Source organism: Poecilia mexicana, unplaced genomic scaffold (assembly GCF_051168715.1).
Source record: "Poecilia mexicana isolate PSO_F unplaced genomic scaffold, ASM5116871v1 scaffold_20, whole genome shotgun sequence".
NCBI lineage: Eukaryota > Metazoa > Chordata > Actinopteri > Cyprinodontiformes > Poeciliidae > Poecilia > Poecilia mexicana.
The window spans coordinates 2,166,611-2,238,699 of record NW_028263389.1 but is presented as its reverse complement, the minus strand read 5'-3'; the positions used below and the strand labels follow the sequence as shown (position 1 = coordinate 2,238,699).

Here is a 72,089-nt window from a genome sequence, read left to right as displayed (position 1 = left end):
GGATAAAGGCTCTTCTAAATTTGAAGCCATGGTTCTGAACCAGAAAAAGGTGGAGCTGTCTCTTCCAGTCAGGCAGTAGCCTCGAGCAAATGCGGATGGGTAAATAATGATATTTGTGAGCATAAATTTTCTCAGTGCTCTGTAATCCTTCACAAAAACTGAATAAAACAGGAGGAGCTAATAGGTTTATAACAACATCACTGAGACTCGGTTCCCAAGGAGAACAGAGCAAAGCGGTTCTTTTACAGAACTATGTAATAACTGGCTGTAGCACCAGCTCAGATTAAGAACTGGAACCTCTTTAGTGGAAAAGCCTTATAAGAGCACTAATGCCACAAAGGTTAACACCCAATCTCACAATTCTCCTTTCTTCACATTCTGGGCTGCAGTAAAGTACCCTGAGGCCTGAGGCAACAATTTCTCTAGGAGCTCTGTAAAATATTAGGCCTTCAGTCTGCAGGAACATTAGCTGCACTTCATTTGCATACCACAACGCAGTAACAAATACAAGACGACAACGCCGCATCAACAAATGCATCTTAGAACTGTAAAAGCATAATGAAAAGATAAATCAAACCAAAACTGCTTGTGTTTATTTCTACGGCTAATAGTGCTTCAGGTTAATGCTTGAACACACACACAGACACGCACACACAGCTTGACGACTTTGTATTGCATTTGTAACTGCATTTCTGCCGAACCCAGACATTTTCCCTAACCATGTTGTAGCTAGGAACGTAAAACAAGGACTGCTCTTTATTTTTTGAGTTTCTTCAGGAGATTCATTCTGTGTCGTTTAAGCAGCTGAAGCTTAACGAACAATTACAAAGCAAACCTGAAACTTGAAATTTGGCCTGCATACCTCAGTCTAAAACCCTCTGAAACAATCGCAGCACTATCCCGAACCAGGGAACGCTGGCAACAGGATTAAACACTCTTAAGAAAACACCTGCGCTGGAAACAGAGCTGAGTAAAATGGTCAAATGTAAGAGTTGTTAGTCACGTAACAACCTGTGCATATCAAATACAGAACATAGCCTCGTCCACAGCGGTCAAATGAAACTAAACGATGCTTTTGTGCAAACAGCGTGAGGCATTCAAGGGTCATGTGTCGCTTTGTTTCCCTCCAGACTCAGGCTGCCCTTGGTGCACCACCTCTCCCTGCGAGGTTGCCCATCTCTCCCATATCACGTGTCGCTTTAAATACACCTCTGTGGACGGTTCATTTCATGGTCACTTGAACATACAAGGTATGCAGGATTTAGCGCCTTATTGTGTCACTTCCCGTGTTGCTCAGCTGTGGCTGGCCAAGCTCAGACTGGCTTAGCGTGGAGGAGAATTTCTGCCCTCCGTGTTTCTGGGCTTCACGGAGGGCAGGTGTGCGGGTCCCACCGCCTTCGACCCCCCGCCCCCCTCCTCCCAACCCCAGTCCCAGCTCCCTCCCCACTCCAGAGCCCGTTGGAACACCTAGTGCACACTTGATCCGCACTAACTCCTGGAGGTGCTCGAGTTGCTGGAAATGAGAGACCAGTAAAAGATCTATCAGCAGGAAAATCACGAGGTAATGACATGCTTAACTCCCCCGGTGTGTGTGTGTGTGTGTGTGTGTGTGTGTGTGTGTGTGTTGCGTTCATGTGAGTTCTCGTTCGTTTTCACATGTGCACAAAATACTGCCGAGGTAAGCCCCCTCAAACCCCCAGCCCCCTTCTTTCCTCTTCCTTCCCTATGCACTCGCCAACTTTTTCCTTGCCTCATTTGCTTCATGGTGAAGGGGCTGATTAAATATTTAAAGTATGGAGTGCTTTCCCTTGGCATCAGGTGTAATTCACCCCTGTAATCTCAGATAGCCTGGTGCACAGCGCAGTAATTATAGCAGAGTTAACAGTGTGAGGTGGAGAGGGGCAGGGGGGTACGACAGGCAAGGCTTTGTTGTAAATGTGTGCTTACGGTTTTATAGGCCGTTCCTGACTTCATTTTGTGCTGCGAGCAGACACGAGGCCTTTCTTGAATCTGCTCTTGTAGGAATGATGTTGTGTTTGGAGGGGGCGGGTGATGCTGAACATTGGGGATAGAGAATAGATTTAGCTCATTTCTAATTGATGGATGTGCCGCAAAGCAGAGATGTTTGATCTTCCTTTGGTTGAAACTCACAATGCTAAATTAGAATAAGCATATATCTATCTATCTATCTATCTATATATATATATATATATATATATATATATATATATATATATATATATATATATATATATATATATATATATGTGTGTGTGTGTGTGTGTGTGTGTGTGTGTGTGTGCGTGTGCGTGGGGGTGTGTGTGTGTGTGTGCGTGTGTGCGTGTGTGTGTGTGTGTGTGTGTGTATATACACAGGGAAAGAGAAAAAAATAATCATCCAATAAGTCTTCATTGTGAAAATTTGCTTCCTGGTGTTAGGGATCACCTATTGTAGAGCTGCTGAGATGGTTCATTGTGGCTTGTTGTTAATCAGGCAACGTTGTAAAATGGACATTAACATTGTTAATGGGTTAATAGAGGAGCCATGTTGTGATGACTTCCTGAAGGCGGAGTTTCAGAAAGAGCAGGAGCTTCTTAAAGAGACAGGGTCCCAATTTCAAGGCATTAAATTACAAAATATTTTTTTTAAGCCATATTTTATATATAAAGCATTTTTAAGACTGAAGTTACTTGATTGTGTTATAAAATGGCATTATGTGCCTGGAAAACACATAATACTTCCTTTAAGTGAAAATAGATTTTTTTTGAAGGGCCTTCTCAAGGCCATGTTGCCACAGATAAGGTTGTAATTCAGAAGGTAGAAGTAGAGCTGGGTGGTATGACTATAATTTTACACTACAATATTTTCTGTCTGGATGGATGGACAGATAAATGGATGGATAGATTACTTTATTGATCCCCACAGGGGGGAAATGTGTTTGTCCCAGCATAGCACACAACAATAATAAGAATAAAAACATAAAACAAAAAAATAATGAGTCGTAGTCATAAAGACACACATCACTCAAAGCGAGAAAATGATAATGACCATTTAAAACAAATGACTCTAAAGACTACTTGTGCTAATGAATTACATGCCATGACTGTGGTAGTATCAATTGAACTTTTACTTGCAAACTTGTTCAACATGACGTCCATCTAGCGTTTTAAACCATAAAATGCTAGATGGACCTTCTCTTTCCAAAGGGCTTAACTTTTGTGAAAAGTGCTGCCATTTATTATTTCAGCCCATAAGTCCTGCTGGTCTTGCAGCAGGGAGTATCTCTGCTCTGCCTGCAAGGGATGTTTGGCTTGAACTCGTGTCCTGCTGAAGCTTTTCCAAGTTTAGATGTGGAGGGTGCCAGTTTTCATTTTAAAACATCTTATATCTACCTGACATAGTGCAGCATCAAGCTTTGGAAATGAAGGAGATTCTTTTTCAACATTCTGCTGCACTAACAATAACTCCAGATTTTAAATGCATGTCTTTTTTATCTCTGGAATCTGGATTCAGATTTATCCTCTTTCTTTTTATGTTGAACTGGTTCATGCCGAAATGCTACTTATTCACGGATGTAGAAAACATGACTAAAAGACGGTGTTGACAATTCTTCAATGGTGCAAAGTAAGAAAATAGTTTATGAATCTCTTTGTATATACAAAAACAACACTGCGACCGAGTTTCTTGTAACGTATGCTTCGGATGTGATCCAACATTTCCATGATGGTTTGTTGGGAGAGATCCAATTGTTGAAAATTGAACAGGAAAACACTAAAAACAAGAACAAGTAGTTTGAACAAAGCAAACCTTCTAATTTCAGAGAAAATATGAAAAAGTACTAAACCCAGGTAAGGTGAAGCGTAGCCAAAAGCACTTTTGACAAAACTTCCACCATGTGCTGAGAATCTCCACAGGCAGGCTCCTTTTTAATCTGTGAAAACAATACACTTCCAACCATGCAGCGCAGCCCAGGAGCTTTAAAGAGAAGAACAATAGATGGCAGTGTTAGGCACCTCCAAATGTTTGGAGCTAAGCTGCACTGAACAGACAATTCAGCAGCTGGAAGAAAGTCACAGTGGGCGGCTGGTTCGACATCAAAGCGCACACTCACAAAGATACAGAGGAGAGGATATATGCCTAAATGTCTGTTTTGTGCAAAGAGCGAATTGTGACTTTAATCCATTTAGGTGCGTACCTCCTCCAAAAAGGATCCTCTGAATGTAAGATGAGTAATAAAGCAAAAGGAACCACATCCATGCTTTACCTTAATCCCACACACTCGTTTTTTGTCACTAATCTGACAGATTTACACCCTTTTATTACCTGAATACACCGCCCTCCACATAATTCACCTCACCCAGGATCCTTTTGGAGCATGTTTAAGTTGTGGGAGCTATTCTTTGTGCTTTCCGAGAGCCCGTTATCTGAGACAACAGCTGAATAGACTTGGAGGGGTTAAAAAAAAGAAGAAAAAAAAAAAGAAAAGGTGTAGCGCAAGCTTCCAGTGAAGCTGAAGCAGTTTAGCGTTCAGGCCGAGACAGCTGTGAAAGTTTGGTCCTAAATAAACTTTATGGAATTGTTATTCCATCCGGATTTTAAAATACAAGCACCATAATTAGAGCATCCTTTAGAGGACATGCTGTTAAAAGTTTAGGGGGACGGGGGGAGGGGGAAGAGAGATAAAAAATAACTTCCATTTTCACACTTTATCCTCAAGAGGAGCAGAATGAGTTAGCGGTACTTGTGGTGCTGGTGGAAACCTTCCCACCGTTTCCATTACGCCGCCTGGGTCGTCCCGCTCTTTCGCTGTTCTTCTCTCGCAAAAACTGATTTGCTCATTTGCTCCGTTGCCAAGGATATTTATGAGTTTTTGGCTGCCGACGCACTCAAATAAACACACTCTCGCTGTTTCCACGGCGAACCGCAGCGATCAATGAGGGCTTCCAGCCTCTGACTAAATGGAGGTCCTCGTCACGTCGAGCCGCGCTGCCAGGCCGCTCATTAACGCCGCTCGCGTGGAAATGGTTACAGATCAGGATTCTGCTTGTCTTGCTTGTCGTAGTTTTACTTTTCTTGATTGACGAACTGATTTTAGGAGACTGAATGCGCCGGGCGGAGAGGTAGGTGTTTTGGCCGTGGCTCCTTCCAGCGGGAACGACGAAGAAGGTTTTCTTTTATTGTTTCACGTTCACCTCTCTAACTTCGCGGCCTCGGATGCACTCGGAGGTGCCTTTTCCGCATGTGCTTTCGAAGAGAACATCTCCCCGGTTGTGTTGAGTGGGCGGAGGTGAGTTTTCGTGAAACGGCTGAGTGAGAGGTTGCTTGTTTTCCCTCAAGTCTCCGGGGGATTTCCCCTCTCATCTCGGCACTGTAAACCAGCCGCTGATGGACGTCTCTGTTTGGCAGGTGCTCGTATATTTGGCGCCTACCGTTGCCCACAGCGATGAGGCTGCCAGGGCAGGATGCCTTCTCCAAGAGTGCAGGGGAACATTATATTTCACATTATCTCAGAACAATAGGTCATTTCCTGCTCGCTGCGGGCCAGAGAGGCTGATCAAGAGCTGCCAAGCTCCAGGAAGGGAGCAGAGAGTGCAGGAGCAGGTTGGCGTCTATAGACGGAGAACTGATGGTGCTGATGAAATGTTCTTGAGGTGCCTCCAGAGTAAAGTGTAGTCCTGGAGTGTAAATGAAGAATAAATTTGAATAAAATGTGTGTGGAATTTTCAGAAACGACCCACACATTCCAGAGGATGAGCCCTGTTGAGCGCATTGATAATATCAACGGGACAAGGATCATGGTCCCGTTTCCTAAAACAATTCAAACCAGGTCTCAGCCACCTAAAGTTAACCATCCAGTGTTACACCATGTGAGGTAGTGACAGTCCCAGAACGGTCAATTTATGAAAGGTTAAGCCAGCTGAGTGGCGTGATTGTGTGAGCAGTCAGCTGAAACCCGACTGGGACGACGGGTACAACGTGATTTTTCTTGCCTTTAACACTCTACACGAATCAAGCTGGAAGAGATTGCTCGACTTTCACTAGTTGCAAAGTGGTTGTGAAGGGTCGCGCACTTTTCGTGTGGGTCTATATTAAAATACAAAAGAGGCACATTTTTTAAAAACACACATCACTGGCCGCTGATGGACTTCTGATGGGCAATCCGGTAGATGTCCATCACAGATTTTATTGGAAGGATTCATGGAGTTGGTTCTCAGTGAAGCTGTACATGTCACCATTGATCGGAGTCTCTGACACCGGTACCATTTGAAACCAGGTCTGTCTCAGAGTGGAACTTTTTGCTCTGAAGTACTACATAGGTGGGAAGGCGAACACATGCAGATAACAGTAAAAAAAAAATAAAAAAATCAGGCACAAATCAGGTGCATTCATTGTATTGAACACATCCTCTGGAATATAAACATGTTACATGAGCACTTGGGTTATCATAGAAATTAGATGGAGGTTAAGGCTAAAAACCCATGTGTGTTTCGATGCGAACAACACAGTGCCATCTAGTGCTCTGGCATGACAACTGCAGCAGATCCAAGGTATCTTGGCAGTCTCTTATAGGTGTGGAACTTTTCTCCAATCGATATCTAAAAATAGCAGCAGTTTCCAGACAGCGGTCTTGTGGAAACATAGACTTTTTCCCTGTTAGGTAAAAATTATACCTGTATTAGTATCTGCTGTATGTGTTGTATGTCAAAATCAACAGCATAACAACAAATTCATGTTTTTACATATTTAATTGAGGCAGTAGGAACTTTATTACATCATTATACATAATAAAAGTTAATATTTGTTGATTCACTGAGAAAGTCCACATCATTTGTCTATGGAGACAAATGCAATTTTATATTCCTAATGATGTAAATATGCTCCTTATATGTTTTCAATGCTCCTAGTTTTAACTGAGTTATGTGATTCCAAACATACAGCAGTTATTACATTCATATTTCAGTCAATAGACACAGACTTGCCTCTCAAAGACTTTTCTTGGACTTATGAAGAATATCTTTGAAGGAAAAGTGGGCTTTGTGCGAACAGATATTTCACCTGGAAGTTATTGTGCTTGCATAAAAACTGCGACCAACAACTTAGTGGGTATAATTAAGAGTTGGAGGCAGTTAACCTCCTTTGTGTTGTCCTGATCTGTGAGGTCACGGTGTTAACACTGAGCCCTAAACCTCGACTGCACCGCCTCGCTGACTCACCTCCGCCTCTGTTTATCCCAGATTGTTTAGAAGCTGCTAACTCTCTGCAGCCACTCTTGGAAAGGCACAAGTGTGTTGGTAAATCAGAAAGATTTCAACATGCTGTTATTGCATGTAAAACAAGCCGGAGTCCGGCTAAGGTCACTGGCTCACCCTCAACCCCACCCAGATCCATCTGAGCATTAAGCCCGGGCGCCAAAACGCTGCGCAACCCCCTGGAAACACCTCCGTACCGACTGTTCCTTCTCCCCCCTTCTCAGGCCCTTTTCTTCGGGTTGCGTAACCGCTCCTGTGTTGTATTATTGAAACGTTTGGCTCTGATTAGTGCAGCAGATGAAAAAGCTAAATGCTAATGTGTGATTTCCCAGGGGGTCGTGGGGGCTTCATGGGTTGCAGGTGTTTGCGGAGGAGGAGGGCTTTTAAAGCACATCAGTGCCAATTACACCGAGCATTGTTTGTGTTTTATGTTACTCATCGGGGCAGGTAAACACTCCGGGTCTGTCTCAGAAAGGGTTTCTTAAGGTGACTGTGGATGCCAGTTGGTGCTGAAGCTCTCTTCCTCCGCCCTGCACATGGAGTGTGTGAGCTATTAAAGTCAGTCAGCCATTAAATATGAAGAAATACAGCACGTCTCTTTCACTCTGCTCTCGCGGCAGAGCATGGTATTGATTATCCTCATGGACACATATCCGCCCCCTGGTCACAGATCTGTTGTTTTCATCTGAGGATGATACCTGGGCTTTTACTTTAACAACTGAACATGGCAGACCCAATGTGAATCTGCTTTGTTTTAATACTAGAGCTTATTTTTTACAGGTCTGGTTCAAAGGGGTGTGCTGACAGCCTCCAGCTTCAAGACACTCCGTGAGAAACTGCTGCTGACTTTAAGGGTGTATGCACACCAGTCCTGTTTAATGCACTTTAATCAAACTCTGGTTTGTTTGCCTAGAAAGTCCCATTCATTTGGGGAGGTGTGAATGCGCAACGAACTCTGATGCAGAAAAAAAAGTGAACTCTGGTCTGTCTAAAACCTCTGTCTCTGTGAAGTTGAAGTGAACTCTGCATATGTGAATGCTAAGTGGACCAGAGAGAGCTCCAAAAGAAGGAAGCGGATTTAAGAGCAGATCATTCTGGGTACAACTAAAACAAATGCAAGTCTAGTGCAAGTGGGAGAAATGACTGGTGGTCTTTTACCAAAGACAAAAGAGAAAAAGCACAGCCACTGAAATTTGACGGCACTCCATTTTTGTTAACATTTTGTGAAGAAGGAAGTTGTGCTCAGCGTCTTCAGAGGCTTTCATGTCGTTTCCTTCAACGGTTCTTGGTGCAGCGCCACCACAGGCAAGGAGGGGAACATGCTACAAAGGGTTTTGTTTGTTTGAACAACCAAACGTAACAGATGTTGCAATTTTGGTCCCCAAAACAATGGAACACTTTTCCTCTCCTGATAATTTTCTACGTTTCAGAATTCAGACAATAATTCAGGGTGCCACACTGCCGGACACGTTAAAAAACATATTTTTTACTTTTCACTAACATACTGTATATAACTACACCAGTTCTGTTTCTTCTGGTGCATTGTGCTCTGCCTTCTCAAACCTCCAGTTGGTCGTGGCAGATGTCTGCTCATACTGAGCCAGGTTCTGGTTCTGGTTCTGCTGGAGGTTTCTTCCTGTTAAGACTTTTTCCTCTTCACTGTCGCTACATGCATGCTCAGTGTGAAGGTTTGCTTTAAAATCAATGACAACGCAAGTGATCGTCTTCTGTTGCTACAGACTCATCCAGGAGGAGAGAATGCTGCAAGTCAATGATTTGTTGCAATCTGCTGGTTTTCCTTGGATACGTGTTAACAACTAAACCTTGATGTAAACTTTGGCTTCCTACTGCTACCTTTAATGAATGCATTTAAATTTTCATATCATTTTACTAATATAGTTGAAGAAATGCTGGTATAAGACAAATACAAAAAACAGATAGTGGAAGCGGACTAGTTCAAGCAAAACATCAATATTGCAGCAAAAAACTCTGGCCAATCACCCAACACATCACAAAAAGCTCTTTGCAAAACAGCCCAAACTGGATCCGGTGTCGAGAAGTGGAGGAAGACGCCTGCTTGTGTACAAAATGATGCAATTTTGTTTGCACAACTACGCCAATGAGAGCTGATTTCAACCCTTCAGTTGAAGTATGGTTACACCCTTGCTCCATTTCCATCCTTCCAGGACAGGCTATTCTTCTAAAAATTTCTGCTGTGCTGAGCAGTCTGTACTGCTGAGCCTCCAGGCCTCCTTTCTCTTTCCCTTCATTTCATTTTCTTCTACAGAACATCGCCACAGATTTATCACCTAGTGCTGTTTTCAGCCCCTAAGCATGGGATAAGCATTGGATCGGTGCGGCGTGGAGTGGGGTGAGGGGGGAAGGGTCTGCTGTGAAGACGCAAGGTAAGGAAAGAAGGAAGGAGAAAAATAACGGATCTGAAAAATGTGAGTCATGTAAACGCTGGCGAGGAGAAAAAAGGGGGATGAGGATAATTGATTCTGACGACCCGAGTCGGATGGCGGTCTTCCCCAAGGGGGAGATGGTGAGTGGATCCCAGCTAGAGTCACTGTCACGGGGTGGGGAGGAGGGACAGGAGCGGAGGTGGGGAGAGTATTTCTTCGTGTTTCACTTTTAAAAAACTGAACCCATTCTGTGGTCTGATTCTCCTTAAAGAAATAAGACGCATCACATCAAGACCCGCCTGCTTTCGCCTGGCCAATCGACCGTCCACAGCATCATGTCTCACATTCATGAGCTGGTGAGCTGTCAAAACCATGGTGGATACTTCTCCATTGGCCTCTTTTAATTCTGGTTGTTGGAGAAAAGAAACAAAAGGGGAAATGTTGGGCCTCCTGAAGACGAATCTCAGTTTTCCTTCCCATGTTCTGTTCTCCACAGAACAGCTCCCCTCCTCTTATTAGACCCCGCCCATGGCTCCTTGGAGCCAGACTAAATAAATTAATTACACATTCAGATGCCTGCTCACTTGCTGACCTTGTTAGCTTTTCTTGCGCTACAGCAAACAGAAACCTTCTTGTTTGAGTGTGTGCATGTGTGTGTGCGTGTGTGTGTTTGAAGGATCTGTTCATCCTCCAGCAGGTCTGATTCGTTTAACCTTACGTGTAAGAGTGATCAGTAAATGTAGGTTACGGCTCAGGCAGACGCAGCTCCCCAAAGGCAAAGAGTGGGATGAGCATCCGGTCGTTTCACCACGTTCCCCGGAGCTAAAATGACTACAGAAAGATGCTCTCTGTCTTGTTTGAATTCTATTGGATACTATTGGACACACACACACACACACACACACACAAAGGCAGACATAGTAGCCGCTGTGAGACTGAGGAATGAAGACGAGGCAACGATTAGCGGGAAAAAGCTTGAGACAGGAGAGACAAGCCACTGTAGGTGTTAATCAGCCATAGAGGAGCATGGAAGGTAATCCGACAGATACGAGGCTTTATGCACAGCACTTCCGGGACTTGAGACGGTGAGTTATACGAGTAGAGAGGAGAGGACAGGAGCAGATGGCAGGCCTCCCCCTGGGGCGGACGGCGCCCAGCCCGCGGAACGCTGGGAGCTCTTGACCATCTGGACCAAAAGGCAACGAGCAGCAACCCTGTAGCGGATTTCCCAGTGAAGCATCATGGAAAAAGGAGGTCTCACTTCGAGCAATGTCACCGACAGACATTCCATCAGCTCTGTGTGAGAATAAACTGCCCCATTTATTGAGTTGAGTGACCTGCAAACAAAGCGGATCTGATGTTCCGGTTGCGTAGAAATCAAAGCAATGTCAAATGTTTACATCTGTCGAAGCTTTCAGTCATTGACGAGGAATGTTTAGGTGCTACAGTGAGGTATAGTTTTCAAAATCCCATGTGACTGGGCGCATTAAGACCAGGCTGTCAGGTTGTCCAGGGACGTAGCATGTAGGTGTGAAGTGGAAAGTTCACTATGAAAGTGGATATCTTTATGAATCATGGTTAACTTTAAAGGATGACCCACAAAGACTTCACCTTTTAGAACCACAAGCACATAAATACAAAGGTTTTTTCCACTAGCACTCATCAGCGCAGCCCAGCTCAGCTCAACTATACAGTTTGGGAGGCTCTTCATTGCCACTGAACAACATCTCTAATGGGTGGGGTCATCAGAGTTCAGATAGATGTATGATGTAATCAGTACGTTACACAAACACTATGCAACAATTGAGAATGTAAGCTGTACTAAAAATTACATGGAAGGAAATTAAAAAATGCTGCAAATTAGATTATTGCAAGCAGAGATCTCAAACCACATGCCTTGAGGGCCGGTGTCCTGCAACTTTTAGATGTCTCTCTGCTTCAGCTCACTTGCCTCCAAAATTAGCTCATTAGCAGAGCTTTGTAGAACTCGACTGCATGCTAGTGAGGCAATTTAGCTGTTGAATTCAAATGTGTAGGACAAGAGAAATCTAAAACTTGCAGGACTGTAGCCCTTGAAGATTGAGACCATGGTTGTAAGGGAAGTTGCTCTTGTGATGGAACCAATGAATCCAACCCCTAGCTAATCAGTGACTGACAGTCTTCTGACGTAACAGTTTATCCCCGACTCCGTACACTTGGAACTCCAGAAAAGTAAGATCTAAAAAAGGAGTTACGATTGAGTGACAGCTCTAGTGAGTGGGGTCGTCTTTTGCGATGGTTAGTTTTTACTAATACCAGTCAGGAGGGAGTTGCTGTTGTGATGCAACCAATGACTTCACCCTCTTACCAATCAGTGACCGATAGTCTTTTCATCAGATTTTCAGTCTAACTCCACACACTTAGAATTCCAGCAAAGTAGGTTCTGAAAGAGGGACTGGTACCAAGTAACCATTACTAGTGGAAAACCCTTTGAACCACACAGAGCCGAGTCAAGCAGCACTGAGTACATACAAGTGGACACAGACCAAAAATCGTACATAATTGTGAAGTGGAAGGAAAAATGAAACCTGACTGTCAACCTCTTAGATTCAAATTTCTGAAGGTCTTGCGTTCACAGTTTTCAACTATTCTATGCGACAGTTTTGATTTTGATTGGTAAAGCTCTTTAGTCAGGGATGGCTTCTTGGATCCTGGAATCTGAATCCCATCTGGCCAATAGAGCAAACATCATTACAGTGAAGAGTCTACAGCTTCTTGTCCTCCCCAGTTGCTTCTTTCTCTGCTCCATTTAGAGCTGCACCCCCGCTCGGATCGATGGCTTTCTCCAAGCCGCCCCGCCATCAATTATTTACCTGATCAGCACTGCTGTTCATTAGATGACTAATCTGGGAGGCTGAGGAGAGCCGGGACGCTGCGTTGAAACCTGAAACCCAGAGGCAGCAGAAGAAGAGAAGGGCGGATCCAGGTCTCCAGATTCATCAACAGACTTCTGTAGGGAGGCACCCAGAGATGTGGGGCAACCGATTTGTATGCCCGGGTTCTGTTACTGGGTAGAGTTGAATTACTTTTGATGAAGGTGCATGTATCGCTGTCAAAGTCCGCATGCGGTCCAAAGCGTCACGGCTGTTAGTGCATTAAGAAAAAATGGCATCAGAAGGTGAATGAGGGGGCCTTCAATTAGCTCGAGAGTGAGAGCAGGACTCGGGTTTCACCCCACCTAAGTGGTTCACAAAAACATCTGTGGTCAGTGTGGGTCACATTTTTACTGTTCCATAAATCTCTCCCCTGGTGTCCCTCCATGTGACTCCAGTTCTGTTATTCCAAGTGTCCCTGCGTGTTGTTTGACGCTCTTGTTTCATTCCTGCCAGCTCCGCGAAATCAGGGTCAACCATGGAAGAGACAACAAAACCCGAACAGGTACAAATTAGAGCGCTTCTCTATTAATCCCTTGTGCTTTCTCGCTCGGTCCCAACACTTCCAAAGCTGTCTTGAAGGGGGGTGTTGCTCAAAGACGGAGATAAAGAAGGAGAGCAGCCCCCAGCTCTCCTGATCATGTACAAGCGAGGTGTGTGTGTGTGTGTTTGGGGGTGTTGCTTTGATCTCCCCTGTCCCCCCCTGAGAACCACAGCGAGGTGGGAGTGCACTGTGAAGGCTGTGCTACACGTTAGCTCTGATTAAAAGGAAATATGCATCACTGTACAGCGAGCTCCTTTTTATCTGCGCCTGCGATGAGGTGCAATGGCGACACTAGATTGAGACTCGGTTTGTGCTCACATGGCAGCATTATCTGCGTTCTTCCAGAGCTGGAAGCCACCCTGGGGTGACCTGCCCTCATTTCAAACCCTCTGGATGCTCGGAAAATTGAGAGTTGTTTGTTTGGGCGACGGCAGGAACTATGCAGGCGTTGCACTTTGACCTCATGATACAAGGTTGTGCTCTTTCTAGTCAATTAGAGCTGAAGATGTGCATTCCACACCGGCATGGCAATGGCTGCCAGGGATGGGCCTGTGGAACACAACGGCAGGGGACAAACACCCCATTTCCTGGCAACTGGGAACTGTATTTGTCTCTGTTGTGAGTGGAGTCCAAATCTAGGTGGAGTTCAGATCATTGAATATGAAGCCATCGTACCACACAGCTTGTATTTTTGAGAGTACTTGCTGGAGGATCACAACTTCAACTTTTGCAAGACAAATGAAGGAAGAACAAACTAATGTTTCTAATCTTCCGTCTCAAATCGACAGCTGGAGTGTTGAAACTTGGACACTCTTAAAAAAATTTATTATTTTCAATAATACTTCAAGCTGTTTATTATATGATGGCTGTACATTGAAAAAAATAACCAAATACTCCTTAAAAACAAACATTATTTTAAAAATACTGAGAGTGTGAAAAGATTTAAAGTTCTCACCTACACTGTATATGGAATCTAAATGCACCGTGACACTAAATCAGGCAGATGGAAGGCCCACTAAGTGGGGGAGGAGCACAGAGGTGAGGCAGATGTAGGTTACCAACAGCCCCTTGGCTTCCCCCACTTTGCTTGATCCTCCTTCACTCCACACACACTTCTCCAGTTAATACCAGGCTCTAAAACACTTTTTCACTGTTTGTTGTTGCCTTTTGCTTCTGTTAAAACACACCGGTTTAACAATTCGTCTCAGCCAAGAGTACATGAGAACCCAAATAAAATCTGTCACATCAACTCTCCTGTCAGATTTCAGATGCGTCTCATCAGCCTCTTGTCAGTTAACCTAAACGGGGCAAAGGAAAGAGAATATTGACTATGAAACGTGTCAAAAAGGGTGACACAAGAATCGGGCTCTGTCGCCCAAGAGATGGAAACTCATTTAGGATTCCCAGTTAAAAGTGTACAAAGGGCGATCCACTGAGACTTGTCACGCTCATCATGCTGCCTGGGACTCGGTGTGCTCATAGCAGTCAACCGAAGACAACCTGGACCTGAACGTTAATAAAAAATGTCTTTAATTCCGCAAAGCTCCACTCACTCCTTCCAAGAGGAACAAAGTGGAAGAAAGCTTCTCGAAACTACTTTTTATTGGGTTTTCACTAAATAAAAATCTAAACAAGCTACTAAATTAGATGATTAGCTTCGGTTACCTTCTCTGTTTTTGCTGTTTCAACCCTTTGAGTGAGCCTAGGGTGGCACGGAGTGTAACACAAATTGCAGATTAAAAGTAAAGCCAGTCATTTACTTTCCATTAGTCCACTGGCTCAGGGCCTTACTAACACAAGGGAAGTAAAAAGATTTCAGGGTTTCCAAGGCCAAATCAACAAACAAAAATAAACCCCTTCTGGGTCAAAAACAAAATCTGAACTCTGAACACATAAACAAAAACTACAATTTCTAAACTCTGGCTGGCCACAAAGACGGGGAAGAAAATGGCACAGAAACCCTACCAAGCTGCCCATCTAAACACTTTCTAACATGCAAGAGTTCAAATGTCAACATGACCTAAACAGAATTTGCTACAACACTGAGTACTCTGTTCAGAATTAAACACAGAAATGCCCGGCACCGGACCAGGAGCCGCGTTTCAATTACAAATATGTGCAAATCTTTGTCAATATTCCGCCAATGTAGAACACAACATATGCAATTGAGGCGTTTCCATTAAATAAGAGATGCAATTAAAATCTCACGTGAATACATTTGTTCATGTGAAAAGTTAAGAAACATGTTGCACCATCATCCTCCAAACACTTCCTATTGTTATATTTTTTTCTTTGTGAATAGCACCAGTGGCAACATCCAGGTGTTGATCACCTTTTGATGCGCAAAAAAAACATTCCCATCTCAGTTTTATGAAATAAATAAATTTCGACACAACCAAAAGAAAGAAGAAAAAAACCCATCTCTTCTTAGTGCCAAATGTTTTATCCAAAACACGTTTTTTTGAAATTGAAAAGTTTCCATTAAACAAATTTATTTTCGAAATCACAAATTGCACAATATGGCATTTTTGCATTGCCCTGATGAGAAGTGGTTCCAGGTGTAACAGCAAGAATGCAAACAAAAAGAAACAAAGGTCCACTCCCCCCTACAGGTCAGTGGGTGTAACATTTGCAAAAAAAAAAAAAAGAAAAAAAAAGAAAATTGATTTTCAACTGTAGAAGAGGGGAATTCAAGTCAAAAAAGGTAAAAAAAAAAAATTGGACTGCTAAAGACAACATTTTGGAAATTGTATTTCTTTTAATAAGGCTAATGTCTGGATCTTTAATGGTTTGTAGATTTAATTAAAAATGTTGAGCAGGTAAAACTTTAAAATAATCATAAAAATCAATAAAACTTATTTATGCATCTTTGATTTAATGAATTTTGTGGCCTGCTAGAAGTTAGAATTTGTCAATTTTGACTAAAAATTTGGACATTACTGCTACAGAACATCTCAAGTTATTGAAAATGTGGATAACATTCCACTACCACTAATAAATATCTGCCTGTAAATGCTCTACATGCAGCATCCTGTACACTAACCTAACGTTTTTGAAGGATCTTTGGGGTTTTACGTTTCCATTCACACCTCTGAGTGAAACGCTGAAGTGACTCAACAACCAGCCAGCTGTTGGCAGCAGTCAGACTCGGTTCGGGGTGAATGTTGAGTAAACCCTGGGAATCACTGCTAGCCTGTTCCACAGAGTTTTAAAGGCTCTTTATTTTGGGTACCTTGTCACTTACCTCATCTGAACCAATCACCAGAGATGACTGCTTCTGTTTTCACCAAACAGAATTATGAAGTTCAGTAAGGGGCTCTGATAACTTAGCAGTGCTCAGCTATAGATTGCTAAAGGAGAAAAACTGACAGAAAAACATTTCAACCTGCAAAAGTCTGCTCCCGTCACCTTAAAGAACAACACAACATCATCAATGAACAACTTTATTCTCACATCAGGTTCTTCAGGTACACAAACAGTCACAAGCACAAAACATTTTCAGTCTTTTTTCCTTCCTTTGTTAAGTTTGTTTTTATTTACCCGGGTGACCATCAGCGTGTTAAAGTGAATAAAACGTGAGTTTTGCCATTTCCAAGCGCGTGCCGACAGTGGCGTGTGTTCCTCCTGCTGCTGAGGAACGAAGAGACTGACCCTGAACTCTGTCACTTCCTGCCTGATGTTTAAGGGCTTGAGAAAAATAAAAAATAAAGGACAACTCACCGATGACCCCCACGGTGGAGCTTACTGTAGCCGACCCCCATCGGTGCTTTGGCCTCGGCCCAGACACAAAGACCGCTCTGCATGGCTTTTGACGTAATGATATCTGCACCTGCACTCTTCCATGTGGACAGAACAAAGCAGCTGATTCACTAGTGACTCTGTAAATATAGAAATTTTCTTCTCAATATATATCGAGGTATTCTATCCATAGAATAATGTCTATATATAGCATATATTTTAATATACATTTACTTTTGGTAATTTTTTTAAACATTCAGGTACATTCACTTGACCCTGTGAACTATTTTTTATATGAAACATAAACACAGACATATGGTAACAGAGTTACATATTATGCAATAATGCCAACCCAACCATGAAACAGGACATTAAAGGGATAGTTTGGGTTTTTTGAAGTGAGATTTTATGAAGTTGGCAGTAATAGATACCCTATCTATAACAGTCAGATGCAGTAGCAAAAATATTTATGTCTGTGGGACACAAGCCAGATTAGCTGATAACCTTCAAATACTTAGCTATGAATTAGTTTTTGGGATTAAGGTTTACCGATGCTTCTACAAAGTTTCAGAACTCCCTCTCTCACGTGTTGTGGATTACTCATCCCTTGCTTATAAAAAAAGATAAATATAGTCATTTGGCAATACGTCTGCTCATGAAACCGAAGGTCCAGGTTCAAAAGTACAGTTTGTCAGCTCGGAGCAGCGTCTTTAAAGCAGCCTGCCGCAACAAATTTAAACAGTTAATATCAAATCTTAACTTCACTTAGAGAGAACAACAAAAAGGGTGACCTTCTACTCAACAAGAATTTGAAAACCAAAAATAAATTATGAGCGTTTATTCCACATTGGGGCTTGATTCATAGATTCAAAGTCACACATAACTAGAGACACATCGATAATTAGTCCCAGATTTTTCTTAATTTTGGGAGATTGACGAACCAATCTTACTCACTGATCTTAATTACCTCCGGGAAGGTCTGAAAATCAGCCGCTGACCCTTTTTTGCTCTGCCAGGTTACGCCTGCATGTGCATTGCTAACAATACTCAGCCCACTATTGCCAATGAACCACTTTGTGGCTGGATTTAGCAACTTTTCACAAACAAGATTTTAAGATTGGTCAATAGCCAGGAAACTGCAATTGGAGCACTCCTAAAACAATTTTTCTAGCCCTACTAATATTCTTTTTAAGTCTACACCAGCAGAAGGAATAAATAGTGCTTCTTTGTTTTACAAAAAAGCAATTGGATCATGTTAAATATTGTTGTTTCACATTTTGACACCATGAATCTGTGGTGTTTTTACTCAATATTTTCTACAACCCCTTCACTTTTCCATTTCCATTCCACATCCTCCTGTTGCAGGCGGGGGAAGCAACTTCCGAAGACTCACTTCATTAAATCCAAGCTAAGCCTTGGGGAAGAAAAAAAAACAAAAACAAAAAAAAACACCTCTTCCCCAAAATATAATGCGGAAAACAAAAATGTTTCAGTGCTGGTTCTGTAATCACCAACCACAAGCATAAATATTCTCTGTAGTAATCTAAAGTACAAAATAGCATATTTTTCTGGATTTAACGACAGTTTCTATTAACTCTACTCAGTCTGGGTGCACGAAACTCCACAGGTGCATACAAGAGCTGGCAACAACAGCTAGGCAATCCATTGCGTATTTACTAAAATCAGCGAACAGTACTCACTTCTACAATCACTATTTTGAATAGACCCTGGCATATCACAGAATACACACACACACACACACACACACACACACACGCACGCACACACACACACACACAGGCATTAATCGACTGAAACAGGCCTAAAGGGAGTCATAGTAACGATTAGCCTCATGAACACTTTCTGCTTTTCTTTTCGATGTTTTTCTAAAGGCCACGAGGATGTCACTTGGTGCTGGTTACAAAAAATCTTTCCTTCATGGACCATTCAAAACACAGAGCTCGATGACAGATGTCGTTTTTTGACTCCGTGAAAAATGTTACATCAGAGGATTGTACAAACACTCATTTCTTTGCATCTTTGATGACCAAAAGCCAATGGAGAAAACTGTCAGCCAGCAAAATAAGTAGACGATGTCCTACAGTCATGTGATCTTTACCTCGTCACTTGCTCCAAGTTTTATCTAACCATGCAGACTTTTTAAACATACTGTGTTGGTTGTGCTCAAAGCTTTTCCAAGAGACATCATTTATGAAAAATATGACTTGACGATGGGTCAGGATGCTAACAAAGCTAACAAAAGATGCAGCCAGTTTTCCTCTACTCACCACTCAGCAGATGTCGGGTGACAAAACAAAAAAATGAGGAGAACTCCAGCACAACATGAACCAATGATCTGCATGGTTAGATTAGTTACAGGGTGAAAAGACCCTTAGTTAACAGTTGTGTCAGTTGGATTAAATATTAGCCACAATAACATTTAAATAAAACATAGAAAAATATTTTAAACAGGATCTTAAATACCTACAAACTCATAGAACAGAACAGTGCAATCAGAAAAATAAAAATGATCATGTTTCTATAAGTGAATTGGTGAGAGAATCTCTTACGATTTGTAACATCAGACCCTTTCATTTCTTATGCCTTGTCTAACCTTGTGAAATACCAAACTAGAGTTCAAAAGACCTAAGAGAAACTCACCCTCCCTGTGCTGCTGATAGTTAGGACTGAGTGAGTATGAGGAGGAGCTACGGTATGGGCCTCGCCCGCTCAGCCGCTTAATGAGGGCTAGGAGAAGGAGTGTCTAAGTCTCCGTCCACCTCCCCCTCTTCTTGTCCAGAGTAGGAGCTCAGGGCGTCCCACAGCAGGACCGGCTGCTCACAGTGATGGTGACTTCTCCAGTGCTCCATAATCAACTCCTTAGTGTCCAGCACCTTACTGCAAAGCACACAGTTAAAGGCTGCCCCTGCTGCCAGAACCCCCAAATCACTGCCGTTCTCAGGAGAAGTCGATCTTGTTTCGTCGCCCTCCCCGTCCCCGACACGGTGGTGGGACATGATGTGCTTCTTAAGTTTGGAGAAGGAAAAGAATTCCTCGTCGCAGCTGCCGCACTTCACCAGGTTGCGCTTCTCGTTCAGCTGGCGCCAGTAGTGAGCGGCGTGCTTTACCAGCTCGTTCTCGACCTCGCGGCCGACACATTGGGCCACACCGTCATGGGCACGGATGTGGACTTCCTCCTCATGTACGTACAGCAAATGCATCTTCATGTCTGCAAAGGTGGGAGTGGTAGCTTGACACCGGCCGCATTTGATCTGCAGCTCTACAGGGTCTTCCCGATCTTGTTCGTCCGACAGCTCCGGAGAGACAGTTCTGGGGAGAAAACGGGAAAATGCTTAGTCAGGCAATCAATCTACTTCAAGCTAAAAGGTCAAGAGGCTTTGCACATGTTCAGTGGCTATCCAAGAGTGACCTTACCCCTCCAAAGACACGTCATCCTCATGACGACTGATTGAGGGCTCCACGGTCAGCACAACCCTGTGGACCTCCCTCAGGTGACGGAAGTAAACTCCCACATATCCAAAGACCTTGTCGCAGAACTCACAACACAGAGATCGGCGCGGCCGTACTTCAGAGTGATGAAGCTTCATGTGAGTGCTCAGGCTGCCTCTGTGAGCGTATGCTTTGCGGCACAGGGGGCAGATGTAGGGCCGACTATTTGTGTGAGTGTTCATGTGGTTCTGGAGGTGGTGCTTGAACTGGAAACAGCGGTTGCAGATTGAGCAGCGGTGGAGTGGGCGGCTGCCAATGAACACTTTTGGATTGGAACCGGCTCTCAGGTGAAGGGTCACTGGAGCCGTTTGGGGGGAACAGTCCAGAGCCTTGGTTGTGGGAGACGTGGATAGTTGATGACCAAGCAAGAGCTCCTGTTCTTGGCCATCTGGTGTTACCGTAGGCAAACTCACCAGTTGTGGAACCGTCTCCATAACCAACATGGGCTTGGGTCGGATAGTTCGGTACTTCTTGGAAATATCAACTTCTTTTTGTTTGAAGCCTGGAATTACTGCTGGAGGTTTTTCAGGGACCCTTCTACGAAAGAAAGACAAAGACCTCTTCTTTCTGGCTTCAAAAGCCAAGATGTCTTCCATTGTTTTTCTCTTCCTTCCTCTCTTCTTTCCAGGTGGTTTCTGAAGAGTAACAGGAACCAGTGAGGGTTTGGAGTTCAGCACAGGGTTTTGCCTCAAGACTTCGGCATTCTCCATGTTCTTGGACGTAGTATCTCCAGAAGTGAAGACTCCTGCCTGTCCACAGAAGCCTTTTCTCTCTGGGGACAAACTGCTGAGCTTTGTAGCTGGTATCAGAGAGCTCTTCATCTTAGCATAAGGCAGAATGGGTAGCTTACCCTTGGGTGGTGAAGGAATAATCTGAACTGCTTTACTGAAGATGGCTGGTGACAGGACAGTGATACTGCCCTGAGGCTGAGCAGCAGTCGATTTAGTCTGGCATAGCCCCACTGTGGTCTTAGTTTCCTCAGGGGGGTTGCTTGTAGAGTTTGAGGATGCTGCAGAAGGGTAGTGGAGGTTCTGAACAAGGCTTGCTGAAGCAGGTCGCTCATTGCCATCTGACGTTTGCTCCAACTTAGAACCAGGACAGAGGAGAGCCTTCTCTGGTAATATGGCAGTGACAGAGATGTCAGAAGAGGCTGGGTCAATCAGAAATACCTTTTCTAAAGATTCTTTTGTGGTTTCCCTTGTGTGCTTAGTCTCTTCTAGCTTTAGCTTTGACACTGCAGATGTTCCACTCCCCACTGACTTGGTCTGAGGCAGGACAGGAACGTTGAAAGCTGCTTTTGTACTTACAGCAATCGGTGATTTGACCTTTTCTGAGCTCCTCTTGCTTCTCGCCGATGGGTATCTGGGTATGGGTAACTTGAGGTTTTTCTGGATTGATTGGGTTTGTTGCTGTGGTGTCTGAGAGGAGACAGAAGGTGGGAGTGCAACCAGGGAGAACGTTCCATCTTGGCCTGCTATTTGCATCAGTGCATAGTTTTGTGTGGGTACGAGGATGGACTTGGGGCTAGAGGCAGTAGTCGCCTCAGGTAGAGCTGACAGAGGCTGGCAGGTTGGGGTCAAAGGGGAGGGTGACGGCACCACAGCTGGGGCCTTGGGAGCAATGCTCCGGAACTGAAGGCTCTTCATCTGATGGGATGGATCACTTGCAACCAACTGAAACACATGGAAAAAAGAAACATTGTTTACATTAGCTATGCTGCCAAATTCTGGACTCGCACTTGAAAGAATCAACACCATCTTTTCACATGAACATTGACATAAATATCAGAAAAGCATCAAAATAGCTGCTAGCAAGACAACAGGTTTTCAGCCAATGTTTTTGGTCAGTTAGTGTGGGAAACTCAAAAATTCCATGATTTTCCAGTTTGTGAATACCCACGTGCTAAAAGCAGTAGAAATGACCACACTCTTCAGAATGGAAGCTGCTACTGAAGGAAGAGCCTAACGTTCGTGGGATGTTTAAGCAATAGAAGAAGCTACATCCTCTGACATATTGAGCCATGCCTGGCCACTTTTTAAAAGTGATTTCACTTTTAAAAAGTGATTTCACTTTTAAAAAGCGATTTCACTTTTAAAAAGCGATTTCACTTTTTAAAAGTGAAATCAGAATTAGGTAAATACTGGTATGGGGAGATTGAAACTGGCCACTCGGATTAGTGCATCTTTATCCAACAATGCTGCATCATTCAAACTAAAATCTCTTCACTCAAAGATAAAGATCGGAAATAACGGACATTGATGCAGAACATTGTGGTCATATAACAATGTATTTAATATATATGTGACTTTTCCATTAATATATGGTATGATTACTCTGCAAGCCAAGCAAGACAAAGCAATAAACTACATCGTCAAAAAAAAAAAATCCAGGGATTTTCACAAGTGTGACAAGCTGTCCTATTATCCATGGCTCTCTGGTCCCACACAGCACAGCCTCTCTGCCCCAGGCTAAGGACAGACTGCCCCCTTTGATATGTAGTCAGCATGCTGCCACGGTACATGCTGAGGATCTGCAGAGGGCTTCTTGTCCCCCCCACTTCCTGGAACAATCAGCCAGTGCGTGAAAGCTGCCCAGTGGCAGAATCTTTAGGAGATGAAGAGGGGTTTCCCTCTTCGTGGTACCCTCCACTGACCAGTTCTACAAACTGGCCGAAGGCAATAAGGATGTTTCACACAATCTCTAGAATTTACTTTATCCTACCTTGTTCACTAATAACATTTCATGCTTTCGCAGTGGGGGTGAGGCCGTTCCACACCGTTCTGGCATTCTGACAGCGGTGACACAGAATACGGCTGAACTCCGCAGGGAAACAGTAACCTCAAAGTGAGGTTTTACACAAGTCTTTATTATCTCAATCGACCGTAGAGTTTCCATCCATCAATCAAAAGCCACAGGTATGGCTATAAAAACAAGACAGAAATTCCCGACGATTGTATCAACACAGCATCGTCATATCAAAAGAAGGAGAAGATTACAGAGGTAAACTTCAAAAGGCCTAATTGTCAAAAAAAAAAAAGGGCAAAGGTTTGAATTTCACATTTTGAGCCAATGTTCAATCGCAACATGTGGTCCTGCCAAAGTTCAAACTGCACTCTGAAACAATAATCAGCAAAAGGAACAACAATCTGGAGGTGTTACTAAAGGCAAACATTCAAGCAATCATTCCTCAATAAATAAAAGGGATTCTTTTCACTCAAAAGAACGAGAAGAAAAGAAAAACCGCTCAGGCATATTGTTTAACAGCTGGAAGTATTTCTGTGCTGGCAGATTATTTATACAGTACCCTACCGCATTACGACTCCATAAAACTGGAGATATTCCTCGTCTGTGCGGACAGTTAATTCTAGTTTGACTGTGACTTTGGCTGAACACGGAATGGAATAAAAACCACAGGATGTGTGTTTCTCTGGGCGTTTTATGTAAGTATAGAAAGAGGGATGATGGGCAAAGGCCATGCATGTTGAATAACACTCCAATGTTAATTTAAACTGTTGGACATTAAGGAATGGAAAAATAAGGTGTGTATGAACAGCTGGAGAAGTAGTCAGGAGGATCGTAGTACTTTTGTCACTTTTGGCTCTCGGAACAAAATTCAACTTCAATAAATCTGTCTCAATCCACTGAAGGAGAGATGGTACAGTTTAGGGGGCAAGACTTGGAACTTTCCTACATGAAATGATCTAAATCTTAATCTTGATAGATGTAGGACAATTTACCATTTGTGTGTCAAAGTTTCTAACTTTAACAAACCCTAAAGTAAGAGAGATTTGTCAGTGGTGCTGCTGGAGTCTGGTCCTGATTCAGTGACAGAAACATGTAACCGACTAGTAAGGTTGGGTTAGGTACAGTCCAAAAACATGACTGCTAGGTTAACTGGTCTCTCTAAATTGTCCACTTTACCCTTAGGTATCTCATCTCCTTCCCAATGACTACTGGAGATAGGCAATCTCTTATTTATTTTGCTCAGCCAATAAAACTGTCCCTTTCAGTCACATTTTCAAAAGGTTCATAATTCCCCTTGTGAACTTTTTGCCACTCTTCAAAAGACAAAACCATTTTTTTAACTATGACAATTGATCTCAGAGATGGTCAACCAGCTGCTAACTAGTTGTATACCACCATTGTGCCAATAAGCAGACTTGAGAATAATGAAACTGCCTCTACTTTGTTTAGCAGTTCTAAAGTTGATCACACTTCCATAGTGCAGTTGTTTTTGTCAAGAGGCACTTTTGTTAAAGTATGTGGAGGCAGATCAGATCTACTGCTTGCAAGGGCTCTGCATGGTCGGGTTGAACTGCCAAAATAAATTCTCAGTGTCTCAGTTGTAAGATGAAAATTGCATCATTTTGATCTTAGCCTCATGTATCCACCCCTTCTTGTCACAATTCTCCTTGTGAACTTTTTGCCATCCTGTGGATGGAAAAATGTTGAATTTTGTGGATGTGATTGTTAATGCAGAAGACATTCACAATTACTCAACTTCCAGAAACCAATTTTGATGTACTTGATGAACAGAACATCGAGTTCTGTTCATCAATGATCTGTTGTTTCACAGATCATTGCTTCAATGATCTGTGAAACAACTGCTTCAGTTGTTTCACAGATCCCACCTTGATGGTCTGAAGACATCTCAGACCTGGCATGAAGAGGTGTTTTCTGGAATAACCTTTACTTTCTTCCAGCAGAATCCCAGAAAGTGTGCTGGTGCAGTCGGTGACCGCACTGCTTCAGGCTCCATCAAGTTGTTCACTTCCCTGAACGGATCAATCATCAAGCAGTATTACATTTTAAAAACAGGCAGTCTGGGCACCAGGCAACCATTATGTCCACTCTGTTTAGACTTTGACTGATAATGTGGGTTGCTCTTCTTATTATGTGCTTCCATTAGCCTAATGAGAATTTTAATAAGTTTCTCCATCTTGTGGTTAACCAAAGGAGAGACATGAGGCAAGAGGATTGACAGACAAGAGTTTGCTCTCATTGCTGATGTAAAGGTAGTGAAAATACGACCAAGTTCATAATGACACAATAAGAAAGATGTGAGTAGCAGAGAGGAGTGTTTCATTATACGTTTGCCCTCCTACCCAGGCTGGGTGGCTGGTTCTTCTCTTCGCTTCCAGACCTCAAAGGTAAATCAACTGACCGCTGTCTGTTTACAACACTTTGAGATGTTTGGAGTCGTTCCGTAACCCTGGCCAGCACACATTCCTCAACACAGTTTGACCTCGAAGATCAACAGAGACACATTTGTGTGCTCACCAAATCATATCCAGTCAATTCGATTTACCACCAATTAAGGAATGTACCGTGTGCCAAAAAGACAAGAACTAGGAAATTTTCCTTGAGCTTAATTTAATTGTTTCATAGCAACCTTTTTGATCAAATTAGCAATTTCATTGTACAAGCCTTGACCCGTACAGAAGCTTAAAATGTTCCGTAGATTTGAGAAGCCTCACCTAATAAAAATAATAACACGGCATGGCTAGGAGAGAATGGCTAGGAGAGAATGGCACAGAGAGGTCACAGATGCTACTCAATCTGCTGGTCGATTCGAAACGCCAAATGGTCTGTTATGCCCAAGGTCAGAGGTCGGAGCCAGAGAGAGGGTTACTGAAGGAAGAGAGGGGAGAAACCGTGAGGGCTGATCCACAGAGACATATTATCAGGTAAAGGCAGCAGGGTGAGAGGTGAGGATCTGTTGTTTCGGCTGGAAACGGGTCAGGGTTGAGCAGGAGGGCAGACCAGGGATCCACCTGGAGGAGAATGGAATGGCATCTCATAAACAGACAAAAACACCAATTTCAACCTGGACCTGGGTCACATGAAGAGTTGGACAAGCCTAGCCTAATGGGCTGATCAGCTAAAACAACGGTCCAATTGTTAGCCGGTAATGCAATTTAGTGCGGCTGAGCGAGCCTTTCTGAGATTTTACAGCATGTGGAGGATTCGTTTTGGGTCTATGATGAATTCACTTTCCACTTCGTCTCACTAATACTCAATAATCTGCAGGGTCAAACTATTTACTTCTCCCTCTGTTTATCCTGAAAGCAGCCAGGACCCAAATACACAACAACAAAAAAAGAGTTTAAGCTTAAAAGTAATTCCTGTGTTAAACAGTAGAAAACAAAAGCCATAGCTTCTCTGCCTTTTTGTGCTGCAGATTTGAAAAGTCTGATCAGAAGTGTTTTGAGGAAAACTAAGCAGAGACAAAGAACAGTCGTGTAGGGCTTGTTATCTTCCATGTAGGTGAGAGCAAAGCTCATCTGGGACTCCCAGATAGAGCCGGGGGATGGAGGGGGTCTGGAATGGAGTGTATTGGTGTGTATGCAGGAGAAAGAGCTGAAAACCCCAGCAGAAGCCAAGCACCCCCCAGGTTCTATCCCAGATGAAAGGCCAGGATCTGGGCTAGATAAGAGGGAAGATCATGGGGGAAGTGGAGGGGAGAGGGGTTGGGACCAGCCAGCTGTGAGAAGCCATGTCCAGCGGCCATCTTTTACCACCCTCCTACTCTTCCCTCAAACAAACACCTAAACACGTAGAAGCAGAATGTCGGATTAGGAAAGAGAGGCCAGATGAGTAAAATGAGGATGAGGATCACCTATTTTAGGAGTTAGGTGTAGGACTAAGGCGTGAATTGAGTTTAGGTTAGATTTAGGGTTTTGCATGTAGAGGTAATGGTTAGGTGTAGGGTAAAAGCCAGGCTGTAGAAATAAATGGAAGTCAATGAACAGTCTTAGTAAAAACAGAAAAACATACCTGTGTGTGTGTGTGTGTATGTGCGTGGGTGGGTTGGTGTGTGCGTGTGCGCGCGTATACACTATATTTAGAGGACTACTTTCACCATTTCCACCAACAAAGGGAGGTCATTTGTGGCACTTTTTTCTCACTTCTAATTCATTCTACAAGTTAGGTTTAGAGATGTGGCGTGAATTAAAGTTTTGGGTAAGGTGGGGGTTAGTTTTACACCACTAAATTTGGGTAAAAATGCGTAGGCTAGGCATAAATGTAGTTCCTAAAATGAATGAAAATTATTACAAAGTCCTCAGATGGATAGAAGTATAAGGAAGGTTGGGTGTGTGTGTTTCGTGTAGCAGTGCAGGGTGCGGATCTAAAAGCGGTCATGGGGAAAATGAAATCAGTGTTTTGCAGAGGTCCTGGTTTCATCCCCAGGCCCCCTGAATGCGTTAAAAGACAGGCGCACACACACACACACACACACACACACACACACACACACACATCAATGCCAGGCGATTCAGTAACATCCAGCTGCTCTGTTTTACCTTTTCACCCGACAACAAGCAGTGAAAGGTGTTGCAGGAAGGACATTAGCGCACCATATGGTATTTGGAGAAAGAACAAAAAACCCTCATGGCCACACGCAAGTTTGCATTTCTCTCTTAATCCAGACGTCCATTCGTGAGTGCATATCTAACCCTAACCCAAAAATTGCATTTCACCCTTTTTGGTCCCTATAAACCCCCAACATTTTAGGAGATTATACCAGAAAACGTCCTAAAGAGGCTACAAAAACCAGGTACACACGCAAACACACACTGCTGTATGTCATCTACTGTCACCTGCACTCCTCCACTGCAAATCAATGCAGTGGAGAAATCCATTCCAATTAGAATCCAGCTGCTGCCCCCTGCATGAGGAGGCTGATTAATCGATACAGAAATCCCACATCTGACCTGTGATTTTTCATACAGAAACACAATAATGGGACCGGGCCAGGATACCGAAACGGGAAAATGATTGCACTTATCTTCACATTTATTGTGACAAGTATTTTTAGGCAGGATAGAAAACTCCATGCAGACACATTTTGAAGTGGACGCTTTAGCACCGATGTCAAATCGGACCTTGCCATTTGCAGGCAGGATGCTATAAACCTCTGACGAATGATGACCTCTGACATGGCGTCCAACGGGAGGTGTGTTGAGAGCATGTGTCATTCCAGGGGAAGCTGTAACGTTCCCAATCATCCGAGCGAATGCAGGCAGAGTCGCGTGCGCCAACGTCACATGTCTGCTGGCTCGGAGCTGAGTGGCATTGAACTGGAGCGGAGGTGACAGCGGTGTGTTCGAGTGTGTGTAAGCATGGAGAGGTGTGTGTTCAAGGTCTCAAGTGTCAACTTGCCCCAACCCCCTCGACTACCACGCCCTCAGGCAGCCAGGACTGTATTAGCCATTCAGACTTAGCTCGGTGCTAAACCTTTACGTGACCTTTCCCTTGACGGTGACATTTGGACTCCACTGAATAGGTCAAACAGCACTAAAGAGTCGCAGCACAAAATAGAAGAGGGGGGGAGAATAGGAGAAAGGAAAAGGAAATTCCAAGAAGTTAAACTGAGCAGGCATCAGGAAGCGCATATATTGGATTGATCAGAAAACTGCAATCTGTGCATCTCGAATTGAAACTATCAACCTGAAAAGCTCATCAAGGAGAAGGCCTCTCTGAGAAAAATTAAACTCACTGATGGGCAGGTTGACATTTAGTCCTTTGTGGAACAGGAAAGATGCAGGATATGACGACAGGTCTATCCCGCCTGATGGCACAGACACGGAAAATGAACAACAAATGGACTGAGCCCAGGTTGGGTAGGATGTCATCTTAAAAGCGGTTGAAATAATGCACAAGACTAAAAAAAGGAGGGAGAATTAGAAAACAAAACAGGAAGCAAACAAGATTTTGAAGGCAATGGATCACAAAATAATTACCTCAATTTGAAGAGAAATGTAGGCAGGGGTAAAACCAGATATCAGAGAAATGAGACATGTCTTTTTTTATATCTCAAAAGGCAAACTCAATATTTATGTAATCACAAAATCTTTCGATATCAAAAGATGTCAATCTTTGTCAATATCCAGAGCTGAGAAGATATTTGTTCTGTTTTGCTGTTTTGACACTTAAAATGCCGTGCAGATCAAACAAACTCTATTCTAAATGCAGTTCTCAAATGATAGTTTTATTAATTAGGAAGAAAAAAGCTATTCAGACTAACCTGATCCAATGTAAACCAGGCTCCAGACCTGAAAGCCTGAGCCTGATTAAAGGTGGACTTGCAGAATCAAGAATCACTTGAATTCTAGAATTGTGCTGCAGAGCAGAAAGATCTCTTCCACCAATCCTAATGGACAAGAGTTGTATCCCTTACTTCAGCGTTTCTCTCCCCGAGTTTCAAACCAAACAGCCAGGCAGAGATTTAAAGAGGAGCGGCAAAAGAAAATGAGATAGATTAGCAGAGCTTGCCAACAACCAATGTCTTCCAGAATGTGTTACTGTGGAGTATCATCTCTGTTGCCTTGATCTTGAGCTGTTGGCATGTCATGACACTCATGGGACTGTCTTCCACCAACAGCGTCTTTGGTAAGAGGCTTCTTTGGATTTTTGCAAGACCGACCGCTACCGGATTTCCTTCCTGCTCACAGCATCACAATTCACAAGGACTCTTTGAAGAATTTTGGAATGATATGAATTACAACATTTAATTTCACTTTGGGATGAATAAAGTAAAGAAATTCAAGCACAGATGAGAAACAGTCACTGGCATCCATCAGCTCGGAAAGGATGGCTTTTGGACTCTAGCGAACTACGGAGAGAACTGTCAGAACGGCTGATGTGACTTTAAGCTCAAGAGTGTTTTTATTTTATTTTTTAAAGAGTTTTCTGTCATACACATACACTGAGGTGGATTTTGCTCCAACTCCAACAGGAACTCTAAGAAAACACCTACACTTCCAGTCCCACCTTAAAGATTTCTCAATGTAATGGAAGAACGTTAATGGCTCCCCCGGAAGGAAGGGAGGAAGAAAGGAAGGAAGCTGCCAAATTGCTAATTTTAGGCACTCTGCGTCTCAGATGAAACGCTGGAAAAGGCAGAGGGGAGGCATGGGGAGGCGGGAAACTTATCCGTCTCTCACTTTCTCGACTCTGAGCATCATGTCTTTCTAACCATCATTACACCCTTCATCCGGAATGAGGGAGTCTCACAGCTCTTTGATTGTCTGCACAGTTTCTCTCTCTCTTCCTGTTCCCAGCCCTCTCTCCTTCCAGCTTTCTCTCTCTCCGTTTTTCCCCCTCAGCTCTTTCATTCTCACCTCCCTCCACGTCTGAAGGTACCTGGGTAAATAAACAGTGTTGTGTGGGATGCTAATTAGAGCAGGTTCAGGGACGTGACGAGCCCTGAGACGGATAAACAGCAAAGTTGGGGAGGAGAAGAGATGAGATAAGAGGGGGTGCAGGTGAGGGGAACGTTGCCCCAAGAGGGCAAGGCAACACAGACGCACACAAAGCAACAGAGCGGTGAAGGACAGGCAAGAGTGGTCCTGGTCTCACCCCAAACTTCAGAACACAGGTAGCACCGTACTGAGCGGTGTGAAAACGTTCTTAATGACGCCGGCTCTGTCAAGATCAAACGATTATGCAGATGAATCCAACAGTTCTTTTCCTGTTAAGGTGAAGCATGGGCATCTAAAAGCAGGTCAATGCAAACCAGCTTGTTCCCAATGAACAGGAAATGACCTCTTCCTGTCGAATTAGGTGCTGATAAACAGATGAGACAGAGGAAAGATGGGAACAAACACGCCTGCTCACACTTGCTGGTAACTTTGACAACACTGTGCAAGATAAATATTTAAAGACAGCTTAAGGAGCAAATGTGTTTGCTTGGTTCTCTAAATGGGTCTTAATGGGGGATGTGTTACAAGACACACAAAAAATGTGGTTTTCATTTTTAAAATCCTTTTGGTATTTTGTCGGATGTGAATGGAAACGTTCAATCTTTTCTACCATGAGTGTTGCCTATGAAGCCTACTGCCAAATGAGTGGACGTATAACAAAACTTTCAGCTAACAGGACTAAGAACATTGAGTTCATCAAAAGAAGACAAGGGTTTAAAAGTATTTCAGGGTGTATTCACACTAGCCCTGTTTAGTCTGCTTTAATGGAACTCTAGTTTTAGAAAGTTTGTTTGGGGAGGTGTGAATGCATAGTCGAACTCTGATGCAGACCAAAAAAAGCAGGCTCTGGTCGGCCTACAAACCTAAGTCTTAGTTCGGTTTAAGTGAACTCTGGTGCAGTTTGAATATATATGTGAATGTGAGTGGACCAGAAACCACTCCAAAAGTAGGAAGCGGACCAAAACGCAGGGGATTCTGGGTAAATGCTACCAAAAACACACACAAGTGGGAGAAATGCCTTGTGGTTTTTTGCCGAAGATGAAAAATGAAATCCCACAACCACTAAAATTTGACACTACTCCATATTTGTTTACATTTCATGAAGAAGGTTGTGTGTTTCCTTTGCGTGAGTTCTTGGTGCAGCACCATCACAGTCGAAGAGGACAACAGGTTGCTCAAAAGGTTTGGTTCATTTGACACAGTTAATGTGAAAGCGAGATACACCAGCTGAAACTGGAAGAAATGTTGCAATTTTGGTAACTATCATTAACAATGTTGTTAACTTTAAACAAATTAAACAGCCTCAAGTTTTTGGCCAACTTTTCTCATCCTTTGCTAAATTCTATAATCAAGCATCCTGCTTTATCTTCTTTCGTGAGTCACTTAAACAGTAGCGAATAGAATCTGGAACAATAGATGCCAGCTGTGAATAAGAACGACCACTGAAGCTTTTGTTAAATTAAACAGACATGAACACTGCTTAATATGACAGAAACGGTTAGCTTCCATTTTCAAAAAGAAAAAAAATAAATAACGCTAGCTCCTTAACCAGGAGACAAAGGGAACAGATCAAGCAAACAATCTGAATTGTAGCGCAGAGGTCTTCATGATTAAAAGGCATCACAGATTAAGGCCAGATTGGGCATGGCAGGGTTAGGAGAAATTTTACTATTACAAGCACTTGCATAAGCTTTAATCTCATGTTAAGTCTGATGAAAACACTGATAGAGAGACAAGGGAGCAGCAGGTAGGATGGATCAGTCCCATATTCAAGGCTGAGGAGAAAAAGGAAACTGGGATTGCTGGATAGATGAGCTATTTTTATAATGAGGTCAATGTGAGCTGTGGGACTTTATTCTCTTGGGGAACACACAGAAGCTGTGGCGAATGATGGCTCCTGCTGAGAGGGGCTGCCTCTGTCCACAGCAGGAAGATGGCATAGACAGAATGGGAAGGACTTTTTCAAGATGATTATCTTAATTTCTACTGGGAAAAAAATCTTATGCATAAATTTTGCACAATAGCACCTCTAGCATCATATGATCATTGACATGTCATGTTTCAGTCTTAAAGGAAAACATAGAAGATTCATACAAGGTGAATAAGTAAGATGAACAACTCCAAGTATATTAAGCAAAACATTTACCAGGTGAAAGACTCTTCCTTCCTCAGCTGCTGCCCCTCCCCTCCTCTCTCTGGGTGGTGCCCCGGTAGTGGTCCTGTCCCCCACGCACCACACTCCCCCTGGTAACACACAAAACAACATTAGCAACAGTTATTAAAAAAATAACAATAATAATAATAAAAAATACCACCAGAGCGAAGCCCTGAAACTCTGGAGTAAAATAGTTTTAAACTAAAAACAAAATTTTTACCTGAGTTTGTCACGTAGCACAGTGGGCAAAAACACAGTTGTGAAGTACAGTAGATATACTTCCAATATATATCTCATTTAGCTAAAACAGGCTACAGTGAAAGCCTAGCTAACAATCACTGTTCGCTTTCGTTTTTAATCAAACTGTTACGTAGAGCTAAAGAAACTAGCTGAGGTTAATTATTTGAAGGGTGAGTATAAGTTCTGGGCCTTTATCCTTGGAAGGCCGCATTAAAAGGCTGATTATGTCAAAGTGATGCAACAAAGGCAGTCTATTTATCTTTAGTTTCTCTGTGAAATTGCCCCATTTTTTGTTTTTGCTCAACCGTTTCTTTTTCAAAGGCTTGTATTTGATTATTTTTTTATGGACACAAGAATTAGAGGTAACTGATTAGTTACATTTATTGACCTTATTGGAGTTAGAGGGCTAAATGCATTTTTGAAAATATGATTTCAACCTATGTTTGTGACTTTTTTTGTTGTATTTTGATGGGCTAAACTCCAGTTATTTTATCCGTGCAGCGTGTATGCATCATGTCACTTTATTTATGAATGTGGACTTTTCTTTTCAAATTGTAAAAGAGATCTTAAAGACAGCACTATCTGTGAACATGATGAACAATTCCCAAAATCAGCATATTGAAAGGAACAATTTTCCAATTGTAATTTGTGTTATTTAATGGAATGGGGACCATCTGAAGGATTTGAACTTCAGATCCAACCCTTCCACTGATCCAACCACATAACGAGTCACATTATTCTGTTGTTGTTTCTTTTGGCTGCATTGCTTATAGTAGTAAATTTATTTAGCCATGTGTGATTTTTCATCAATAAATGTTACTTTATGTACATGAACAGAATAATTGACAGTGTTGTATTTATGTAGTCACAGAAAACAAAAGTAAGCAGGGTTTTAATTTGTTTTTTTATGTCTCTTCCATACTAGGGTCTAAAATTAATCTAACCTCAAGTAAACAAAACCACAAACCACAGACTCCTTCATGTAATAACTTATTCAACATATATTTAAACAGGTAAAACCCTTGAATTTTAAAGATGTTCTTCCATTTTTTACAACTGAAGTCCTGACTGCTTAAGAGCCTCATACAGTAGGATAAAAAAAGATTTTAGCCACTATTGTATAGGCATTAAGCTACCCCATACATTTCAGGAAGTATTTTCAGATTGGGGAGAGGCTCTAAACAGGGATGCATCAATCCACTTTTTCACTTCCTACACCGATATCTGAGGTTTAGTATCGACCGATACAGATCTGATGCAAAAAATCAGTGCTGGATCAACTTATAATGTTTCTTTTTAAAAAAACACACAGACAAAAATGTAATGAATTACAAATTAACTTGACAACGCTGCACCAGTACAGCACACTTAAATACACCAATAGCTTCACAAGTTACAAACATTTAAAAACAACAACTTTAACCAGTTCAGTCAGTGCAGTTAGGAGTAGAACAGAAAATGGAAAATAAATGATAAAGAAACTGAAACTGACAAAAACAACAGTTTGACTACCTCGGTAAAACATTGTAAAATAAACTGCAATAAACCTTTCAAATCACCGATAGCCGATCTAGAATTTTTTTCAGGCATAAATATCGGTTGCATCTCTAGCTCTAATCTGACCTGGACTCTTTGAAGGCATGGTGTATTGACCCTGAGAATACAGCAGACAGCAGCTCTGTGGTTTCACACACTAGCTCAGCTGTACGTGGCCCGTTTTGAGAATGCAAACACTCAGAGATGCACAGAACAAACTCTCCGTTGCAGCCCCTTACTCGCTCTAAATGCCTGTCGCCTTGGCCCTCCATTAAGCTGAGTGAGAGCTCGTTTAGCCAACAGCGTCTCTGCAGTTGGGGACGCATGCTGCCCACTCAGTCACATTCAGCCGTATTAAATAAATAAGGAGCGCTCTTCTGTGTAAATTATTCATTTAACACGCCTTATCCTCTTCCAACAACCTTGTTAGAGCAACTCAGGAGTGGAGGAGGAAGAGGGGGGAGCGGAGACGAAGAGGCAGACACCGCGGCTCATGCGCGACTCAGCAGAACCTGTGGTGCATCCCTAAGCCCTGTTGGCGTTCAAGTTGTGTGCGTGTGTGTGCATGTGTGTGTGTGTGTGTGTGTGCGTGTGCGCGCGTGTGTGGGGAGGGGGCTAATTCGCCCTGACACCTCCTTTGTTTCTGGCAGAAAAGAGCTGCGTACACACAGCTGTATATTTGTTCACATGCACACACACTCAAATACACACAAAAATTGTACAAACCTAAAGAGAAAGAGCACAGGAAAGGAATTTTTAGTGCATATTCATAGAACAATCATTCTAGTTGTCTGGATGAATTATTGAGAAATAGAAGCTCAGGCCATGTGATGCACGACTGTGACTGGGTGTTTTTTTTTTTCGGGTTTTTTTTTCAGATCCACAAATTCAAATGAGAAAACACAGCAAGTCATCCGCTTTAAACATGCTGATAATAACGAGACATGATGGGAACAAATGGGGAAAAAAACCCCAACTCCTGCTTAACTTAACAAATATTAGCCTCCTAGTTAAATGCAGAACACGGCACAGCAGTTTATGCCAGATCCGTTTCATGGCATAGCTAAAAAGAAGAAAGATGCATTTTTACACATACTTAAGGAGTACAAAAAGTCTTATTCCAGCATAATTATCATAGTGCGCATTCACACATCCCACCTAAACTGCCCTCAAAGAAAGCTTAACTTATAATACCCCATGACACTGAAGATGAAAAAAAAAAAAATAGACTTCAAAGTAGAATAAGAATAAGCCTGCTTGTATATGCCAGCATTAAAAATAAACATAACTTTTCATACTTTAACTTTCAGGCCATACAGTTTTGCCGTGAACCCCAAACTAATCCTAACTGTTGATTTCAGAACAGAGAAGACTCCAGAAAGAGTCCGACTGCAGGGACCAGTGGTGAGCAGGTTGTTATGTCAACCCTGACAGGATTCATTACCAGTTTCTACTGCCTCAATTGGAGTTAACAGGCTTTGGCCCAAGCAGAGGCCAGCCAGGCCCTGAGTGGTACAAAAGGATGTGTATGTGTTTGAGGGCACGCATGTGCTAAAGGTTAGTCAGCAGACACTTTCTACAAAAAAAAGAAAAAGAAAAATCAAACACAACAGATACTGTAGGTTACAGGGGTGCTGGTACTCAACTGACAATGAGATTTGCTGCTTATTTTGGTTGGTGACTGTAATAATATATCTGATAGCTAATCAGTAGCTGTTATTCAATTATAAATATGTGTAAATCTTTGTCAATATGCCACTAATGTCAAAAAACACAATCTCGCAATTGCCGTGTTTCCATTAAATAAGAAATGCAATTAAAATTACATGTGAATAAGTTTGTTCACACGATAAGTTAATAAAAAACACATCACATCATCACTCTCCTACCACTTCCTGATGTCTTCATTGTCTTTACCACCAGTTGTGACATCCGATGACTCGTGATGAAAAAGTGTTTCCATTGCAGTTTTGCGAACCATGCTAATTTTAACACGCCGCCAAACATTTTATTGAAGAACATGAGGTTTTTTTTTCTTCAATATTGCTGTATCTCCATTTTCGTAATTCAAATTTGCGCAATTTTAGGGTTAATGGAAACGCAGTGATGTTATGAAATATATATACAGATGCAGTGATCTCTGCAGATGTTGTCACACCAACAGACTAGGTTTGATTGGGAACCAAAATTGCAACATTTACTATATAGCTGGTGTGTTTCACTTTCACATTGTACTTTGTCAAATGAAGTAAATTCTTTGAGCAACCTGTTCCCCTCCTCGTCCGTGGGGGCGCTGCACCAAAAACCACCAGTTTCTACTGGAGGAAACCAGGAAGAAGACATGAGTGCAACTTCCTTATTTGAAAAATACGACCAAAAATGGAGTAGTGTCACACACGTATGTTTTGGTTGTATTTACCCAGAATGGCCTGTGCTGTAGTCTGTTTGGATTCACATTTGAATTTGAACTGCACTGAGTTCACTTCAACCAAATGGTGACCGGGGTTTTTAGGCGGACCAGAGTTTGCTTGTTCGATTCATTCTATGGAGAATGTAGATCTCTAAACTTTGAGCTCTCCAATAGGTTACCAACATTTCCAAATGCACCATAACTGCAAACAGTTATGGTGCATCACAACCTGCTCAAAATGATAAAACAAGGGCAACTTTGCTGGAATACATTCACCCTTCCTAGTATCTGCTGAAGAAGTCAGCTCCATGTTAGTTTGCTGCCTTGGGTCAAAACAACAAATAGCCATCTTGTGGCAGATGGCTCCTTCATGAATAAAAGGTAAAACAACTAAAAATACAAAAAGATGAAATGGTGCAAAAAGCACAAGAAGTAAGGTTTTTGCATGGAGCTACTGGTTGTGTGACGCCAGTATCTCCGTCCTAACCGTGTTGAACTTTCAGTTGTATCCTATAAACATACAACTGAAAGGTGCCGAGAAAAGATGTGGTTTGGGTCAGTTGCATGAGCCACTTTTGCAATTAAAATTGACAAAATACCATTACAACTCATGCCGTACCACTCTGGGGAAACGAGGCATTTGTGTGGTCCGCGTCTTGTCCCACGTCTTGTCCCACCAACATGCATCATGCTACTGTGACATCTGTAGACCCCACACATTAGAGAATTGCACCATACGACCATCTGGGTTTATGTATACCAGAATTGTTAACCCCCCGCCACTCCCCCATTAAAAATCCACCAAGAGCTACTAATGTTGTCTGTTGCACCTATGTAGCATCCTTCCATGTCTGGAGACCTTTGCAAGTGTTCTGACTGACTTTTGGATGCTCTGGTAACTGTCTGTAACACATCCCTCGGCTCATGTTGCCCTTTTGACGTTGGTTCCAGACCTGCCAGTAAATCACATTGTTTACATACCCATCTCTGGTCGACCAATCTGCAAATTTATACCCAAATCTGACTAGAGCTCCTGGGTGTGTGACTTTTCTGTTAGTCAGCCTGGACCACATGAAGTTGATTTTGTCAACACTTAGACTTTTGTTTGATGACGAATTAGTTTTACCTAAAACTATCATACTGAGTGTGTCTGCAGGTTTTGAAGGTGTCCCCTACCCTTCCACTAGTCCTCCCCTTTGCAGTTAGTCACAACCTAGAGATGTTGGTGATTACACATGATTAAGGCTTTCCACTTCAAACAGACCTGATGTTGACACAAGGTCTGACATGGCGGTATAAAGAACAGTCAGAGGTCTGACGGTCTGGTTATAGATTTGAGTGTTTGTCTTGGTGAAAGAACAAATATCAATGTAGGTTTCAAAGACATTCAAAATGTCATTACATAAATGTTTCCCTGTACAAACTGAGCAAAATTAATTGATGAATGCAGCTCATTATCTGATGTTTGAACTGTATTTAAAAGCTTTGTTAGCATAGCTAAACTCTATAATTAATACAGTCTTTAACTCTTCTTTCCGTACATTTTTGAGTTTTTGAACAAATGTCAACCCATCTTAAGTCCCATTTGGGGTTTACAGACTTCAACCTCACCGTTTTAAGTCAGTTCTGCCATCGGTAGAAGTGCAGGTAGTGCCAAGTCTTTGACATTACCTTATAAACAGGCTGATTTTCCATATTTCTTTTATTTCTTGGCAGCCTGTGAGGGACTAAAGTATGAGGTGTTCCACAGTTGCAGCACTGCAGCCTAAATTAGCCTAGACCACATGAAAAGCACTCGTCTCTATTCCAGGCCAGGGCAGGAAAATTACAGCCCTGCTCACTCTACTCTAGCATTAAACCTCAATTAGTGCACAAGCACACAAATGATGTCATCACTGAGGGACCCAAAGGCCCTGGAAATTCAGGGTGCTGCTTTTTCTACACAAGAAACTGAAAGTTGAGCACTCTTTGAACTTTTAGGTTCTTTCTCTATGCGGTTGGACCAAGGCAGGAGAAACCTGCAGGCCAGTTTGGCTAAGTTTACCTGGAATTTTAATTCAGACTCTTGATGGGTGTTTTCCCCCCCTAAGAGATGAGAGGTCAGTGAGGAAGGACAAGAAAAACTTTGGTGTCACCTCTGGTGACCTTGCAGGAGACAGAGGAGGGGGGAAGACAAGGAGTAGGAGGGAGACAGACCCAGATGGAGACCTTTTGCTGCCCTAACCTGACCTCTGCCAGCCACCTTTGTCAGAAGGAGGTATAATATAGAGGAAATTTCACTTGTTGAAGTGAAAACTAAACAAGGTTGGAAGTATTGCACAACTCTTTCTAAGCTTTTGCTATTAATAGCACGGTTTTATCATTTATAAAATAGGAAGGTCCCTGTGGGGAGTCATCTTTGAACTAAACAGGTCAACCAAGACAGCTTCCTTTGACAGCACAACAGAACAATGTGATAATTTTACTAAAGAGCAGAGTTAAGTAGAAAGAAATTAGTTAACTTTGACTGAAGTTTGATTTCTGTTCAGTTCCATTAACATTCACCCCTAAAATGCAGTGAGAAAACAGACTGTCAACAACCATAAAGCTACACACCTACACTAAAGTGTATACATTCCAACAGAGCAGCGGGACTTCTCCACCATTATGTTAGAAAAACAACCAAAGGTCCAGAAAAACTAAAAATTAGCTAATTTTTTTATGACATGCGTTTACATCATATGAGCAAAGAAAATGACACTTTATGCCAACTACTGCTTCCCTGTGACTACAAGCTGTTCTAACCCTAAAATATCACTTAAGCTTGGACAACATGATTACTTTCCGGTCTAGACCTACAAAATGTCTTCCTTTACAAACACAAGTAAACTAAAGTTAAAGTGAGCTGTATAAAGTCAAGGTCCAAAACTTAATTTTAATCTTTTTATTATTATTATTATTAATTTTCAGGATTTTAAGTTTTATTGAGTAAACATTTTCAGACATAAACGAAACAGAATCTAAACATGAAGCTACTACGTAAAATATAAACATTTCAATATGAAGAAAATGACTCCAATATAGGGGAATTAATATGACGTTTTTGCTTTAAATAAGTAACGTGTCAGGAGTACAAAGTAGCACATCTTTCATAAATACAGCTAAGAAGAGTACAATTCAAGAGGTTTTTGCCAGAACTGACAAAAACCTCAGTTCTGGCAACTGAGGTTTGCCAGAACTGACATTCGTTTTGTTGAGCTGTAGCGGGTTTATTGCTTTGGAGAGCTATTTTAAGAAAACCAAAAGAAATTATTGCAAGATGAAACCAAGATGAAACCTGTGTTCTTATGAAAGGAATTCTTGCTAGATTTGCCTAAGAAAGTTGGACAGGCACAACTTGGATGATTTTGTAGTTGAAGGTACCCCCTTGGCTACAGGGTCACTGTTCAAGTTGTACAAGGAGAGGAATGACTTCAATGCAGCCCTGCATGGGAACGCTCGCAGGCCCCACCTTGTACTTTTTCTTCTCTTTGTAACAGAGACGGCCATTCCCCACACAGAGTGAATAATACATTGCTGCTTCCAGCAACTTCCCACTAGTTGTTCAAGAGAGCCGCCTGAGGAGCATAGGTCCTCCTCAGTCTACCTTTACCTGGAGAGATAGATCGCTCTTGCATCTTCAAAGCGAAGTCAATCATGCCATGGGTTGTTAGTACCACCCAGTGGGTTTACAAAACGGCGCCTCCGCTCAACACAGGTGAAGAGAAAAAAGGGAATGGGGCCCAGATTTCTCAGAAAGTGGAACAGATTTTCTTTTTTTTTTTCCAAGACCCAAGCTCCAACAAAAACTTTGAGCAGGGGTGGAGGCGGTGACGGGGGTGGTTGAGATCAAAAGCCTGTGAGTTCCTGGCGAGCGGACCCAATCAGCCGAGAGGGCCAAGGAGAGGGGGAAGAGACGAGCACTTCCCTTTTAAATTGATCCCACTGAGACCCTCAAGGTTCCCCTCACAGGACTCGCAGAAAAGCGATAAAGATCTAACCCCACGGATCTGATGAGGTGTCGGGGAGGGGAGACGGAGGAGAAGAAAGATAAATCTGAGGGAAGAGAAGGAGAAAGGATAGGAATGGTGGGGGGGTGGGACAGAAAGGTGGGCTAGTTCTCTGAGGGTACATCCAGGCGGCCGATGTGTGCCAGCAGAGAGTCGGACTTGCACGAGAAGGAACGGGGCGCTCCGCTATCAAAGCTATATTACGCATCCGATGAGCTCCTCATCCAATCAAATGCAAGTGGATCTTTATATCCGAACCAGGTCCTGGCTGCTGAAACACAGGATCATTTCAAACTGGCCAGAGATCTGACTCTGGACGAGGCTGGTGTTCTTATCCACATCAAGCTGGGGGGCCTCAAGGGAACAAATGCTATCAGGGCAACCAGAGACCCCTCATCTTGGCAACGCACAGTAAAGCTGCATGGTTGCCAGAACAACAACAAAAAAAAAAAACAAGGTGGTGTGATAAAAATACATGCATTTCATTTCTCTCCATTATTATCCAGAAGCAGAGATACATGTTAGAGATTACTTCCTGCAGACAGGGGAAACTAAATCCGCACATTAAAAAGAGGATTCAGAAGATTGAGTTGAGTTCCGACTATAAAATGAAGATGAGACGCCTTAAGCCAATGGTGTCACAAAGAAATAGCTGTAATAGTTTGTTAATCACTGAATAAATATCCACTTCTGATATGAAATACTGAAAAAAAAAAAAAAGAATATCACCAAACTTTATTACGGTATTATTACCTTTTTCCACTAGTACCTACTCAGCCTGACTCAACTTCTCCATTGTAAAGGAGAACACGTAGTACCAGCCCGCATTTAGCACCTACTTCACCGGGGTTCCAAGCATGCCGAGTTGGGCTGAAAAGTTGATGCCATAAGATTGTTGTTCACTGGATGTGTAGGGTGGAGTCACCGGTTAACTCACAGGAGCGACTATGTTGATGGCTCCTTTCATTTACCAGTGAACACCAAAACAATGTCGTGAGAAGCTTTAAATGCTGTTAAGCGATTACTGGGTCATCAAGGACCACAAGGGTGTGGTCCACCAGAGTGGTTCTACAAAACACCACAGATTTACTAACTTCCATGATGTAGGATGGTGAGTGTTTGGAGACTTTAAGCATCTATCTGGTGAGACTTCTTTGAACAGACAAGGCAACCAATGGGATACCATTAGGAGAAACTATAAGATTGGATAGGGACTCTGAATTTTTCTAATTATTTGGTTAGTTGGCTCTGTCGAGGTATCCCTAAAACTAGGAATGCAAGTTATCAACTAACTTTTTGCATTTTTACCCAAAACTCTAGCTGTTGTAGAGTGTTTCCAGTCTGGTGTGGGCTGTAGTAGGGACGGATTATATGGGGTTTAAATTTTCTTCACAAATTTTGTGGCATTTACTGCCACAAGAATTTCTTAAGCAGGGCAATTTTACAGTTAAACAGCGATTGATGCTTACATTTAATCATACCTTTTAAATGTTTAGTATAATTTATTGATGTTGTTATGCAACCAACAGTGGATATAAAGAAGATTGTAGATGTTAGCTTCTACCACAGTGCTAAGACTTTTTCCAGTAGGTGTGCTAATGCATATTAATGTATATTTGGCATTTAAACTATTAAAATTGGCAGTTATAAGCGTTTTTAGAGAGGGTCTCCAGTATTAGATGATTTGAGCGATTTAGCAGCTGTGGTACATAATCCCCTGCAAATACTGGAGGTTCACTGTATACGATTGGCAAGCAATGATTTAATGCATTGCAGATGAAATGTTATACTCACCACAATATTGTATCCAACAGTCCTTTATATATGATACTGTATTGAAGACTGAGATTAACATATTGTGCTCCTCTAACCTTAATGAAAACATGGAATAAATGAAATGAGAATCAATATTTTATTGTAATGTATCAGTAATGTGTGCATGCATGTATTTGATTCCTCAAGCACTTCCAGCACGAGCTGGATAACTCAGAAACAGAAGGAATCCTCTCAGGTATATTAAAAATGGCCATACTTCAACAAAGGCTGATGTGGCTAGATTTAAGATTACTCAGCATATGACGTTAATATCCAGGCGTTCTTTCCTGGGAGGTAATCATAGCGACATTTTGAGTTACACATAGAGGAGTAAAACACGGAGGTCTTACCTCTACATATTAAAGCATCAACAGCTGGGAAATCAGGGATCGTTTGTTGTTAAAAATTATCAACAACATCCTAAAGCTTGAAGGAGAGTTCAGCCATCTAAAGATGACCTGAGCATTTCACAGTAAAAGAGAGCGTCGAAACTAGGGTACTGCAACTGGTGAGGTAGTCGGAAGACTTCCGAAGTTCACTGCACCACCTTCTGCTTTATGACTTTCTAAGCAGCTATTAACACTTCTACCTTCAGATGTGGTCGCACATAGTTGATCTTGTACATTCCAGGCATGCTGAGCTTGTTAGCAAGCGCTACAATATGAGGCAGGTGGGAGGCGAAATCAGGCCAACCTGCTGCGATGAAAAACAGCCGACATTCACTGAAACTTGCACATTGGAAAATAATAAAAGTAGCCGAATCACCAGATTTGTCCAGCAGCTTCCTGATCTGAGTGACTGATCACAAGCGAACTTGATGATCAACACTGCATTTCCGAGCCGCATCACTGCAGTACGCTACACCTAACCAGCTCCTCTGTGATGGATCGCCTGAGCTGAGCATGAATCACTTAGAGCCTCATAAATAAGCAAATCTCTACTAATATTATTAAACTAGCCCCAAGGCTTGACGCTAACCCCCTCATCCATGCGCGCCACTTTCCCTCCCTTTGACAAATGCCTTGAAATTGAGCAACAATCCAGCGTCAGAATTTTCGACAGTTTTTATAGCCACCTCTCCAGACAGATCCATTTATTTAATTAGCAGAATAAGAACTGGCAGGAGAAGCGAAACCGGAGTTACGTTGCCACAGGTAACCTTTCTGGAGGGACGCAGCGTAGCGAATTGATTGCTGAGAGAGCAGACTCATCATGAGGGCTAATTTTGAGAAGCAGAACAAAGTGTTGCGCAGGCAAAAAGAAAAAAAAGCAACCTCTATTTATAACAGAAAGAAACAGGAGAAAGGGATTAGGCTGTCAGTGGAATGAAGAGCAGAGAGAAAGAATCAATTTCAGGGTTTAAAAAGCTGACAAACACAGTTCACTTTTTCTTTCTCCTCTTTCCTCTCTGGCTCAGAGTTCACCTTGCGACGAAGCAACCCGCTACTTTTAAGATACAAATGGGAGATTTTCACTGAACTCCCTTGACTCAGCTACTTTATAATCTGCTTAACCCCACACATGGCAGGTTGAATCACTTGTTGATATTTCTCTCAGGTTCAGAGAATAACCTGAACGTTCGTCCTAATGTCTAACACATAAGTTATGTCAAACCCAATGTGTTGGATTTGTTTTTACAGCTTAAGTGGCTTCAAGAGTTAAACTGTGAAGGAGAAACAGATAATCCCAGCTAGCTTGAATTTACAACCACAATAAGCGTCTTTGGCAGGAGACAGTTTGCCTCCAAATGTGATGGAGCTCAATGGAGAATGTGGTCATGAGCTCGAATTTGAGCTGAAATGCTGCCGAAAACATCACCAATAGTTTGAAGAATGAAGCTAGCTTTACTCAGATTTTGAAGCACATTTTTTCCTCCAGGTGATATTGTTCCCCTATTATTTCCAAGTTCAAAGCAACTGGTGGAATCCAGGCTGTAAATGTGCCACCCATCAGTGTTAACCTATCATAATGTGACATCATCACTGCTGGTGGATCATGAGCATCTCTCCCAGAGAGCCTTTGGCGAACCAACTGAGGAAGGAAGCTTGTGAAGTGGGCACAAACCAACCTGTTCACCCCTCAACCCTCTCACATCTTAGGACAGGAACCACAGTGGAAGTGGTGCAAGTTGAATCAAACAGGAATGGATCCAGTGGGTGGTTGGACGGACTCATGAGGGTGGAGGCGCTGGTGCTTTCCGTATGCCGAGGAGCTAAGCTGGCTGTGGGAGGGATTTATTAGTCATAAGAGAGGCTTCTGCCTTGCAATGTCACTCACAGAAGATGTTGCCAAGACGTTTTACATTAGCAGTACAAAATATTCCATTAATACAACGAGGCAGACAGAAATGCTGGACGCTTCAGTCCAATCCGCTTAGAGGATATCTGGGAATATATGAGGAGGAAGCGTAATGTGCTAATTTGTCTTGTCTGCGGCGCGCTCTGACAGCCCCATTGATGCCGACGGCCCCGTAACACGAGGTTAGTGGGCGTTTGGCCTCCCCTCCAGTCGTTTGTGAGCTGCAGAGCCTGGAAATGATTAGGCCTGGGAGGGCAATTAGCATGATCATCGCCGGGCTAAATATAGTCCGCGTGGGTCCCGGCTCTACTCCGGGGTCACATCCACAATCCAGCCTTCCACACAGATATGCCCTGCCTGCTTTACGAGCGACGTGGACCCTGCGCTGACTCAGCCCGGAGAACATAACTCAGCTGTCGATCAGATGTCAGAGAGGTGGGGATGTACGTGACTGGGTAGGAGACGAATTCGCCAGGAAGATGGAGATGCTATGCTTTTTCACAACCCAACCTTCAGCTCGAATCACAAGAAAACACAATCCTAAGTGAACCATGGTTGGGAAAATATGCTTTCCCACAGTCTTACAACAACTAAATGGAATGCAACGCAGGAATACTTTCCCATCGCACGGCTCCATGCTCCTCCGGTACCCTTTTCTTCCAACACCCCCCCCCCGTGAGTAAAGAGGGGGAAAAAAATGAAGATTTTATCCTTAAAAACGGCGATTCGCCCACTCTTTCACCTGGGACGGGTCTTGGATGGAGGAGGCGAGCTGAAAGGTTATAGGAGCCTGGGAATGTTTAACATCAAGAAAGCAATCAGAATGTTGCTGGGGCTCTGGGAATTACACAGGAAACATGGAGAGTAACCCCTTCCAGAATGAGAGAGGAACAAAGAGGAAGTGATTTGGCCAATGTGATGACGTTGTACTGTAACCTAAAAGGCAGCATTTAAGACGGGATTTTTACACTGCCAATTTCAGATGATCACAAAAGAAAAACTTCTCTTCAAGAAGACGTCAAAGTCTATAAAAAGCCAAAAATTCAAGCGCGATAGTGGGAAAAGGTCAGTGAACACTAACCTGACCCGGACCTTTTTGCTGACTTGATGCGTCTTTTTACACTAAATATTTCAAAACAAAAAGAAAATTACATCATCGTTCACAGCTTCTTCTGTTTTCTGATCTGCTCAGTAGATATTCTACCTGAGGAATCCAGCTCAATGGGAGAAATCCAAGACAGAGAACTTTGAAGGAAGATGGGAAGTGAGCAGGATTATGTAGGAAGGCAATGGCCAGGCTAAAGGTATGCCAATCGAAACATGCCCATTTGTTGACATTGGCATCCTTGGACAAAGCACAGCTGGCATCAGACAAAACTTTATCAAAAGTTGAGCTTATCATTGGAAAGTGCAGAATAAATTACTCTTCTGTAAAAGGTCTGTCCCTCCAATGCCTCACCAAGACTCCAGTGTCTATGATTGCTGATGATGAGCACTAGTGCAGTGTTGGATTATCTGTATATCTCATGTTTACATTAGTGCCAAGAGTTTTAATGACTTATCGCATGAACAAATGTATACGCGTGTGATTTTTATTGCATTTCTTATTTAATGGAAACACTGCAATTGGAAAATTGTTTGTCTTTGACTTTAGCAGAATACAAAGTTTTGTGCTTATTTGTAATGGAAACACAGCTTTTAATGCTGCCCTGCTCTTTATCACAGATATCCTGTGTGAACTCTCAGCACACATCACTAAAAGTAAAGGATGCGAGTGCTTTAATTTGCCTCTCTCATGAATAGGGGTTGGGGGGGAATTTTACTTTGCCTATTTGAAAGCACAGCCAACTCTGTGTCCTCCTCTAAGCAAAGATTTGAATCTTAATTGCTTCCTTAATTAGTTGAAGATGTCCTGCCCTAGCAGAAATCCCTGTGTTCTGCTGAGGGGGCTCCACACAAACGCTTACATCCTTTACCTCGATTTCTAAAAGCGCCAGTTCCTTACCTGTGGCGCAGATTTTAAAGTCTGTCTTTGCCGACTTGAAAAGACTTTTGAAGGTAGGATCTTTTCTCTCTCTCCCTCTTCACCTTCCCACATCAAATGTCAGCAAATCCCAAAGAACTCCGGCCTCCTAATTCTCCTGACTGGGTAAAACAAAAGCAGATCTCTTCCTACACCTTCTATCCTCCCCCCCTTCCACTACGGAGTTTATATCACACGGACACATTCTACAGATTTATGTTTATCGTTTTCCAATGAAAGAAGGACAGCCGGTGCAACATCCTGTACGCTCCACTCACCATGTAATAAATATGGCTCCCTCGCTTCGGGTGCCTCAACTTGGGGGGATCGATGGGGGCATTTAGCTAATCACAGAGGAAAGCCACAGAAGGAATGAGACGGGATTTTCATAAGCAGTAGGCGTTGAGCGAGCCTGCCGGACAATGATGCTTTCTTTTTGCTCGCGAGGCCTTGTCCAACGCCCCAACGCAAGTTACACCGCCCATCAAAGTGGATTGAGCTTTTGCGCTCACTCCGTCGTGATTACACGCCACCTACGGCGGTTGGTATCTTCAACAGGCAGCGTAAATCTTGAGGAATAGTAGGCGTTTTGGCAAGCATGCTGGCTCAAGAACAGCAGGCTGAGAAAAAAAAGAAAAAGGAAAGGAAAGAGAAGGAAAGGTACGGTCCAGATGAAGCAGCTGCTTGCCATTACTCTACACCAACCCACCCCCCCAGAGCGAGCAGGAAATAGGCAATCATTTAGTACTGACAGGTACATGCTGAACTATTGCAATCTGTGCACTAAAACCAACCAAATAATGGATTACAATTGTGTAGTATCAGTCTTAGATCTCTCAAGAAGCTGTGCCAAGGTTTCATACCGGTCAGAGTGAGAATGTTTTTCTTTATCTCTGTAAATATGTAGATATAGCCACGGATTGATAACATTAAGTGCACATAAAGAAACGACTTCCTCAAAAGATGCAAGATACTTTTCAGGTCATGAGAAGCAATGAAGCAATGACCTGCAAGAGACAGCCCTCTGCCGTCCTCAAGAGACAGCAGAGGGCTTAGGGGGTTAAACTCGGTCTGCGGTGTGCAGACTGTATCATGCAGCGCCAGGTCTCTCAGAAAGATTCCTTCTCTTTCAGTTCACCCTTTCATTCCATGTTCTTTAGAACTCGGGGTCAATAGAAAGGTTCTGACGTGGAATGGGGGACTCAAGTCAACTAAACATAATTAGGTGACTGATTCACCCTGATAAGTAGTCAAAACTATGATCTGAAAATGGCTTTGGTGTGCAAAAAAGGGCAGTGGATGGACAGATGGATGCTTGAATGTATTCTACAACAGAGATGGCAACTTGAGTTTAGACCGCCTACTGTCACAGAATAATCTCAATTTTAATCTCATTTAACCAAAAGTGAAAAGAAGCCGGAATGTGAGGGACAGATTGCAGCAGCAATCCATGTTTTACTGTAAAAGAGAAAAAGTAAGTCCTAGAAAGTATTAAAAGAAAATTTTCAAATCTCCATGTGGTGAAATAGGTCTAAACAAAACGTACAGGTTTGGAGTCCTAACCTACAGTGATGTATTGTTAGAGGTGGCCTAGAAGTCGCATATTTGATGAGTTAAGGTGCGCCTCCGGGCTGCACAGTGGCGCAGTTGGTAGAGCTGTCGCCTTGCAGCAAGAAGGTTCTGGGTTCGATTCCCGGCCCCGGTCTTTCTGCATGGAGTTTGCATGTTCTCCCTGTGCATGCGTGGGTTTTCTCCGGGTTCTCCGGTTTCCTCCCACAGTCCAAAAACATGACTGTCAGGTTAATTGGCCTTTCCAAATTGCCCCTAGGTGTGAGTGTGTGTGTGCATGGTTGTTTGTCCTGTGTGTCTCTGTGTTGCCCTGCGACAGACTGGCGACCTGTCCAGGGTGTACCCCGCCTCTCGCCCGGAACGTGAGCTGGAGATAGGCACCAGCACCCCTCCCGACCCCACTGAGGGACAAGGGTGTAGGAAAATGGATGGATGGAGGTGCGCCTCCATTCAACTGACATGCAAATTTTGAGCTAAGTTTGAGCTAAAATGTCACAAAAACATGCAAATTACCTGTGTTTCCATCTACTGGTTTGGAGTGAATCAGTCAGACTACACCAGTTGATGTTAGATATGGCTGTACTATAAAACAGGAAGTAGATGTTGCAAACTAGTATTGCCCGCACATCTAGGAAAAATGAAGAGAGGCTTTCGGAAATCGGCCAAGTTGTAATTGTTCTGTCATGTCAGCTAGCGTTGGCAAAGTTACATCTATCCAAGAAGACGCAGCAGAAACAGCTGATCAGTCATATGAGGTAAATAATGCTACACTACAACTTATTCGGCAAATGTCCTTGCATCTCTCCTGTAGCACATTAGCTCTTTTTTTGAAAAACCAAAAAACTCCTCGAGCGAACATAAAAACCTTTATGCAAAACTGAGGAAGTTATCTGAAGTTTTGCCGTTTCAATCATCCACTTATAATGTGATACTTTAAAAACAACACTGAAGGAACCACAGTTATTACCTTGAACTTTAACTTGCCTCTGAAAGAGTTTGAACTTGTAAAAAGAAAAATGTCAAAACTCTTAGAGTCAGTGTTTTTTTTTATGGTCACCATACTGGTGTGGAAGCATATCTGTTCTCCACAGCAGTACAGAGTTGCACACCATGTATGTCATGTTAGGGTAGAAACAGTCAGAAAAGCCACCAGTCAACTGTTTCCACAACGCACAGAATATAAAGGATCAAACACCACAGGTGCTGCACATGACACCACCACACAAGTCAAATGTTCAAACCCTGGCATTTTATTTGGTGACAATAATGGATAAATATTTTTAAAGCTATACCTAACATAACTGAAAAACTATCAATTCGCGATTCAATAACTGATATTTATCAAGATGTGTCTCCGCTTTCAGCATCAATTTACAACAAATTCTTTTCTGAGTTTTGACTGCACAATGGTTTTGTTATCGCACAACGCTGTCAAGTTCAGTTTATTATTCAAACTTTTGAGAAAAAAAACAAACACCAGAAATCCTTTTAGAATATTCCTTTTTTTAAATCTGAGTATCAGCAAGTAGAGAAGTTCCTTCCAAACCTGCATTTGGGCCAAATTAAATCCCCTCCCTTACATACAGGAGTAAACAAGCTGTCAGCTCTGTTGTTCTGTCAGTGCCAGGCCCACGGGCCCTTGGGCTGCGGAGCCGACTGTCCCTCCACAACAGCTCTGCTCTGTAAAATGAACCATAAGATGAGTCACATACAAGCAGCTGGCCCACATCGGAGCCCCCTCCTTCCATTCGAACGGGTTAGCCTAGCCTGAACGGGCCTTGCTACCTCTCCTCAGACGGGACCTCCGGACGTCCGACCGGAATAAATCAGTGACGCTGACGGCTCGCTGATAGCAGAGAGCGGGAGTTATGGCTCCACAAGAGAGCACAACAGGCTTAGGAAGAGATAGATGCTGTTGTTTCTCTGTCTAATTCATGATGATCAGGAAAGTTTATCACAGGATTCAAAAATCCCCTTTCAACATGGCCGTTTCTCTCTATGTGCCGTAATAAAGGGACGCAGCCCAGCTGGGGACGGCGGGGCGGGAGGGATTTCTGCAGAGTCATACTCCACTTCGATGACATGCTGAGCATGATGGGCGTTGGGTGTGACAGGACAGCAGGGCCTCGCATCACTCACTTTTATAGAAACAGGACAGAGGGAGGTTTAACACGCTGTTTAAGTCATCAAAGAACCCACATTACATAACCGTAAAACGATGAGGCCCACAAATCAGAGGCATAGGCAGGGAGCTGGCCTTGTTGTGCGGCTCACAGCCATACCAATGGTCTTGGCATCTTGGTTTTTTGGGGGTTGGAGGGGAGTTGGTACAAGGAGAAATGGCAAGACTTTGTAACTGCAGCATCTTCTTAAGTCTGGCCTTTTAAACGCTCCAAGTGCCGCATTTCACCTTAACCCCAGCGAAAATTGAAAACGCAGCCCTAAAATGCCTCTGCAGATTATTTTCCAGGGAGCCTGTGCCACGGCTGGAGGGGCTCCACTGACCAGGGGCGTCTGTGGTTGGGCTCAGCCAGTCTGCAGGTTCTGGAGAGGCGAGCTAACAGGCTCCGCACCGCCTGACATGGAGCGCCCTCGCCGGGGGAACAACTGAGTAATGGCAGGGTAACCTGATCCAGGGCTGGGAGAGAGTGGGAGCAACCCTGACGCCTAAATCATAGCTGTGGGATAGGAGGGAGAGGTGTGGGGGGGGCAAATGTGTCTGGAAGAGAGAAGATGCATGGGGAGATGAGAGTCTGAGGAGACGGTGGGCAGAGCAACAGAGATGAACTGAGTGGGGTGTGTGGGGTTGTTGAGACTGTGTTAGAGAGGCAGCTAAATGATGTGGTGGGGTGGGGGGGTGAAAGTGAACACCCCTCTGCTGTTCATGGTGCGCGTGCCGCCGCGTGCGAAGCTGGAGTGGGCGGAGCCTCGGGGGAGCGACAAAGCGTGGGGTTTGGGTTTCGAATTCACGAGCTCCACTCAGAGAAACACACAGAGCCCCAAAATGACTTCGAGTTCCCCTGGTGTCAGCTGCTAATTGACAAACTAAGGCTGCCAGACATAAATTAGCAAACAGTCTATATGAAGGATTAAGCATTTAACATGAATTATACAATCACATACTTTATGACGTCTAGAACAAAGGCTGTACTTTACTTTTCATGTATACAGTAATTCTACTGAATTGTTGTTCTACCTTTTAGCTTTTTCAAAACCCAAAAAAACACACTAAGAGTAAAATTGCCTGATGAAGTTTAGATTTATCGACATTAATAGCTCACCATTAACTATTAATGAATGCAATCTCTAAATAATGTGTTTAGAGATTGTAAACTTTTTAAGATAATAAAAAGACCCTGGCAAGAAAAAAAAAAAGAAAAAAAGAATCAAGTTCCACTAACTGCTACTGTGAGCGTGTATTTGAAAGTTCCTCTTCAAAAAATAAACCACAGAAAGCCCCGGAATGCAACATCCTATAGTAAGAGCTGTCACTTCTTCATGACTAAAAGAGAACACAACTTCCATTTCTAAAGGCTTTAATCACTCAGCTGGTGCTTTACAAGGAAGACTGTGAGTTCCCCGAAACTGATGGGCGAAACCACGGCAGCATCTGTTATTAGCCGCTTCGAGGTTCCTGCTCAAGAGCACTGAGGCAGTCTTTTCTTTCTATCGCATTTTGAAACAAATCTTATAGCTTCCAACCTGCAGTCTCATCATACCTCCTATGTTCCAGCCACACAACGACATTGTAAATTTCACGGTAGTGCTTTGCAAGAGGTGGAAAACGGCCAGGAACGACGCTAATGCTCAGCAGCCCAACATAATAACACACCTTCGCTGCCCGGAGCCTCCAAGTCCTGTAAAAGTCCGTCGTTAGGCTTCACATGTAACTTTCATTAACTTTTCTTAGAAACGAATGCAGTAAGACCCAACAATTTAGCAGAGAAAGAAACGTTCAGCTGACTATTACCGAACCACATCCTCCCCTTTTCCATCCACAATATGTTCCACATTTATTATTGAAGCTGGAGATGCACTTTCCTTGTTCCTCACTCTGCTCCTCTTGAATTCTTTGGGCAGCACTTCACATAAATTCATCAGCTTTAAAACAAAAAAAGAAGAAAAAAAAAAAAAGAGGGCTAAATTAGCTTTTCGACTTTTGTTTTGTTGGAGCACTTTAGGTTTTCATCCAGAAATTCCCTTAATTAGCCGCCATGTAAGTGTTTTTAGGAAAACAAATATATGATAGTTGCCTGCTTGGTGATGTGCCTGTGTGGTACATCTCAACACAAAATTGATAGCATTATGTTGAAATTTGTGATCCATTCATTTCATACACAGAACACAACTGAGGAAAGGGAAATGAGGTTTAGCATTTATACCCAATTCCCATGAATCTATACTTTGCAAAAACACCTTTCATTACAATAAAGGCTAAATGTCTTTTGGATGCCTCTTTTAAAGGGGCAGTATTAAGTATTTTCCAGGCACGTAGTGGCATTTTATAGCAAAATCAAGTAGCTATGTTAACTTCAATTGTTATAAACATGCTATATGTATTAAACATGGCTTAAAAGACATTTTACTTAATAATTTAATGCCTTGAAACTGGGAAATCTGTCTCTTTAAAATCTAATGCCCTTTCTGAAACTCCGTCTTCAGGAAGTCATCACAACATGGTTCCACTATTAACCCTTTAACAACGTTCTTAACCAGCGTTTAATTGATAAGTAGCTTGTATAATGAGCTCAGCTAAAGCTAATGCACAGTTACACCAGGTGTTTGCTAATTGCTGCTGGCTAGTGTGGAGCTGAGTGGGGGTTGCTCTGTGAAACTCCAGCTGTTACAGCATGTCATCAACATACTAACAAGCTAAGATTACTATCCATAGCTACTCTCTGGTGTCATCCAGGTTAGCTCAACAGCTATATAAAACTGTTATATCACGCTAACAAAATGCTAATATTACCACCCATAATGACTCTGGTGTCATTCAGGTTAGCATTGTTATGAGATCGTCATAACGTGCTAACAACATGCTAGCGTGCTAACATCACCATCCATAATGAATCTCTGAAGATCCTTGGATGATATGAATTATGTTGACATTTCATTTCCCTTGAAGTGTTTTTGAATTGCATTTCTCATAGGGATGAATGTTCAGGGTGATGTGTAGAGTATAGTATTGTCAGCATTCCATCTGACCAGAACACCTTCTTTCACATACAGGTGCTGGTCATAAAATTAGAATATTGTAATAAGGTTCATTATTTTCCATAATGTCATGATAAAAATTAAATTGTCATATATTTTAGATTCATTGCACACCAACTGAAATATTTCAGGTCTTTTATTGTTTTAATTTTGATGATTTTGGCAAACAGCTCATGAAAACCCAAAATCCCTGTCTCAAAAAATTAGAATATTATGAAAAGGTTCTCTGAACGAGCAATAAAAATAATCATCTGAATCAACAAAGTAACTCTAAACACCTGAAAAAGATTCCTGAGGCCTTTAAAAACTCCCAGCCTGGTTCATTACTCAAAACCGCAATCATGGGTCAGACTGCTGACCTGACTGCTGTCCAGAAGGCCATCACTGACATCCTCAAGCAAGAGGGTGAGAAACAGAAAGAAATTTCTGAACGAATCGGCTGTTTGCAGAGTGTTATATCAAGGCACCTCAGTGGGAAGTCAGTAGGAAGGTAAAAGTGTGGCAGAAAACGCTGCACAACGAGAAGAGGTGACCGGACCCTGAGGAAGATTGTGGAGAAGGGCCAATTCCAGACCTTGGGGGAAGCAGTGGACTGAGTCTGGAGTAGAAACATCCAGAGCCACTGTGCACAGGCGTGTGCAGGAAATGGGCTACAGGTGCCGCATTCCCCAGGTCAAAGGTCAAGCCACTTTTGAACCAGAAACAGCGGCAGAAGCGCCTGACCTGGGCTACAGAGAAGCAGCACTTTGGACCACTGTTGTTCAGTGGTCCAAAGTACTTTTTTCGGATGAAAGCAAACTTTGCATGTCATTCGGAAATCAAAGTGCCAGACTCTGGAGGAAGACTGGGGAGAAGGAAATGCCAAAATGCCAGAAGTCCAGTGTCAAGTACCCACAGTCAGTGATGGTCTGGGTGCCATGTCAGCTGCTGGTGTTGGTCCACTGGGTTTTATCAAGGGCAGGATCAATGCAGCAGCTATCAGAAGATTTTGGAGCACTTCATGCTTCCATCTGCTGAAAAGTTTTATGGAGATGAAAATTTAATTTGGTCTGGAATCGGCCCTTCTCCACAATCTTCCTCAGGGTCCGGTCACCTCTTCTCATTGTGCAGCGTTTTCTGCCACACTTTTTCCTTCCTACTGACTTCCCACTGAGGTGCCTTGATATAACAATATCAAAATTAAAACAATAAAAGACCTGAAATATTTCAGTTGGTGTGCAATGAATCTAAAATATATGACAATTTAATTTTTATCATGACATTATGGAAAATAATGAACTTTATCACAATATTCTAATTTTATGACCAGCACCTGTATGTGAACAGGCATACTTAAGGCTTTCTTTCTTGCCACTCTTCTTGACCAGTTTTGATCAGCATACCATGAACAACGGCCACCTCCACCTGAGCTGTGGGTCTGTTACTCCTCCAGACCTCCCACTAGGCTCTTGGCTGCTTCTCTGATTAAATTACACACAAGTTGATGCAGTTGACTTCTCACACCAATGGAAAGCTCTGAATTTTATTCCGTGGAGTCAAGTAAAAGGGAACTGGATACATATGATCACCATGTTTTCCAGATTTTTAATCTATAAAACCATATGTTTTATAGATTAATATAGATTCCTCAAATTTACAGGAATGACCTACTGTCTATCATACAAAATCTCAATACAACAATAAAGCCTTAAGGAGGATGAATACTTTTGCGTGGCACTCCACAATGAGAGCACGCCAAGATATAGATCAGGAAACTAAATTATCAGCTTCATGGTCCAAGCTGAAGGCTAAATCATGCAGAACGACCGGCTGAAAGTTTGGCCGCTATTGCATCCAGTTTGTGGATTTCAATTAGGTTGAAGATTTTGTCACAAAGCTTGTCTGACTTCAAAAGGGGTTTTTCCTTTCTTTTCTGCAACGAGTGGCGCCGGGGTCCAAGAACCCGGTGGGTCTGTGTGTGTTATGGTAAGACGATCTCGGTTATGACTGAGCGGAAATGTTAGACAAGCATCTCAGTTTCCTGCGCCGGCTCCCTACCCCTCCGCATCCAGCCACATGTGAAACCGCACCAGAGCCTCTCACCGGCTCAAGCTAAACGCTCCAGTCACGCTGACATGTGTTTACACTGGATGCCGGCCCTGCATGTCAGACCCTCGCTCATAATACGCAGACAGATCCTATCTCGCCACGTAATTCTCCTTTACTGTGATCGCCAGCTTGCGATTAACCTTTAAAGAGCGAGATGTTTCCCACAGTGGGCTGTGTGATAAAGTGGGTTGGGGTTGGGGGGTTGTCAAAGGCAAACCCAGCTCTGTTTGATGTGTGGAAAAAGGAGGGGGGTTAAAGGAGGGTGTTCCTCACACTGACTCACCTATAAGCTTGAGAGTTGTTCTTAGTCAGCAAATAACAAATCTGGAGAAGAAACACTGTGTGGGCCCAACAAAGAGTTGCTCTGTCACAAAAAAAAGAGCAAAAGTAACTCAAGGGAATTTTTGCACCTAGAATATGTGACTTTGCATTTACGCATTTTAATTTTTTGTTTGTTTTTGAAAAACATGTCCTATCTCAGCATTCCAGTCATACCATACAGACACATTGCATGTTGTTGTTCACATCCAGAAATTGCGGCACAAAGCTGGAAGGCAAAACCACAATTCTTTTACTGGCCATGGTAGAATAATTTAGTTAAAAAATTTTAACTGTACCGAAACATACAGAATTCCACAGCACATCTATCAGTTTGTCAAAGTCTAGCTAGCATAACTGACCTATATCCCTCTCCATTTTTGTGTGTATGTATACATATATATAGATATATTTCTGACCGGTTACATACGATACCTGGGGACCTTGTTATCTAGTTGTCGTAGTGTTGACAATTAGTAGCAAAGCACAAAGTCCCTTTTTCTTTTATGTATTTCACATTCGTTTAAGCTTTAGAGCATGGGGTGCTGTGGTGGTGCAGAGGCAAAGCACGACCCACGTATTGAGGCCTTAGTCCTCGTGCTGGTGGGCACAGGCTTGATTCCCAGCCTGGCGACATTCGCTGCATGTCCTTTCCCTCTCTGTTTCCTGTTGAACTACTTTCAAATAGAGGCCACTAAAACCAGCAAAACCTTTAAAAAAAGATTTAGAACGTTATATTGACAAATTGCCAGCTAACGCCAATGGTAGTGATTGTCGGCCAGCAGTTTTTTATCCTCCAGCAGAAAGCTGGAGGGGAGGATCTTGCGTGCATGACATCAAGTTGCAGTTTTTCGATAGAAAACAAGTTATCTTGACAAAAAGGACTGCATAAGATGGAATGGCTATTGAATGCTTGACTTTATTAAATCAAGCCTGTATCCAGTGTTAAAGTAGCCAGGCGACATTGGTGTAATAGCAACCTGTGTTTGTGTGACCTTCAGCCATTTGGATTATTTGTGTTAGTGCATGTGGGCGAGCATACATGTAGAAATAATTGCGTTTGTGTTGAGTGGGTGTATGTGACAGTTTGAGCAGAAGCCCACCTCACTGGGACGTGGCTGGAGCTCCCACACAATCAACACCACACTGAAGGGGGGCAGCCAACTTTCCCCCCAGGCCAAACTAACTGTGATTTTAAAGCAATGAAATGATCCAAAGCATTGAGGAAAGTGTCAGAAGTTCCAGGAACACCTGCTTCCAAGAACACCTCAAAGGCCAGGACCATGCATAATGAGCCTGTCCAAAGAAACTACTTTCAACTGTATCCCTGCTGTTAGAGTTAGTTGGACTAACTACACCGGTAAAAATGTGATGTTTTGTCAGATGGCGTTGTGGTGTAATGCAAGTTCTATCAAAGCCATCTGTGCCTACAGACAGGGAAGTCACAAAACTCTGAGCTGCTCTCGTCTATAGCTGAACCTGGAAGACCCTGATGGACAGACAGAATTCCCTTCACACAAGCTTTGTGGTGAGACGGATGGGCAAATGGACAGAGAATACGTACCAAACTTTCATGCACACTACAGAGTTATTGGCATGCTAAATAGCTAAGTCTTACTCTAAGACACAGACAAAGAACAAGTTGTTCTTCCTGAATATGAGGTGCAACACTTGGAAAGACTACCCTACCCACTAACTTTAAGATTTTATTACAAAAATATTAGAACTACTTTATTCCTGGTTTATTGAAGCAGAGTAGATTATTGCTGGTAAATTTGTTTGACCACTCAATAATGGAATGTTTTAAGACTAGAATTGATCAAGAATCAACTCTTTACTAGGGATGCTCCGATCAGATATTTTGCAGCTGATTCCAATCACATCCAATCACCTGGACTGGCCATTAATTTTTCACTTTAGGCATAAATGCTACTATGTGAACTGGCAAATTGGAAAAAGGATCTGGCAATAAATTAACCTAATTGAGATGTAAAACATGCAAAATATTTACAAATGTCATTTACACAGACATGGAATTACTATATTTAAAAAAAAAAACATTTGACAATTAATATATCAGTTAATTAAAAAGTGTTAAATAAGCAATAAAAAAACTCAGGATTTTGAACCCCATTTTTACCAGGTTGTCTTTAGCACAGTCACAGTTGTTAGGTGACAGGACATGTGCTGGGATAAATCCAGGAAATAAATCTTAAGTCTAGACCACCAAATTTCAAAACGTCCAATCCTTCGAAGGCTGCAGACCCTGAATCTAGAGACAAATGCAGTCTTTAAAAATCTCTGTCCTACCTATCAAAAATGTATTCACATATTAACACAACAACAAAAAATGTCATGTTTATTTCATGTCCATGTTAGAGTGAATATGACTACCATTTGCATCATGATACTTTATACACACCTTAGTGCTGATTGGATGGATCCCAAATAAAATTGAAGTGATGTTGGGACTGACAAAATGTCTTATGCTACCAAAAATAAAATTGCTGTCTTCAAAAAATACTATTGAATGATTATTTTGAGCTGTTTTGCAAAAACAAAAAAATGCTACTGACATCATACAATCATGAATAACAAAATGCAGCCATTGTTGAGTTAAGAGTAACTTGTTCTTTAGCAAGGACGTTAACTGTCGGTTACTATGGAAACAAACAAAAAAGTAACAAACTGTCCTTAAATGTGCTCAGTTTTCCAGAACCTCTGCAAGTTGATAAAAACTAGAGCTTTGTGTTGACCAAATTCTGCTTTATGGAGTTCAGCTCAACATTCCTCACATGGGGAAAAAATTGTGCATCATTGATGCTATTGCCAGACTGTTTTATTGTTAACATTTTCCCACAAATTTGAGATTTTTGGTGAGGAAAAAAATTCAAGAAAAAGGATACTACACAACCAAACCTAATGCTAAACTAAATGAAATCATCCATCCATCAGCTTAAATCTGTTTTTGACTGTGGGAGGAAGTCTGGATAGTCTGAGAGAACAGGAACCAGCACATGAAAAACATGTAAACTCAAAAACAACCAATCAGAACCAGGAGGAGGGTCTTAGTGCTGTCAATTAAACTTGATATTAAATGTGTCAATATCAGGGAAATAACTGTTTAATTGTTTCCCTGAACAAATCAGATTCAGATCAGGGCTTTTGAAGATCCCTGATTGGCCAGAAAACTGCCTATCGGTGTACCCTTATTTAAAAACAATGAAACTGGAGGAAGTTTTAGCTGTCACAGGTGGTTCCACTGCGCAACACCAACTTCCACCGAAAGAAGGTAACCATCATCAGGGTAATGCTAAAAGAACTAAAATATTTTAAGCCAGATAATGGCGCCAGCAACAGCATTGATTCTCATTGAAATGAAACAAACTATACAATCTGACTGAGCCTGAGTTATTTGGCTGTGCGGTCTCAGCAGTATACTCTGTCAATACAGCTCTGCTCTATCTGCGCAGCAGCATTACAGCAGGGAACCCCGGCAACATGACGTCTACCAGCGCTGCACAGCTGCAGAGTTTAGCCTCAGGCCTGCTATACATTAGCTGCACACCTACTATTCCACAGCCGAGGAACAACTTCTCCACACATTTGTAGTTGCATATGCGTTTTGGCGCAACGGCGACCACGTTAAGTGAGTTGTTGCGGGTTTCAGGCGGTCTTCGTGCTCAAAATACGAAGCAAACACAGAGAATCTTCCTGAAGGCTTCCTAAAGGCTGTCGTCAAAACCCTACAGCCGAGCAGAGTTTGGCTAGGTTTTCCTGGTCTAAACGCCGTCTGGAAGGGTGAAAACGCGGTAATGACTTTGAATGTATCTCACCTGGATCCCCAGTTACCGAGAGGGAGCGTCTTCAAAGCGCAGAGCGGTTCATTTTCCATGAAAAATTAGAAAACCCTGCGATCCTCATAACTGTTTCTCTCCAGCCATCTTGAGCCAAACCGTCAACTTGATCGGGAGGGTGCCACTCAGGCAAAAGTTTTTCCTGTATTCCCTATTACAGCACTTTAAGTATATTATAACGATGATAATAAGTCAGTTATATTGTTAATATAATATTTTTAGCCATATTATCGGTTTCGAAATCTAAAACAAAACACTGCATTCCTTGTATTAAGCTAGCACCCCCGGCCTGGCAGAAATGGTACGGTCCGTGACATTCCGCAGACCCACTCTGCTGTGTTAAGTGCAAGTAGCCAATCAGGAGCCCTGTAGTAAACTGTAAGAGCATAACACAGCTGGAGCTGTGAACCAGCTGAGACACAACACACACACAACACACAGAGTGACAGGAAAGCGTTACTCTTTAGAACAACGTTTCAGTGACGTTGTTCTGTCGGTTTGGCATACCTATCCTATCCTATACAATACTTATAGTATGCCGGAAGTCCTACTTGGACACTTTATCGAAACAGCATACTAACTTTTGTGAAGGAGTGTTCTGTTTTAATAGATGTTTAATAGAAAGTGTAGTATATGAAAGGGTATGTTTTTTTATATGCATACCCCTTCGCCTCACTGAAGCAAAAATAATAATAAACAATAAATAAATTATAAATTACAAGTTGATTACAGAATAATTGGTTATATTTGATACTTAGTAAAATACCTCCCCACTTACAGAAAGAACATAAAAACTTGAGTGTACATTTTGTGTTATCATAAGACATGCAATCAAGTAATATGTACTTTATTGTGTAGGTAATACCAATGTATTACCCAAAATGTTACCCCTTGTAGTTGTAGGTATGTTGAAATGACTGTTTGAATCTGATGCCTGCACAGCAATGCGATTTTCACTGCTGCACATTAATATTTACAGAGAATATGCGATACTGATGGGAATGGTGAACCATCAATACACCTGCAGTTCGTGGCAGTTTCTGATATGGTCGACATAGGCAACCGCCCATGGCAGCATCATCCGACGCCTCCTCTGATCCCCCAGTTAATAAAAGGTTAAGTAAAAGGGACATTCCACCAAGATCCACCTGGAACAGTCTCAGCCAAAAGCTAATTGTGACATGAATGTTGTGGTTTGCTTTTTGTTTTTGTTTTTTAATCAAGAAAATTAATTTCCACTGAACAGTATGGCACAAGTCGGTGCTGTTCGGTGTGCTATTTTGTCTGATTCCATTGTAAAAGTGCCCCGGCATTCCTAGGCCCCCTTTTGTTGAAGCTTCATAAAACAATGGTACAGTGTGTCATTGACCAGCATAAGACAAGTGTCATGTCTCTCGTCACACTAGTACGACGCCACATTAGGCATTTGGGTTTAACCCTCCCTGTCCAATGAGAGTCCAACGGGCAGTGGAAGCACTCTTTGTTGGTCACCTCTGTGATTAAGGTCTTTTTTTTTCTGACAACTAACTTTGGTCAGGTGGAAAGACCTATGCAGGCACCCAGTAATCTAGTTTTCAAATAATCGACAACTCAAATCAGTCGCTAAAGTCTGCAGGTAATACCTTTGAAGTCAGAGCTTGGGTTTTGCTCTGATGTGTACCTGTCAGCTGTGAGACCTCAGTGGGAAGTGTGTTTTGCATTAAATCATGCACTGACTGAAGGTCTGGAAGATATTCACTGGAAACATGATGCATCTGAGCGTAAGGAAAAGCTGTGGATGCTTAAGCGCCTTCTCCTTTAAGTTTCATTAAAGCTGGTTAACGTCTGGTTCGGTTCTCGTTAAGTTGGGTGTGTCTCCGTTGGCAGTGTGTTCCTCACTATGTGGTCGTAATTATGGACAGAAGCGTAGGTGAGAATGTTGGCAAGCACATTCCCACCAGTCTGTGTGAGAACTCAGGAGCTGTTGTCAACACTCCAATGATGTCATTTTGTGTTTGTGCCATTTCTCTGAAATCTCTCTGTATATTTGTTTGTTGCAGGTTGCCTCGTCCAGTTCGTGCTGATGTGCTCTTCTGCCACAATTGAAAAAGAAGTTTGAGCGTCAAGGTTTGACCATGGATGTCCTCCAATGGACCGGCAACCTGTCCAGGATGTACCCCGCCTCCCACCCGATGACCACTGGAAATAGGCACCAGTTGGTAGAGATGTTGTTATTCAAGGAGTTTTCAAGTACCGCCTTCGTTCATCCAGTGGCACAAGCCCAAAGGTCAATCAACAATTCCAGTCTGCTGCCAATTAAATCACCTGAACACAATACCTGGCTTGGTCTGGCTTGCATACATTATATATATACCTATATGGTAACACTTTATTTGAAGGGGTGTGCATAAGACTGACATAACATCTGTCATGAACATGAAGAAGTCTTTATGAATGTTTATGACAGTAGTAATACAGTGTCATTCAGTAAATAATGACACTTTTAATGCAAAGTTGCTCTAAAAGTTGCATTGAAAGTCCTTAAAAGTGCCAACTTTGATTTAAATTGTCATTATTTACAAAATCATGCAAAGTTGGCACTTTTAATGGACTTTCAATGCAACTTTTAGAGCAACTTTGCATTAAAAGTGTCATTATTTACTGAATGACACTTTATGACTACTGTCATAAACATTCATAAAGACTTCTTCATGTTCATGACAGGTGTTATGTCATGTTTATGATAGTGTCATGTCAGTCTTATGCACACCCCTTCAAATAAAATAAAGTGTTACCATATATATATATATATATATATATGTGTGTGTGTGTGTGTGTGTGTGTGTGTGTGTGTGTGTGTGCATTTTTTTGTGCACATGTGTCATTATGAGGTGTTGTGTGTTCGAATATGAGGGGGGAATATGATTGTAAGTCCTTATGGAAAAAAGTCCTAAGACAACAAAATGTGAAAACATGTTAACACTGCTGTTACTTCCTGGATACTTTGTGTGACATTCTCTGTAAGCAGAAGCATTTGTAGCATAAATCTAAAGGAAAAAGAGTTTTTTTGTTTGTTTGTTTTTTTGCTTTAACAGCTACATACGGTCAACAGTTTACACTGATGCAGGAATAGCTCAGTACAGTTACACTCTACAGCAGCAATAATATTACTATTTCAGCCTAGCCAAGCTAACCTATTTGTTTATCCCTGCAGGCTGCTTTGAGAATCCCAAATGAAGTCCAGACTAATTGCGACATCGCAAATGTAGGATGAATCTCTTGTGACACAAATGCATAACCATTAACACGCACACCTACAGACACACATGAGCATTGACACAAACACAAAACCTTTCTGCTGGTGTTTCACACCGAATTCTTGGTGCATTGAAGCATGGCGTTGTTAGTTTTGCAGTTTGAGTCACCTGGGGCTACACATGTCCCGTTTTGTTAACCACTGTCACGGGCCACAGTATATAGTCTGTGGCAGGTGATGATGCTCCCTTTTTGTGGATGTGTGTGTGCCCGTGTGTGGCATGTGTGACTAAGAAACAGAAAGAGATGCATTCACCAACACGCCACTTATGACTTCTGTGTGCCCGTCACCCCCACACCTAGAAACTGAAAGGTGGGGAACAGAGTCATGCTTCGGTACAGGTGTTTTTTTCTGACAGCCCCTGTTTCATGCTGATAGCGCTCAGAGACCAATATCAATATTTGTCATCTCACGAAACAGGAAATGAAAGAGAGCTGCCTTTTTCTGCAGATCTCGACAAAATGCTGAAGTCCCACTCATTATGACTGCGTCTCATCATGCCAGTAACCTTTGATCACCTCCTCAGGTATCGCTCTGAAACATAAGATAGTGTTCATGCACTTTTTCACACTGTGTCATCAGAGGTGGGCAGCAGCCAGTTAGATTTACTCAGTTAAATCTACTTAGTAAGCAACTTTTGGAAGCAATATACTTTTAAGAGTAGTTTTACTGCAATATATATCCTTTTATTTGAGTAATCAAGCATCACTATTGTAATGCCTAGATCACATAGTAAATTTTTTTTTTTTTTGGCAATTTTAGTACCAATTTCCCTCTTCTGAGAATCTTAAAGACAGCTGATATGGTTCATCATGACCTGTTGTTAAAGGGGCAGTAATATGTAAAATCAACTTTTTTGAGCTTTACATCATTTTATGTTAGTCTATCATCAAAACCATACCTGGAGTTTCACTTTGATTCTTACATGCATGTTTGAATAATAATCAAGACTCAGCTCCTCCTTGAAGCTGCACTTTTTAAGCTTCTGCCTCAGAGCAGCCCTTCCCCATGACCTCCCCACTCAGCTCCTTCAGACTAGCCGGGGGCAATTAGCAAACACCTGGTTGAACATCTGCTGAGATCATTATAGGATCTATTTCTCAGTGCAATGCTGGTAAGAACGTTGTTAAAAGGTTAATAGGGGAGCCATGTTGTGATGACTTCCTGTAGGTGGAATTTCAGAAAGAGCAGGAGATTTTTAAAGAGACAGACCCAATTTCAAGGCAATAAATTACCAAGTGAAATGTATTTTAAATTATAGTTGATATATATGTCATTTTTATAACAACTGAAGTTAACATAGTTACTTTCTGCAATAAAATGGCAAAACAACTGTCATGACGGACCTGAAAGTTCAGTAGACTTTATAACCATGTGGTTATAAACTTGTCCACAAGTTATCACCAATGTTTCTTTCCAGTCAGTCATGTTTGTTTTCTCTAAAACTCATGTTTGGCCTCAAAGGGTTTTGCAAGAATGTCCATTTTACATCTGAATGTTGGTGAGTGAGTTTTGTTGGTGGTGTGTTGTCTTTGCCGTGTGGCTGGACACCACACACTCTACGACCAAATCTGCTATACCTGAGATTTTTTATCGTCGTGTGTGTGGTCTCTCAGAGTTTGAACATCGGCAAACAATTTTAAAATCTTGCCACTGTGAACCTGGGATTGAGTAAAATTCCTGGGTCCTCTACTCATTCTACCTCCTAACAGGCTTCTCACAGGACTGAATTCCATCCATCATTTTCAGTTTTTTCTCTGACTAAAGAAAAGCTCTCGGATGATGTGTTTCGGTTTCAATTTCCTGCAACCCACCAACTCAAAGACTCAAAACCATGTAGTATTTTCATTTCACTTCACAACTGTGTGTCACTTGCTATCAAAGCTCGATAAAACAGGGTGCTGTTTTGGAAAAGTTTGAGGTTCACAAACGTCTTCGTGGTGCAAATAGCTTTTCTTTTTTTCTCTATTTTATTTTATTTTTTAGCAACACGAGGTGGTCTTCAGTACAGAGAGAAGTAGTTGTGGCATCCCTACTTTGTGATCAATACAAGGATCTTTAGCTCAGGGCCAAATAGAATTAAGAATTGCTTTCGGATAATGACAGTATCGACCGGAGCTCAGCAAAGCGTTTCTAGCTGTGGCAGGTTAATTCCCTTCTATGAAGGTGTACAGTCTGAGTCAGGTTGGATGGTCAGAGTGATTCTCTGCAGAGTGCTGCTGCTGCTCTGGCTCTGTGTACGCTCAGCAACCACTCTCCCCACTTATGAAAGCACTGCAAAGTGACTTATGACCCGTACATTGGACGCTCGGCCATTCAGAGGTGAAGAAATTCTGGTTAGGGCTTCACAAAAATAGACAGCACTGATCCACTTTCCGCTCCTGCAACACCGGGCAGCAGTTCATCCTCTCCCCATGTGGCTGTACCCAGAGGTCCGGAGGCGGCCCGTGTGCGCGACATGCCATTGGTTACAGGTCACCGGGCCTTCAGTGCATGAAGGTAAACGTCGGAATAGAACAGTTACAAGTTAGATAAAGCCTGGAGGGAAACATCTGTTGGAAAGAATTGGGCCTCCATGAAAGGCAAAGTCAAAGAAGTCCCTTCAACAGCAAAACAAATTCAGGCAAAATGCAAAATAAATGGTGCGAGCGCTTCGCCTCTCTTCCAGCTGATGCATTTTTTAAGCTGAGTTCTCGCAGCGAGCGCTCCTCTTTTCGTATTCCCTCTGTGAATAAAAGTAACCTACCTTGCTCATTATGTGAGACGTTGAGGTGTTTTGATGTTTTGGAGATGAAAATGCTTTGAGATGAAATATTTATTCTCTTTAGTTGGCTTAATTATGTATGTGTCCACTGTCGGGTTGGAAAAGCCGCCGCTCCGGTGAGGCGTGTTCCCGGCGTGCCTCGTCGCCATTGGCCCAGAATACATTACGTCCTTATTACAGCGAGTTCCTGGCTTGCTCTCGTATGCAACCTTATGGAAATATTAAATGAAGGAGCTGCACACCTCAGTGGACACGCTGAATAAGCATGAATGTCTCTTGTTCCTGACTCATGCAGGGAATGTTGGGCAGATTGTTGTTTGATTCTTACATTTTTTTCGCCCATTGTTGAAACAACGGGCGACAAAAACTTGTAATTTTTTCTTTTTTTAAATCAACAAGGACTGATTAGTCTTCAGTTTGTTTCTCAAGTGATTAGAAACACGACGAGGTTGGTATGAAATGGTAATTTCCCCATACAGATTCAGTTCTGCTTTTGGTTTTCTGTGAAACATTGATGTTCAGATTAGAAAAATAAGACTGTATAAAAAAAATAAGCTTAACATGACGAATTTATTTACTAATGGGAAGGAAAGCTTTTGAAAAAATAATAGCCCTTGTTTCCTCCATTAGAAGGACTAATGATCCTCACTGTGGAGTCAGAAATCCTTGGAAGAGAGGTTGTAACCTTTTCCAGACTCAAAGATGTTTATACCTGCATTTCCATTTGAAATATGTTAAAAATGTTGTCAATATTCTGTTGACGTCCAAAATTTACCAGTTGCAGTATTTCCATGAAGTAAGATATGCAATTAAAATCACCTGTGGGTAAGTCTGCTCACAGGATAAGTCATCAAAAAATTACGGCAGCAATGGATGCCAACACTTACATGAGATATATTCATGATTCAGCCACGGCACTGACACCCATCTATCAGCCAATCAGAGGAGACGTCGGCGTCCTATTCAGGCGGTGGAGCGAGGCGGCTGCATATGCTGTATGTTGGGAACATGGTAGTCTGCGATTTTACAAAAGAGCGACGGATTTTCAGTATTTTTGAGTGTCAAAGCCAAATTTGGAAGAACTGTACGATTTTGTGAGAGCTCTGGTGGAGCCACCTGCATGCTGTCCAAGGAGGCCAGTGCCTCCATATAAATGTGTTGCTGCTGTTTGCAAACCAGTGTGATGCAAAACAGTGTTTCCATTGGAGTTTTGCAAAATATACCAATTATGAGACAGCTGAAAAACCACCTACAACTAGTGCCAAACCCTTTTGTCAAAAAATTTTGTTTTTTTGACATTGCTGTGTTTCCTTTAGCCAAATTTCTACTCATAATTTCAATCAAACGGTCAATGGAAATGCAGATCGTGACATTTTGTCTCACACTAGCCTTTGAAGAACCAGCCCCTAGTTCTACGCTATGCTTCGTGGCCAGTCACTAACATTTGTCTGTGACACCAGTCCAACACTTAGAAGGGAAACCAGAAATTGCCAGCATCGTAAGCAAGCATCCTCCACTGCGAAGAGAGAAGTGCCAGGCCGACCGAGGCCGCTGTTAATGTTTATCCAATATTTGGACGCGTAACCAACACAGACTGAACAACTTTGTTCACTTCCTCTGCTGTCATTGCTAAAACTACAGGTAGACTGCAATTCTAAAACAGTGCTTAAAATTGACGTCGTCATTCGCAACTTCTCCACCCGTTTGCTAAGAATCTCCTCTATTAATCAACAATCTGAGATATCACAAAGTGAGATGTTCATTCACATCAGAATCCTTCAGAAGGTCCTGATTATTTGTTTTGTTAGTCGATCTGCCTTATATTAGCTCCATATTACACATGTGTTTTGCCTGTCAGAATTTTAAAGCCATATCTTGTGACTGTAGCTCGTCACCATTCCAACACACTGAAGTCAAGCCCTTGTGCTCCTTCCAAAACCATAAAACATGAAAATCAAACACGAATCCATCTCACTTTCACTTTTCTCCAGATGTCAGACGACGTTTTGATTTACAAGGTGCTGTCTTTATCACGTCAGGTTTTGAATGGGAACCTCCGCTGTGCTCTCAGCTCACAACCCTGGAAGTTGAACGCTCTTGAGACGTTTGGCGTGAGGAGACACTCAGGTGACATTTAAATCTGTGTGTGTGTCTGGAAACGCCTCGGGAAGGAAGAAGTGGTCAGTTCAACGCAGCACCGACTTCTTTTGTACCGCCAAAATGTTTCAGATGGTCGAACAAGTTGTTTTATCTGGCAAAGGCAGCCCAGAGTTTTCAGTTCTATTATTTAATAATAATAAAAATATGTTATCCAAAAACCAGGCCATGTGAAGTAGAGCTCCAGGGCCAAAACCACAAGGGCCAAAGAAACATCTTGATAATTTGGAAGACTTTTTGGAAAATTATTCTGTGGATTAACGAGACAGAAGTGGAACTTTTTGCAACGAAAGCAACATATTACATCTGGTATAAACTTAACTAAGAATTTAGGCTGAAAAAAAACATTAGACTGACAGCCAAACATGGTGATGGTAGCATGATGGTAAGTCTATTTTTTAGCCGTTTTTGGACCTTGTAATTAATGGATTTGTGGATCTTACTTAAAAAAAAAAAAAAAAAAAAAAAAATTGCTCTAATCTCTAATCTTGGGTTACACAGTGGAACAAGGATCCAAAACCACCTGTGAACTGCTTAAATAATCTCAGGGTTTTGAAATGGCCTAGTCAAAGTTCTGACATAAATTAGACTGAGACGTTAAACTGACCCTTTTTTGCTCAGAAATCCTCCACGTTTACATAAATGTTGCGCTTCTAATTTCCATAAAATAACTAAGCGTCCCAAAAGCTTTTTAAACCCGTCCTACAGAGATAACAACGTTTCTCAATGGGTTCTATCTTTAAAAATATTTACCTCTTAAAGCCTCTCTGGTTGCTATGATATTATCAGTCATTTCCTGTGCTGGATTTTCATTTCAAGGCTCCCAAAAACTCACCAGCTACCCTTTTTCAGAACCTCCTGCCGGTTCTTGTAAAGGTGTGGGTGGCCTTGGACTGGTCCTGAACCGGTCGCTCTGACGCCGAGCTGTGAAATTACACGAAGCCACCAGCCTAAGGCCCGAGGCAATCCTCTCTTAATGAAAAAGCGTTTCACAGCGAAGGCTGCTCGCTGCAGCGGAGACAATCTGTTTGACAAGCAGGGCTTAATTTGGAGAGGTTGAGTTAAGGGACACCGTGGTAATTGCTGGTATTTTGGATGTTCGTTTATAGCGCTTCTTCGTTTTTTTGTTTTTTTTCCAATGCGAACAGAAAAATGTTCCGATGTTCTGTGAGTGCATGTGGGAAAGGAGTAGGTGTGTGGCATTCACATTCATCCAGTGAAAACAGCAGTGGGCTCTCGCAGATCAAGACATAAGGACACAAACATAAACCACCCACACACCATTTGCTCATACGGCGCTCAGAACCACAAACACCCCGACGGGTTTCACTGTAACAGTGACCTGATAAAGAGATCTGTATCATCAGATCCACTTCGTACTGAGAAGTCAAACGTCACTTATGGGTAGAGACGCAATGAAGAATTCTCTGATTGTTTTGGTGAGATGTCTGCTTTCAAAGGAATGGAGATAAAGTTATTTTTTTTAAGTCAAAACAAAGTAAACATACTATAAAAAGGTTTTTGCATAACAGAATTTTTAAAAAAATCTGTCAAAGTGTCACTTAAAGAGGCGGTATTATGTATTTTCCACGCACATAGTGCCTTTTTATAGCACAATAACAACTATGTTGCCTTCAATAGCTATAAAAATGCTGTATATATCAAAAATGACTTAAAAGAAATTTGACATTGTAATTTAACATCTTGAAATTGGTCCTCTGTTTCTTTAAAAACTCCTGGTCTTTCTAAAAATCCATCTTCACAACATAAAAACAACATAACCCTGTCCAGAGGCTAAAAATGTGGAAAAAGGTTCATTTAAAAAATGACTGAGCTTTAACTAAAACATCGCAGGCTGAATACAGTAAAAAAATACAATAAGACTAAATAAAAAACAAAGTATGCGCAGCTTCGTCATGTCTGTACAAATTTCAGCCAAACTCAGAAATTTTGAGATTGATTTCTAAAACATTCTAGAATTTTTTTTTGAAATGTTCGAGTTTGAAAAGTGGAAAATTCGCTAGATAAAAAAACTTGAAAATTTCAGAGTTTGAAAACAGGAAAATCTTCGACTTTCTGAATTTTTCTGAATTTGAAAAGTATAACTCAGACATTTCCAAGTTTTTCCTAGAAAAATTTTGAGATCAATCTCAAAATTTCAGAGTTTTTTTTCTTGCAAAAATTTCTACTTTGAAGTTGAGAAATGTCCTTGCTTTTTCTGGAAAACATCTGAGCTTTATCCTCAAAATTTCTGAGTTTTTCAGCGGAAATTTACTCCTCTTTTTTTTTGTTTCCTATCTCCGGTGCCCCTGATTCGCCGTCGTATGTCTGAGCCTAATAGATGTGAGATCTGCTGGATCTTGAGAATACGCGTTTGCCACGTCAGCCCGGCAAACCAGATCATCTGATTGCCACCGTACTCCACGCTTGACCCTCATTAATTCGCTGCAGACAGCTGGAAGACAGGTCCAGGAATAACACCCTTGGAGACTAAGTTTGACGTGTTCGCAGGAGTACGGACTCTGTTCCAGCCACAAGGACAAACGAGCAGTAAAACGCAACAGAGGTTCCAATAAATACAGCATAAATCTAAACTGGGCTTTCCAGAGAGCTGCTGTCTGCCTCTGGACTGGAGCGGGTCCGTCTGCAGAGCCCGCTCTAGTGTGTGTGCGTGTGTGTGCGTGTGTATGTGTGGACACATCCAACACACACATGTATCCATAGCCAAAACAAGTATATATGTTGGCGTGCTATTTGGACAGGCAGTGTTACGGCGGCCTACAGGTCAAAAAGCCACCCGCCCCTGAGGAATCATGGGAGTGTGAGGCTTTGTCTCCATTACAGTCTTCAGTGCTGACACCCATCTTAACCCTGAGGGGGCTACCGGATCCTGATTGGTGGCTCACCACAAAATAAAAATAAAATAAAATAAAAAACCAGGGGAAAGGGAAGCAAAGAGGGACATTTTTATTACTCCAGCCTGTTCTTACTGCTTGGAATGTTTCGAACCCGTTTCAGGTAACCCAGTGTTCCAAGGGATTTGTGTCCCCAGGCTTTCATCTTGCAATAAAGAACAGAAATACATCCCCTTAAAAAGAAAAAAAAAAAAACTTTGTTCATTTTGGGATTTTACCACAAGCCTGAAGTCTGCGTTTTATTGGGTTTTTATGCGACATGCTTTAGCTGGACCATTCTGACATGCGATCATGCTTTGATCTAAACCATTGCATCCAGTTTTCTGCAAACCAGAGTTTTTCTACAGGCCAAACATGTAGGGCAAAACAAATGCATGCCACACCATTCAGATTGCTATTTGAAATGAATGTTTGAAAAGCATTTAGGAATTTCCTTTCTGAAGACACTGTTTTTCTAAAACAATCTCATGAAGACGATGGTGAAGGATTTCTGGCTTCAGTTGTGATTTTATTTTAGCTTTTGCTATGTTAATCAACTGCTCCCCGCTGTAAGCCACCCTGTCTCTATGGTTACGCATCATAAAAAAAGAGAAGAAGTATAGAAAGTATTGGCAAAAATCAGTCCAGCTACAATTAATCAAAAACCAGGAGGAACAGTAGTCCAAAAAAAAATGCAACTTCCCTCCAAGAAAGATAGGAATGAAAGTTTGAAAAAAGTACAAAATCTCAATGAATGTTAGCGGTGCAATTCTAGAATTCTACAGATTTAGGCCTCATCCATGTACATTTTTAGCTGCTATTAGTCAAGGGGAGGTAGAAATACATGTTAGTCTTTTCAGATTC

At 42.2% G+C, this 72,089-nt stretch overlaps 1 protein-coding gene across 1 annotated transcript; it reads right to left on the bottom strand.

Annotated features, from left to right (window-relative positions):
* Positions 1–16,540: 16,540 nt before the first annotated feature.
* Positions 16,541–60,202, bottom strand: znf438 (zinc finger protein 438). Its single transcript, XM_014982636.2, has 4 exons — positions 60,095–60,202; positions 32,711–32,808; positions 20,285–22,032; positions 16,541–20,179 (listed from the first exon to the last, which is right to left on the bottom strand). Exons 3-4 carry the CDS (start codon positions 22,003–22,005, stop codon positions 19,588–19,590), a joined length of 2,313 nt encoding a protein of 770 aa, XP_014838122.2. The 5' UTR covers positions 22,006–22,032; positions 32,711–32,808; positions 60,095–60,202; the 3' UTR covers positions 16,541–19,587.
* Between the last annotated feature and the right edge of the window lie 11,887 nt (positions 60,203–72,089).

Coding starts and splice junctions, on each gene's coding strand:
- znf438 (XM_014982636.2), bottom strand. CDS start 22,005: ATGAAGAGCCTTCAGTTCCGGAGCATTGCTCCCAAGGCCCCAGCTGTG. Junction 20,180..20,284: donor GATGACGTGTCTTTGGAGGG/GTAAGGTCACTC, acceptor TTTTCTCCCCAG/AACTGTCTCTCCGGAGCTGT.